This window comes from Lucilia sericata, unplaced genomic scaffold (assembly GCF_015586225.1).
Source record: "Lucilia sericata isolate MDLA Ls3-8-SP2 unplaced genomic scaffold, ASM1558622v1 Contig000450F_arrow, whole genome shotgun sequence".
NCBI classification, from domain to species: Eukaryota; Metazoa; Arthropoda; class Insecta; order Diptera; family Calliphoridae; genus Lucilia; species Lucilia sericata.
This window is the reverse complement of record NW_023994465.1, coordinates 258920-318428: the sequence shown is the minus strand read 5'-3', so window position 1 is coordinate 318428 and position 59509 is coordinate 258920. Positions and strand designations below refer to the sequence as shown.

The 59509-nt window shown below is 30.9% G+C and overlaps 1 protein-coding gene across 1 annotated transcript; it reads left to right on the top strand.

Moving 5' to 3' along the window:
* The first annotated feature begins 25034 nt into the window (after window positions 1–25034).
* LOC119604996 (protein piccolo) lies at window positions 25035–58144 on the top strand. Its single transcript, XM_037957940.1, has 11 exons — window positions 25035–25459; window positions 39361–40139; window positions 42874–43583; window positions 43822–44295; window positions 44361–44460; window positions 46057–46324; window positions 46564–46635; window positions 47055–47296; window positions 49528–49590; window positions 49696–49821; window positions 52788–58144. The coding sequence occupies exons 1-11, from the start codon at window positions 25170–25172 to the stop codon at window positions 58142–58144; spliced, it is 8481 nt and encodes a 2826-aa protein (XP_037813868.1). The 5' UTR covers window positions 25035–25169.
* The last annotated feature ends 1365 nt before the right edge of the window (window positions 58145–59509 follow it).

Here is a 59509-nt window from a genome sequence, read left to right as displayed (position 1 = left end):
CTAGAACAGAACTAGAACAGAACTAGAACAGAACTAGAACAGAACTAGAACTGAACTAGAACAGAACTAGAACAGAACTAGAACAGAACTAGAAAGATTTATTTTTTTTTACATTGGATCCGAGTGTTGAAACCGGCAGAGAGGAACAAATGTACTCTCTAGCTGTTTGGTTTTTATACAAATGAGAGCTCACGTACGTGTGAAAGTAAGAGAGCTTTCTGTCATTAACAATTTATAAGCAGGTCTCAAAAGTGAGCTTACACATAGACGCGAAAGCAAAGAGAGAGAGATCTATGCCAATAACTGTTTTATAAATGAAGTCTCATTGAATTAAATCTTAAGTTTTTTCTATTTGAAAAAATATTTTTGAAGTGCATAAATTTTAAGATTTTTCTAAAATTTTGTTTTTAAAAATATTTTGGTTGCCATGATCTCATGGTTGTTTTTTAAAAAAATAAATCATGTTCACCAAAAAAACTGCATTCTAAAGCATTTATTAAACAAAATAAATTAGAAAATTTCGTTTTAATTAATATTTTAGCAGCAAAATGTATTATTTTGCACACATATAATTTATAAAAATAAAACACCCACTTTTAAAAATTTAAAATAAATGTTGAAATGTTAAAAACGAAATTTTTAGTAAAAAATTTTTAAAGAAAAATTTCCCATCATTTTCTAAAAAAATTATTATGCAGGAAATTTTTTCCATTTAGGCAAAACACCATAAACTAGGTCAAGGAAGTTAATAAATTTGAACTAAATTTTTTAAATAAACAAAAAACCTAAGGGAAGTATTTTTAGCCCAAAAAATCATTTTTATAGAAATTAATTGGACAGTTAGACGTTTAAATGGCAGCAAGGCATTTAGCAGTTTGCAAGTCATAAAAATTCAAAATAGTCATTTTGATATTTTAGCAATGATGGAGAGATGAAAATATAATTTGCAAATAAATATCTAATGAATGAAAGTATTGATAGATTATAATTTGTTTTAAAGGCGCCATAGGGACTGTGAGCTTTTAATGAGCAAAGCAGGAGAGTAAGAGCATAAGAGAAAAACTTGCTGGGTGCGAAGGACCATTTAAATAAATACTTAATTAAAACAAACTGCAGTTTCTTTAAGAAACTTAAAATATTTTTGTATTAGTTTTTTATACGTCATTATTTCATTTTATTCTTAAATTATTTCACACCCCACTTAAAAAATTTTTAGGAAATTAATTTAAAATTTTTTACATTTCAACACCTCCATTAAACACAACCGGTTTAATATAATTTAAGCGCCATTTATTATAAAAAAAACTTTTTACAATGAACAAAATCATAACATTTTAACATTTATTAAACTCAATTTAACGCCTACTTAAACCAACTAATTCATTTTAACACACAGTTAAATTGCGTTTATTTTGAAAATATCAATGAAATCATTTAAAAATTTAATAAATAACAAAAAATTTTTAATTGATGACGTCTTTATCAAATCAAAATAACTTAACAACAGCTGTTTGACAGCTTCTCCATAATAGCTGACTCATTGTAAATAACGGTAATTATTACAGTTATTCCATTGTCTGTTATAAAGTCATTATTATTTTAATCTCATTTAAATATTCATTGAACATTATTTAGAAATTTTTACTTAAACTGGGAGCGTTAAGGAATTTTTTATTTATAATTTTCTAATGACAATTTCTAGATAATAAATTGTTAAAGTTGCTAATAATTTTCAAAAGAAATCAACTTTAAATGAAATGGCATTCCTTTTAAATCCATACCTTACAATCAATAAAAATTGTCTATAGAAAACCTTTGGAGACAATAAAACTTCTATAGAAAATCTGTGTCACAATATAAAGAAAATAAAATTTATATAGTCTGGACTATAACCTAGTCAATAGTACATTCTAGTTTTAGTTCAGTTCTAGTTCTGTTCTAGTTCTACTCTAGTTCTATTCTGTTCTATTTCTGTTCTAGTTCTGTTCTAGTTCTCTTCTAGTTCTGTTCTAGTTCAGTTCTAGTTTAGTTCTAGTTTAGTTCTAGTTTAGTTCTAGTTTAGTTCTAGTTTAGTTCTAGTTCAGTTCTAGTTCTGTTCTAGTTCTGTTCTAGTTCTGTTCTAGTTCTGTTCTAGTTCTGTTCTAGTTCTGTTCTAGTTCTGTTCTAGTTCTGTTCTAGTTCTGTTCTAGTTCTGTTTTAATACTGTTTTAGTTCTGTTCTAGTTCTGTGTTAGTTCAGTTCTAGTTCAGTTCTAGTTCAGTTCTAGTTCAGTTCTAGTTCAGTTCTAGTTTAGTTCTAGTTCAGTTCTAGTTCAGTTCTAGTTCAGTTCTAGTTCAGTTCTAGTTCAGTTCTAGTTCAGTTCTAGTTCAGTTCTAGTTCAGTTCTAGTTCAGTTCTAGTTCAGTTCTAGTTCAGTTCTAGTTCAGTTCTAGTTCAGTTCTAATTCAGTCTAGTTCAGTTCTAGTTCAGTTCTAGTTCAGTTCTAGTTCAGTTCTAGTTCAGTTCTAGTTCTAGTTCAGTTCTAGTTCAGTTCTAGTTTCAGTTCTAGTTCAGTTCTAGTTCAGTTCTAGTTCAGTTCTAGTTCAGTTCTAGTTCAGTTCTAGTTCAGTTCTAGTTCAGTTTCTAGTTCAGTTCTAGTTCAGTTCTAGTTCAGTTCTAGTTCAGTTTCTAGTTCAGTTCTAGTCAGTTCTAGTTCAGTTCTTAGTCAGTTCTAGTTCAGTTCTAGTTCCGTTCTAGTTCAGTTCTAGTTCAGTTCTAGTTCAGTTCTAGTTCAGTTCTAGTTCAGTTCTAGTTCAGTTCTAGTTCAGTTCTAGTTTAGTTCTAGTTCAGTTTAGTTCAGTTCTAGTTCAGTTCTAGTTCAGTTCTAGTTCAGTTCTAGTTCAGTTCTAGTTCAGTTGTAGTTCAGTTCTAGTTCAGTTCTAGTTCAGTTCTAGTTCAGTTCTAGTTCAGTTCTAGTTCAGTTCTAGTTCAGTTCTAGTTCAGTTCTAGTTCAGTTCTAGTTCAGTTCTAGTTCAGTTCTAATTCAGTTCTAGTTCAGTTCTAGTTCAGTTCTAGTTCAGTTCTAGTTCAGTTCTAGTTCAGTTCTAGTTCAGTTCTAGATCAGTTCTAGTTCAGTTCTAGTTCAGTTCTAGTTCAGTTCTAGTTCAGTTCTAGTTCAGTTCTAGTTCAGTTGTAGTTCAGTTCTAGTTCAGTTCTAGTTCTGTTCTAGTTCTGTTCTAGTTCTGTTCTAGTTCTGTTCTAGTTCAGTTCTAGTTCTGTTCTAGTTCTGTTCCAGTTCTGTTCTTATTCTGTTCTAGTTCTGTTCTAGTTCTGTTCTAGTTCTGTTCTAGTTCTGTTCTAGTTCTGTTCTAGTTCTGTTCTAGTTCTGTTCTAGTTCTGTTCTAGTTCTGTTCTAGTTCTGTTCTAGTTCTGTTCTAGTTCTGTTCTAGTTCTGTTCTAGTTCTGTTCTAGTTCTGTTCTAGTTCTGTTCTAGTTCTGTTCTAGTTCTGTTCTAGTTCTGTTCTAGTTCTGTTCTAGTTCTGTTCTAGTTCTGTTCTAGTTCTGTTCTAGTTCTGTTCTAGTTCTGTTCTAGTTCTGTTCTAGTTCTGTTCTGTTCTAGTTCTGTTCTATTTCTGTTCTAGTTCTGTTCTAGTTCTTATTTGGTTATGGTTTAGTTGCAGTTCCGTTCTAGTTCTTATCCCAATTAGAGTTTCATCTCATTCGATCCTACTGTCTAGTCTATAGTTTAGTCTATAGTCTAGTATATAGTGTAGTCTATAGTCTAGTTTATTGTATAGTGGGGGCTTATTTTTTACAGAAAGTTTATTGACCCATTATGTAGTCATGTTTATACAATTTTACTTTAATTTTCGCATAAAATATTTATAATTTTTAAATAGTTTATATAGTGAACGGCCTTGACCCCAGCAAGCAAACATTTAGTATGTTTACAAACTATATAATTTAATACAATTTTTATTGCCTTCTCGAGACTAATTTCTTTTAAATTTTATTATAAATTTTAAAAAAATTTATTTTTATCCTTAAAGAAAAAACAACGTGTGCAAAAACACCAAGAACAAGAACATTGCGTTATAAAAATGTCAACAGTATTTAAAGCAAATTAATTAAACAAAAATTAAACAATAATACTCGTAAAATTTTAACAACAACAAAGTGTTTTTAAAATCCAAATTTTTTGCCAAAAGCGTGTTCAAGAAGTTTTTTTTTTTCAGAAGAAACGCTTGGAACAAATGTTTTATGTATAAAGTTTTTTTATTTATTTATTTGTATATAGGAATGAACATTGTTTTATTTGATTTTTTTCTTTTGTTGTTTTCTTAATTTTTCCCCCGTTTAATTTATTAAACCCACTAGAAGAGACATCAAGAGTGGGCGTTGGTCTGTATGTGTTTTTTTTTTCTTACGTTTGCTGCCTATATTTCAGCTGTGAAAAATACGCCAAATTTTCAATATTTTTCAAGGCTAATAAATGAATTATAAACAAATGATTTCATAGGAAATTAACAAATGTTCGGTGGACTTTCGCAAAAACAGGGATCTGTTGCTGAGTCCGAAAGAAAAACTTAAAGAAACTTTCCAAAAAGGGAATATGATTACAGCCAGGCTTGCCCTTCTATGAAAATCTCATTTCCACAACTTTAGTTTCAATTAATTCCTTAAAAAAATTATATTACCTAACAACTTCCAGGAATTGATTGGGTAAGTACTCCCAAAAAACTACTGTGCACTTTATAGAATTTAAAATCTAACGCAATATATGAATATTCGATTAAAATAATGACAGTGAGACAAATTTTACCATAAATCTTGCGATTACCCAACTACTTCTAAAAAGTTATTTAGTAATTGATTGCAGAAATCTTTTGTAAAACCGCAAAAGATGAAAAACTATTTATGAAAGAAATTTTCCTCTCTTTTCAATGTCCATCATTAATCAAAACTAATTTGACTAATTATCCACAATTATTTAAATAATTATGATTAAAAACAAAACATTACTCATCATCATCTACAACGCCGTCATAAATTAGCACAGTAGGGACCTCATTAGTTTTAATTATAAATATTTAAACAACAACTGCCTTTAAAATAATGACGTTTTCTAAGAAAAAAAAGTTTTGTTTTCTTTTGAATTGTCTGACTTCCTCAATGTCTGTCTTTCCTGCTGTCTCGCAGTCTGTCTGTCTGTCTGTCCTTCCGTCCGTCTTTCCCTCCTGCTTTCAGACTGCCTGTTTTCCAATATCTTTTTTTGACTACGCCATACGTCAATAATTTTTTGACACATTTCATATTTGTTTATGACATTAAAATCTTGATTGTTCTCTAGTACTATTTTTTTTCGCTTTACAGACAAAAAAAAAAAAAAAACATTAGGACAATTTGCAAAAATAATGTTGAATGAAAAATACTAGGTAACTAAAATAAAAAGAAAATATAAATTGATTTAAGTAGGTGGCGCATTTGACCCATATTTTATGCCATTAATATTAGTTCCATAGTACTCAAAAATTAACACGAGTGTCGCAAATGGAAAATTGATTAGTTTGTTTTGAAGTAAAAATGAGGAAACAATTGAAGGTTTAAAAAAAATAAGAAAGTTAAAGAGAAAAACTGTTGTCCCTATATTATATTAGAATATAGGCTAGACCATAGACTAGACTATCGAATAGACTAAATACTAGACTATAGACTAGACTATAGACTAGTATATAGACTAGTCTATAGACTAGTCTATATACAAGACTATAGACTAGACTAAAGAGTAGGCTATATACTACACTTTAGACTAGACTATAGACTAGACTATAGACTAGACTATAGACTAGACTATAGACTAGACTATAGACTAGACTAGACTTTAGACTAGACTATAGACTAGACTAGACTTTAGACTAGACTATAGACTAGACTTTAGACTAGACTATAGACTAGACTATAGACTAGACTATAGACTAGACTATAGACTAGACTATAGACTAGACTATAGACTAGACTATAGACTAGACTATAGACTAGACTATAGACTAGACTATAGTCTAAACAATATAGTATATAGTCCACACTAATGTCTGTAATCAATTCTATTGTTATAGACTAGACTATAGACTAGACTATAGACTAGACTATAGACTAGACTAGACTATAGACTAGACTATAGACTAGACTATAGACTAGACTAGACTAGACTATAGACTAGACTATAGACTAGACTATAGACTAGACTATAGACTAGACTATAGACTAGACTATAGACTAGACTATAGACTAGACTATAGACTAGACTATAGACTAGACTATAGACTAGACTATAGACTAGACTATAGACTAGACTATAGACTAGACTATAGGCTAGACTATAGACTAGACTACAGTCTATAGTCCAGACTATAGTCTACAGTCCAGACTATAGTCTATAGTCCAGACTATAGTCTATAGTCCAGACTATAGTCTATAGTCCAGACTATAGTCTACAGTCCAGACTATAGTCTATAGTCCAGACTATAGTCTATAGTCCAGACTATAGTCTATAGTCCAGACTATAGTCTATAGTCCAGACTATAGTCTATAGTCCAGACTATAGTCTATAGTCCAGACTATAGTATAAAGTCCAGACTACAGTATATAGTCTATACTATAGTATATAATCCAGACTATAGTCTATAGACCAGACTATAGTCTATAGTCCAAAATATAGTATATAGTCCATACTATAGTCTGGACTATATACTATAGTCTATAGTCCAGACAATAGTCTATAGTCCAGACTATAGTCTATTGTCTAGACTATAGTTTATAGTCCAGACTATAGGCTATAGTCCAGACTATAGTCTATAGTCCAGACTATAGTCTATTGTCTAGACTATAGTCTATAGTTCAGACCATAGTCTATAGTCCAGACTATAGTCTATTGTCAGGACTACAGTCTATAATCCGGACTATAGTCTATAGTCCAGTCTATAGTCCAGTCTATAGTCCAGACTATAGTCTAGACTATAGACTGGACTAGACTAAAAACCATAGTCCATAGTCCAGACTAAAGTCTATTGTCCAATTATAGTGTAATCTATAGTTCAGACTATAGTCTAGTTTGTAGTCCAGGACTATAGTGGTGCCCATAGTCTAGACTATTGGATATTCTATATTCAATACTATAGTCTATATATAGACTATACTCTCATTTATAATTCAGACTACAATCTAGTATATAGTTAATCTATAGTTCAGACTATAGTATAGTTCGTTATTCAGGCTGCAGTATGGTCTATAGTCCAGACTATAGACTAGTCCGTAGTTCATACTTTAGTCAAGTATATAGTTCAGACTATAGTCTAGTCTACAGTCAAGACTATAATCTTGTCTATAGTTTATTATATAGTACAATCTATAATTTTTCTTATAGGCTTGTCTGTTATCCAGACTATCTTGTGGTCCTATATTATCTCGTCTGTATCATAGTCTCTATTCTTTAGTTTCAATTACTTATCGTACAGCCCTCCTAAAATAGTATGGCACATATCTAGTTTTTAAAGTAGCTTTTCGTTTAGTATTTTTAATATTTTAATGTGTTTAATATACATATGAGAAAAATTATACACATTTTAAATTTTGTAAATGGGTGGCCTCAATTTCCACATTATATTTTCAAAGAATTTGTTTAACTGTCACAGACCGTTTTTGATTAATTCTAGTAAAACATTTTGAGCAGATTAAAAGTAAATATTTTGTAAACAAAATAAATCTTTGAAATTCCTTCTACAATAATAATAATAATCTCTCTATCAGTCTTTATGTTTCTTGTTTTAAGTTCCTAAATTTTAATGACAAATCTTTGTTTGTGGAGTTTTTTTTTCGGAACGATATTGCATAATTTAAAGTTCAAGTATTTGTTTCCTTTAACTTGTGGTGGCGCAACAAGTGCATTAAACTTTAAAAATATTTATTTTTTATAATTTTTTTTTATTATTTTTGTTTTTTGGCACACTTGAAACTTTATTATTGTTTTATGTTCACACATCACAATTGTTTATTTTTCTTAATAAATTGTTAATTTTTTTGTTTAACAAAAAAAAAAAAAAAATAACTACGAACTTTTTTACTTTTGCTGGGTAATTATTATTTTTATTAAAATTTTTTTTGTTCATACGTTACTTCTTTTTTTAAGTCTTAACGGCTTAAATAAATATTTAGATTTTTTTGCACTTTGTGTTAAATTTTACGACATTTTGATGCATTACAGTTTGTCATGACCACCAAATCGGGGGAACTTAAACGGTAACAGTTCAAGCAACCAAGCAAGCAACCAGTCAAGCAAAAGACATGTTTATAAAACAAAAAGACAGACGGACAGACGGACAGACGGACAGACAGACGAGTGTGTGTGTATAAAGGGACGGACTGATAAATCATCCTCAATGTTGTTTTTTTTTTTTGTTTTGCTGAAGATGTTTAAGGTTTTAGTTTTAAAACGGCATTGACATTTCTTTAAATCATGTGTAAAATATTTTGAATTTAATACAAAAATTATAATTATTTTTATGAAAATAATAAATAAAAATGCAACTTGAGAATTTCGAAATTTTTTTAAAACAAAATTAACAATTAAGGGTATTTTTGAAGGAAATTGAAGACGTCAAAAGAAAAATTCCACATGAGTAATGCATTACTATTAAATATTAGTAATGAATATTGGATTTATAGACTAGACTATAGACTGGACTATAGACTAGATCATATACTAGACTATAGACTAGACTATAGACTAGACTATAGACTAGACTATAGACTAGACTATAGATTAGACTATAGACTAGACTATAGACTAGACTATAGACTAGACTATAGACTAGACTATAGACTAGACTATAGACTAGACTATAGACTAGACTATAGACTAGACTATAGACTAGACTATAGACTAGACTATAGACTAGACTATAGACTAGACTATAGACTAGACTATAGACTAGACTATAGACTAGACTATAGACTAGACTATAGACTAGACTATAGACTAGACTATAGACTATACTAGACTAGACTATAGACTAGACTATAGACTAGACTATAGACTAGACTATAGACTAGACTATAGACTAGACTATAGACTAGACTATAGACTAGACTATAGACTAGACTATAGACTAGACTATAGACTAGACTATAGACTAGACTTAGACTAGACTATAGACTAGACTATAGACTAGACTAAGACTAGACTATAGACTAGACTATAGACTAGACTATAGACTAGACTATAGACTAGACTAGACTATAGACTAGACTATAGACTAGACTATAGACTAGACTATAGACTAGACTATAGACTAGACTATAGACTAGACTATAGACTAGACTATAGACTAGACTATAGACTAGACTATAGACTAGGACTATAACTAGAACTAGACTAGACTATAAGACTAGACTATAGACTAGACTATAGACTAGACTATAGACTAGACTATAGACTAGACTATAGACTAGACTATAGACTAGACTATAGACTAGACTATAGACTAGACTATAGACTAGACTATAGACTAGACTATAGACTAGACTATAGACTAGACTATAGACTAGGACTATAGACTAGGACTATAGACTAGACTATAGACTAGGACTATAGATGACTATAGACTAGACTAGACTAGACTAGACTAGACTATAGACTAGACTATAGGACTAGACTATAGATAGACTATAGACTAGACTATAGACTAGGACTATAGACTAGACTAAGACTAGACTATAGACTAGACTATAGACTAGACTATAGACTAGACTATAGACTAGACTATAGACTAGACTATAGACTAGGACATAGACTAGACTAGACTATAGACTAGACTATAGACTAGACTAGACTATAGACTAGACTATAGACTAGACTAGACTATAGACTAGACTATAGACTAGACTATAGACTAGACTATAGACTAGACTATAGACTAGACTATAGACTAGACTATAGACTAGACTATAGACTAGACTATAGACTAGACTATGGACTAGACTATAGACTAGACTATAGACTGGACTATAGACTGGACTATAGACTAGACTAGACTAGACTATAGACTAGACTATAGACTAGACTATAGACTAGACTACAGACTAGACTATAGACTAGACTATAGACTAGACTACAGACTAGACTATATACTAGACTATAGACTGGACTATAGACTAGACTATATACTAGACTATACACTAGACTATAGGCTAGACCATAGACTAGACTATACACTAGACTATAGACTAGACTATAGACTAGACTATAGTCTATAGTCTGGTCTATAGCCTGGTCTATAGTCTGGACAATAGCCTGGTCTATAGTCTGGACTATAGTCTGGTCTATAATCTGTACTATTGTCTACTCTATAGTCGGAACTATGTTGCAGCCAATAGTCTGTACTATAATCAAATAAAGTTTGTTGGATCTAGTCTATAGTTCGGACTGTGGTCTAGTGATTTCTTTGGTCTTTGATCGGTACTAGTGTCTGTACTTTATACACACAACATTAGTTAAGATGACTCTTATCTAATCTATAGACTAGTCATTATTATAATCCATTGTTTTTAAAGCAAAAATCATTCCCACAAAATAGTTTTTCTACACGAGAGAGTTTTTTCCTGTCTGTTTTCAAAAATCCCCAAATTTTCCAATATACTATAAAAAATAGCAAAAAAAAAACTATAAATCTTTAGCTATATAAAATAAAAGCATAAAAAAATATACAAAATTCAAGGTCAGAAATATGCGATAGCGAGAAAAAAAAAAAGTTAAAGGCGGAAGATAAACATGTGCGTGAATTTTCATATAAATTTAAACAGACCGACAGATTTCTCAAATAAATTATAAAAAATTATAAGGAAAATTAAAACACTTAAAAACAAGCGAAAAAAAAATGAAATTTGTTTCCATCAAATTTTTGGATTTTCACGCATAAATTATAAACAATTTACAAAAACTTACACACGCAATTTATATAAAAAAAAATCATAATTAAATAATAGAAAACAAATTTTGGTAATTAAATACGATGAGAAAAACAAATGGATTTTAAACGTTTGATTTTTTTTGAAAATAAACAAAATTTTTAAAAACTTGAAGAAAAAAACTTCTTGAAAAATGAGTCATTTCTTTAAATAGTTCTATAAAGAGAACTAAACTAAATAAATAAATATTAAATTAAAAATGTTGTGTTGGAGAAAAGAGTTTAAAGACTTTGTTTGAGTAAAACCATTTAATTAAAAGTTTGTTAAACTTGAACACATTGTTACATCAATTTTATCAACAATTAACAAACTATTTAATTAAAATGTTTTAGATTACTTTCAAGTATTTGGTAAAAACTCTTTTTAACTTATTTTGCTCAAAATTTTGTAATCACCTCATTTATACTAATTGTTGGTTATAAACTTTATTTTTAAAATATTACCAAATTTACCCTTTAATTTAACAATATTAAATCTTTTATGTTTTTTAATCTTCATTTCTTATTTAATATTAAATTTCTGTTATTATGCCACAATATTTCATCTTTATTAAAAATTATTTAAAAAAAAAAAAACTAAAACTTCAAAGCTTTAAGCCACTAAACTCTAGACAATAACCGAAAAAAACACACAAATTTTATTGCCATTGTGCCCATCATAAGTCTGAAAGGTTTTTTTCTCTTCACTTTAAAAAGAGTGAAAGTAAAATCAGCTTATAATATTTTCTTTATGTTTTTTTCTTCTGCAAAAAAACATCAAAAACAATTCATATTAAATTGTTACCCTCATAAAACATAAACTGCATGTGGTGGTGGACCCCTCATCTTAAAAAAAACATAAAAAGCTACTTTAGTTTTAAAAGAAATCGGGTTTGGAACCAAAGAAAAAAAAAAAACAAACATTTAACAACTGCAAAGTAGCTAAATTGGTAGTAACGTCTTAAAAAGCAGTAGTATTATGAAAGAATTTATGATAAATGATTTGTTAAATGAAATATTTTTATTATTAAACATATTTTTTTAAAGGTTTTCTTTTAAGTGGTTTCAATAAGTGTCACAAAGAGTTGGTATAGGTTAGGGTTATGTTTGGCAAATAATACAAATGAAATGGATCAAAGTTATATAGTTTATATAGACTAGCCTATAGTCTAGACTATAGACTAGACTATAGACTAGACTATAGACTAGACTATAGACTAGACTATAGACTAGAATATAGACTAGAATATAGACTAGACTATAGACAAGACTATAGACTAAACTATAGAGTAGACTATAGGCTAGACTATAGACTATACTATAGACTAGACTTTAGACTAGACTATAGACTAAACTATAGACTAGATTATAGACTAGACTATAGACTAGACTATAGACTAGACTATAGACTAGACTATAGACTAGAATATAGACTAGACTATAGACTAGACTATAGACTAGACTATAGACTAGACTATAGACTAGACTATAGACTAGACTATAGACTAGACTATAGACTAGACTATAGACTAGACTATAGACTAGAATATAGACTATACTATAGATTAGACTATAGATTAGACTATAGACTATACTATAGACTAGAATATAGGCTAGACTGCAGAATAGATTATGGACTAAACTATAAAATAGACTGTAGGCTAGATTATAGACTAGAGTACAGACTAGAGTATAGACTAGAGTATAGACTAGAGTATAGACTAGAGTATAGACTAGCCTATAGACTAGCCTATAGACTAGCCTATAGACTACACTATAGACTAGACTATAGACTAGACTATAGACTAGACTATAGACTAGACTATAGACTAGACTAGACTAGACTAGACTATAGACTAGACTATAGACTAGACTATAGACTAGACTATAGACTAGACTATAGACTAGACTATAGACTAGACTATAGACTAGACTATAGACTAGACTATAGACTAGACTATAGACTAGACTATAGACTAGACTATAGACTATAGACATAGACTGACTATAGACTAGACTATAGACTAGACTATAGACTAGACTATAGACGACTATAGACTAGACTATAGACTAGACTATAGACTAGACTATAGACTAGACTATAGACTAGACTATAGACTAGACTATAGACTAGACTATAGACTAGACTATAGACTAGACTATAGACTAGACTATAGACTAGACTATAGACTAGACTAGACTATAGACTAGACTATAGACTAGACTATAGACTAGACTATAGACTAGACTATAGACTAGACTATAGACTAGATTATAGACTAGACTATGACTAGACTATAGACTAGACTATAGACTAGACTATAGACTAGACTATAGACTAGACTATATGACTAGACTATAGACTAGACTATAGACTAGACTATAGACTAGACTAAGACTAGACTAGACTAGACTTAGACAGACTATAGACTAGACTATAGACTAGACTATAGACTAGACTATTAGACCTAGACTATAGACTAGACTATAGACTAGACTATAGACTCAGGCACTATAGACTAGGATATAGACTAGGACTATAGACTCGACTATAGACTAGACTATAGGACTAGACTATAGACTAGACTATTAGACTTAGACTATAGACTAGGACTATAGACTAGACTATAAGACTAGACTATCGCCTAGACTATAGACCTAGACTATAGACTAGACTATAGACTAGACTATCGACTAGACTATAGACTAGACCTATAGGACTAGACTTATAGACTAGACTATAGACTAGACTATAGACTAGACTACTAGGACTAGACTATAGGACTAGACTATAGACTAGACTATTAGACTAGGACTATAGACTAGACTATAGACTAGACTATAGACTAGACTATAGACTAGGACTATAGACTAGGACTATAGGACTAGACTATAGACTAGATCTGACTAGACTAGACTAATAGACTTAGACTATAGGACTAGACTATAGACTAGACTATAGACTAGACTATAGACTAGACTATAGACTAGACTATAGACTAGACTATAGACTAGACTATAGACTAGACTATACTAGACTATAGACTAGACTATAGACTAGACTATAGACTAGACTATAGACTAGACTATAGACTAGACTATAGACTAGACTATAGACTCTATAGACTAGACTATAGACTAGACTATAGACTAGACTATAGACTAGACTATAGACTAGACTATAGACTAGACTATAGACTAGACTATAGACTAGACTATAGACTAGACTATAGACTAGACTATAGACTAGACTATAGACTAGACTATAGACTAGACTATAGACTAGACTATAGACTATACTATAGACTATATAGACTATAGACTAGAGACTACTATAGACTAGACTATAGACTAGACTATAGACTAGACTATAGACTAGACTATAGACTAGACTATAGACTAGACTATAGACTAGACTATAGACTAGACTATAGACTAGGCTATAGACTAGACTATAGACTAGACTATAGACTAGACTATAGACTAGACTATAGACTAGACTATAGACTAGACTATAGACTAGACTATAGACTAGACTAAAGACTAGACTATAGACTAGACTATAGACTAGACTATAGACTAGACTATAGACTAGACTATAGACTAGACTATAGACTAGAATTAGACTAGACTATAGATAGATAGACTAGACTATAGACTAGACTATAGACTAGAATATAGACTAGACTATAGACTAGACTATAGACTAGACTATTGACTAGACTATAGACTAGACTATAGACTAGACTATAGACTAGACTATAGACTAGACTTTAGACTAGACTATAGACTAGACTATAGACTAGACTATAGACTAGACTATAGACTAGACTATAGACTAGACTATAGACTAGACTATAGACTAGACTATAGACTAGACTATAGACTAGACTATAGACTAGACTATAGACTAGACTATAGACTAGACTATAGACTAGACTATAGACTAGACTATAGACTAGACTATAGACTAGACTATAGACTAGACTATAGACTAGAACTATAACTAGACTATAGACTAGACTATAAACTAGACTATAACTAGACTATAAGACTAGACTATAGACTATAGACTAGACTATAGACTAGACTATAGACTTAGACTATAGACTATAGACTAGGACTATAGACTAGACTATAGACTAGACTATAGACTAGACTACAGACTAGACTATAGACTAGACTATAGGCTAGACTATAGACTAGGACTATAGACTAGACTATAGACTAGACTATAGACTAGACTATAGACTAGACTATAGACTAGACTATAGACCAGACTATAGACTAGACTATAGACTAGACTTTGACTAGACTATAGACTAGACTATAGACTAGACGATAGACTAGACTATAGACTAGAATATAGACTAGACTATAGACTAGACTATAGACTAGACTATAGACTAGACTATAGACTAGACTATACTACTAGACTATAGAACAGACTATCTAGACTAAGACTAGACTTTAGAGTGGACTTTAGACTAGACTATAGACTAGACATAGACTAGACTATAGACTAGACTATAGACTAGACTATAGACTAGACTATAGACTAGACTATAGACTAGACTATAGACTAGACTATAGACTAGACTATAGACTAGACTATAGATTAGACTACAGACTAGACTATAGACTAGACTACAGACTAGACTATAGACTAGACTATAGACTAGACTATAGACTAGACTATAGACTAGACTATAGACTAGACTATAGGCTAGACTATAGACTACACTATAGACTAGACTATAAACTAGACTAAAGCATAGACTAGACTATAGAATATACAATGGATTCGACTATAGGCTACACTATAGTCTAAACTATAGACTAGGCTATAGGCTAAACTGTACAACAGACTGTGCTATAGTCTACAGGCCACACTATATATTAAACATTGTCCCTATTTTACGGAAAGTTTTCAAAACTTGACCCTTTTAAATAAAAAATAGATCATTTAAAAAATCCATTCTCTTTGTGGCCATAAAAAGAACCTAAAAAATTATGTCATAAAAATTCTAACATTTTAATCAATTATAGAAAAACCCCAAAAAAAATGTTTTATTTATTTGTAACAAAAAAAAAAAAAAAAAAAAAGATAAACAGCTAAAACATAAATAAAAAATCCAACAGATATAAAATTATAACTTTATAACGAAAATAAATAATAATAAAAAACAACCGTTAAATTATTGACAACATCACACTAATCAAAACAATGAACAGCTGAGAGCAAGAAAGAGCAACAAAAAAAACACATGAACTAGACATGACATGTCTAAAATTCATTAATAATTTGCAAAAAAAAAAAAAAAAAAAAAAAAAACAAAAGTTCAAAACAATAAAAAATAAACAAACTTAAAACTGATTTTTTAATTAATTTCTTAAAATAGCAAAAAAAAAAAAAAATTAAACAATAACAAAGAAATTTTTAGTTTGAGATATTTTTTCCAACATTCAATAGATTTTGAAAGCTTTACAAAAAACGACAACAAAACTATAGACGATGATAAGAAAATATGAGCAAAAAATAATAATAATATAACGATTTAATTACTTAAAAATTTAAAAACAAAGAAACTGAAAATTACCTTCAATTATAGAGAGACAAAGACTTGGTGAAAACTTAAGTGTTAAATTTCTTAATGATTTCAAGAGGTTTAGGGTTAAAAAGTATTAGATAATATTGAACTTTTCTTCCAAAGACTAAATAAAGCTTTTCTCCTGAAAATCAATAAGTAATCACATAAACATTTGTATCTGTTTATAATTATTCGATTTGACCATTTTTAGGTAAAAAAAAACTATTAAATGTTTAGCAGTCATGGGCATTTATCAAAACCATTTTCATCTCAACAAAAACAAACTAACATTTGGTGTCTAAAACCAAAAACTTTAAATTGTTTAAAAATTTACAACAACATATTATTTTCCGCTTAATTTTCCGCTTCACACTTAAGTGTTAATAAAGTTTAAATTGCCCATCACTTCCTATTTCCTTTAAACACTTTTTTAAGCCAAATACTAGACACTCACATCTAAACGGACAGACTATGGACTTAGCTCAAACAGCAGCTGTGCTGTATTGTAACAAATACTTGCACTTACATTGTTGTTGTTGTTGTTGTCGCTGTCTTTTAAACTTTTTCTCTTGAACCCACCAATAAAAATTTTGTAAATAATTTTCCTACAACAATTCATGTAGTTGTGTCTGTGAATCACAGTGTCAGTCATTCTCATGTTTCTTGCTGGTCGTAATACAAGTTGTAACTGATTAATACAACAAATATTGTAAGGCATTTGTATGGTGGTTGTTGTTGTACGAATGAAAATGTTCACACTATGGGCCACCAAGACAAGAGACCCCAATATATTCAAAGGTGCCCTGCAGAACTAGGGAGTTACGAAGATATAATCGAGATAAAGTCCAGAATTTGGACTACAGAACTAGAAAAGAACTAGAACAGAACTAGAACAGAACTAGAACAGAACTAGAACAGAACTAGAACAGAACTAGAACAGAACTAGAACAGAACTAGAGCAGAACTAGGACAGAACTAGGACAGAACTAGAACAGAACTAGAACAGAACTAGAACAGAACTAGAACAGAACTAGAACAGAACTAGAAACAGAACTAGAACAGAACTAGAACAGAACTAGAACAGAACTAGAACAGAACTAGAACAGAACTAGAACAGAACTAGAACAGAACTAGAACAGAACTAGAACAGAACTAGAACAGAACTAGAACAGAACTAGAAACAGAACTAGAACAGAACTAGAACAGAACTAGAACAGAACTAGAACAGAACTAGAACAGAACTAGAACAGAACTAGAACAGCAGAACTAGAACAGAACTAGAACAGAACTAGAACAGAACTAGAACAGAACTAGAACAGAACTAGAACAGAACTAGAACAGAACTAGAACAGAACTAGAACAGAACTAGAACAGAACTAGAACAAAACTAGAACAGAACTAGAACAGAACTAGAACAGAACTAGAACAGACAGAACTAGAACAGAACTAGAACAGAACTAAACAGAACTAGAACAGATCTAAACAGAACTAGAACAGAACTAGAACAGAACTAGAACAGAACATAACAGAACTATCAGAACTATAACAGAACTAGAACAGAACTAGAACAGAACTAGAACAGAACTAGAACAGAACTAGAACAGAACTAGAACAGAACAGAACAGAACAGAACTAGAACAGAACTAGAACAGAACAGAACTAGAACAGAACTAGAACAGAACTAGAACAACTAGATCAGAACTACAACAGAACTAGAACAGAACTAGAACAGAACTAGAACAGAACTAGAACAGAACTAGAACAGAACTAGAACAGAACTAAACAGAACTAGAACAGAACTAGAACAGAACTAGAACAGAACTAGAACAGAACTAGAACAGACTAGAACAGAACTAGAACAGAACTAGAACAGAACTAGAACAGAACCTAGAACAGAACTAGAACAGAACTAGAACAGAACTAGAACAGAACTAGAACAGAACTAGAACAGAACTAGAACAGAACTAGAACAGAACTAGAACAGAACTAGAACAGAACTAGAACAGAACTAGAACAGAACTAGAACAGAACTAGAACAGAACTAGAACAGAACTAGAACAGAACTAGAACAGAACTAGAACAGAACTAGAACAGAACTAGAACAGAACTAGAACAGAACTAGAACAGAACTAGAACAGAACTAGAACAGAACTAGAACAGAACTAGAACAGAACTAGAACAGAACTAGAACAGAACTAGAACAGAACTAGAAATGAACTAGAACAGAACTAGAACTAGAACTAGAACAGAACTAGAACAGAAACTAGAACAGAACTTAGAACAGAACTAGAACAGAACTAGAACAGAACTAGAACTGATCTAGAACAGAACTAGAACTGATCTAGAACTGAACTAGAACTAAAACTGAACTAGAACTGAAATAGAACAGAACTCGGACTAAACTATAGTCTAGACTATGGACTAGACTATTGACTAGGCTATGGATTAGACTATAAACTAGACTTTAGACTAGACTATAATCCAGACTATAGACTAGACTATAGTAAAGACTATTGACTAGACTATAGTTCAGACTTAAGACTAGACTATAGACTAGACTATAATCCAGACTATAGACTAGACTATAGTCCAGGCTATAGTCCAGACTTTAGACTGGACTATACTCTAGACTATGAACTAGACCATAGTACAGACTATACTAGACTATAGACTATACTAGACTATAGACTAGACTATAAACTAGACTAGAAACTAGACTATAGTACGGACTATAGACTAGACTATAGTACAGACTATAGACTAGACTATAGTACAGACTATTGACTATAGTCCAGACTATTGACTATAGTCCAGACTATTGGCTATAGTCCAGACTATAGACTAGACTATAGTACAGACTATTGGCTATATTCCAGACTATAGCCTAGACTATAGTCCAGACTATAGACTAGATAAAAGTCCGACTATAGACTAGAGTATAGTCTATAGTACAGACTTTTGTCTAGACTATAATCTAGATTATAGACTAGACTACAGTCCAGGTTGAGTAGACTATAGTCAAGACCATAAAAAAATAGGTGGTTCTCTTAACTCCTAGAGATCTAAAGGGCTTTTAAATACAAACCTAGCCATTTACATACACACAATATTATACTAAATAGAGAAAACTCCTTTATAATGTGTAATGTACTCCTCGTAATGTATGATTAATTGTGCGAATGACTAAGGAAGGGGGTGCCGTCTATATACCCCCCTTAAAAAACAAAGTTGTCTGAAGTGGTTTCTTTCTTTATTAAAAACCATTGTTGGGCAGCCTTTAGAAATTAACAAATATTTTTTTTTAAGAAAAAGCTCCTCTGTCAAACTGTCGTTCCGTCAGTTATTTCTTTTTTTAGTTTATTTGTTTATTTAATTATTTGTTGTAGTTGCTGTTTGTTTGGTTGTTTCACTAGACGACAGATAGACGACTAATCAAGTTTTGTTGTTTTTTTTTTCGTTTTCCGTAGTTACGTTGCAACGTAACTTGAATACGTAAAACAAACGTAGCTGTTGTTGTTGTTGTATTGTATGGTGTATAGCGTAGATTCATAGTTATTGTTGTGATCGTCTCAGACTTGTCGCATTAAGCGTTGAACATTCAATGCGTAAAGATCTTGTAACGCGCGACAATCGTAGAGCGTTTTTATAAAAAAGTAATTTTTTTTGAAATTTAATTTAAACAACAAAGTGAAAAGCGTAATATTTTTTGTTGTGTAAACAAATAAATTAATTTAAATAATAAAAAAAGTAATAAAAGAATAAAGTGTTAAATATTAATAAAGAAAAGAATTTTAATTAATTTATGTTAAAAAAAAAACTTAACAAAAATAAGTGACTTAATTTGAATTTGAAAAAAATCAAGTGAAAAAATAAAACAAAATTTCCAAAACTTAAAAAAATAAAATTAAATTTTGTTTGAAATTTTAATTTTAAAATTTTAACAATTTAAAAATTTTAAAAAGTTAGTTTTTACTTTTAATTCAAAATTGTAATTTTTTTTATTCAAAAATATTTTTTAAAAAATTTTCAACATATTTTCTTCTGTCTTAAGGTGGGGATCATAATCTCTTGAAATGCTACCTGTGTGCGTTTGAAAAATAAATTTATGTTTATAATAATAAATAATTTATATTTCACTCAACACAAAAAAAAACACACATTGTTGCTCTTGTTGCTGTTGATCAGTTGTTGGGGCCTTAAAGTAAAAAAAATTGGATGCTGATGAATCATCATTAGTACGCTAACCCCCTTTCAAAACACGCACAAAGAGTCCAACAAATTTGTTCTTTATTTTTTGGGATACATTTAATTGATTTAAAAAAAAAATTGATGAATTGTTTTTTAGAATCAGAAATTTCTGGGAAAATTTAGTTGTTTTTAATTTAATAAAAAAAATAATTTGTTGAGTCAGTTAGAATTTGATTCTACTTCAATTCATCGCACAGCTGGGCAGCATGAAATTTCAATTATTTGCTTTGAAAGCTTGAAAAAGATCTTCAATGATCTTCAAAGCCAAAAATGCTTGAGAAAGATCTTTAAAGTTAGCCAAAAAAAGATCATTTATAGGTTGTTTTTTTTTAGTTTATTGCTTCTTAAGATTTGGCCTCTTGGTCTCTCACTTGACCTAGATGATCATATAAAAGATCCTTAGTACGATCACATACACAAGACCAACTTTATACACAAGACCAACTTAATGATCAATTGTTTGCTTTGAAAGAATGAAAAAGATCTTCAAAGTAAGCCAAAAGTGATCATTTATAGGTTGTTTTTTTTTTTAGTTTATTGCTTCTTAAGCTTTGACCTCATGGCCTCTCACTTGATCTAGATCATCACAAAAGAAGATTCTTAGTACGATCCTAAATTGACATTGACTTCAACTTTTTAGACACAAGAGCAACTTAATGATCAGCTATTTGATTAGAAAGCTTGAGATAAATCTTTAAAGTTAGGCAAAGGAGATCATTTATAGATTCTCTATTGAGATCAAAATCATTTCACTTGATCTAGATCGTCACATTAAAGTTCTTTAAAGATAGTAATACGATCGTAAATTGACTTTGATTTAAACTCTTTAGAACCACGAGCAACTTAATGATCAATTATTTGATTTGAAAGTTTGAAAAATATCTTCAAAGTTAGACAAAAAAGATCATCTATAGATTCACTTTTGTGATTAATAAGCAGTATAGCTTCTTAAGCTTTGTCCTTTTGGTCTCTCACTTGATCTAGATCATCACTTAACAAGATCATTAGTACGAACCTAAATTGACTTTGACTTCAACTCTTTACAATAATGAGCAATTATTAATTATTTGCGTTGAGAGCATGAAAAAGATCTTAAGCTTTGACCACTTTGATTTTTACTTTAGAATCTAAAGTTCAGATCTTTTTTTTGATCTCTATTTCATCTTTCAAAGTTAACAATTAAAGATCTTTAAGGTGATGATAAATGAGCAACTTGAGCTTTGATCTGAGGTATGAATTCCTCTTAGCTTTTCACTTTATAAAGAGCAAACAAAACTAGTTAAAGAGATTACTTCATACTCTCTGCTTATTGCTGTTCTATGATAACGAAAAGATCTTACACTGATCTATGTTTTTTCACATTTTATTTGGGAGATCAATAAGCTTGGCCTCTCACCCAACATAGATCATTACATTAAAGATCTTCAGGGATAGTAATACGATCTTAAACTGATCGTCTGTCTCTTTGATCTTAAGAACTTTTATTGATTTGTTTCCTATATAATACACGATCAAATAATGATTTAATTTGATCTGCAAAAGATCCTTAAACATAAGAATGAAAACGTTTACTGATCTGACTCTCTGTTTAGTTTTTTTCTGTCTTAAGATGAATTCTTAGCTTCTCAGAACGGTGATTTTATACTCTCTGTCTATTGCTGCTTTATGATAGCAAAAAGATCTTTCACTGATCTTCTCTTCAAATAAATGATCTTGGCCTCTCACCGAACATAGATCATTACATAAAAGATCTTCAAAGATAGAAATACGATTTTATACTGACCGTCAGTGTATTATCAACGCTTTAGTTAAATGAGAAACTTGAGCTTTGATCTTATATAATAAACGATCAAATAATGATTTGATCTGCAAAAGATCCTTAAACAAAGAGTATCTTAAGATGAATTCTTAGCTTCTCAGAGCGATGATTTTATACTCTCTGTCTATTGTTGCTTCATAAGAGCAAAAAGATCTTTTACTGATCTAATTTTTTTCACTTTTCTCTTGAGATCAATGAACTTGGCCTCTCACCGAACATAGATCATTACATAAAAGATCTTCAAAGATAGAAATACGATCTTAAACTGATCGTCGGTGTATTTTCAGCGCTTTAGTTAAATGAACAACTTAAGCTTTGACCTCTTTGATCCTCCGAACTTTTATTGATCTGTATCTCATAATACTCGATCAAATATTGATTTGATATGATCTGATCTGCAAAAGATCCCTTTACTGATCTCACTCTCAGTTTATTTTTTTCTCTCATCTCTTCATAGAGATGATTTTATACTCTCTTCTGCCTATTGGTGATCTATGATAGCTATGATTGTACTCTTTGGTCACAGTAGAAGATTTAAACTTTTTAACATTTTGCAAAATATTTCCTATGTAAAGTTTATCATGACGGCTTATTTATAACTTTTTGACGAAGTTTTTTCTTCTTTTTTTAAGAAATTGTAACAATAATCTTTTTTGTACGAAAAAAAAAATGCCGCAATTCCATTGTCTGTTTTGAGTTTAAATTTTTTTATTAAATAACAAAACACGTATTGATTCTTCTTTTTTATTGATCTTATTTGCGGTTTTTATGGTTTTTAATTTATTGGGGCATGAGTAGTTTAAATTAACAAAAAAAAAATCGAAAAAATATAATATTATAAAACTTTAACTGAAGGCAATAACAAAAAAATCAATTCATTTTTTTTAAGCGATCATAAAGCAGATCATTAAATTCTTTTTTTGCAATCTTACGTTAACACTTCAAGTGATCAATATTGGAGTAGAAATGACGACAAAAAGTTATCATTAAATTGCAAAGAAAAAAAATCAATACAAATAGATTGGAAATGAAAGGCCTGATGGGTTTTGCTTGGCAGGGAATCCTTTATAATTAATTATCATTTTACAGAAATTATTAATAAATTTCTGGGTCAAGATTATTTATTTTTAAAAGGCTTTCTGTTGAGTTTTTTCTAAGGAATTTTAAATGATTCATATAAGACTAGACCTTTTTATGAGATAAAAATTAAACCACCCACATGGTAGCTTTAAGAAATATATAAATTTTGTTTTAAATAATGAAAATTGCTCTTCAGCAACAATGTTTTTTAATTCTTTATAGAAAGCAACAATGTTTAGCAACATTTTTCTAAGCAAAAAACTCTTTCAAATTTAAGTTAAATGATCAATTATTCAAAAATGTTTAATAAAACTTAACTTTTTTGTATAAACTAGTAATTTTTCTAATCAGCAACATGTTTAGCAACATTTGTCTTAAGCAACATATATCCCAACAAAACACAAATTAACAGAAAATCTTTTAAAATCCAAGAGGTCTTAATAAAAATTTATAAATCTTGTTTTAAACAATGAAAATTATAGTTAAGCAACAAAGTTTTTTGATTTTTTAAAGAGAGCAACAATGTTTAGCAATATTTTTCTAAGCAAAAAACTCTTTCAAATTTAAGTTAAATGATCAATTATTCAAAAATGATTAATAAAACTTAACTTTTTTGTATAAACTAGTAATTTTTCTAATCAGCAACATGTTTAGCAACATTTGTCTTAAACAACATATTTTCCAACAAAACACAATTTAACAGAAAATCTTTTAAAATCCAAGAGGTCTTAATAAAAATGTATAAATCTTGTTTTAAACAATGAAAATTATAGTTAAGCAATAATGTTTTTTGATTTTTTAAAGAGAGCAACAATGTTTAGCAACATTTTTCTAAGTAAAAAACACTTTCAAATTTAAGTTAAAAGATCAATTATTTCAAAAATGATTAATAAAACTTAACTTTTTGTATAAACTAGTAATTTTTCTAATCAGCAACATGTTTAGCAACATTTGTTTAAAGCAACATATTTGCCAACAAAAAACACAATATAACAGAAAATCTTTTAAAATCTAAAATTTACAAATATTTAAGAGATTTTGCTTTGAAATCTCTAACAAATTAAGAAAATTTACCAAGATTTCAATATAAGCAACATGTTTAGCAACATTTTAAGCAAAGCAACAAGTATAGAAACAAAAATTTGTTAAAATATGTATTTTAGCAAAAAAAAAAAACATATAAAATTTAAAGAAAATATGTGGAATTTTTTTAAAAAGTTTTGTCAAACTTTTTAAAAAAAAGTTTTGGAATATTTTAAAAAAAAAAAATATTTTGAAAATTTAAAAAAATTAAAGAAATTAATAAAAAAAATTTTAGAAAAACTAAAAATTTATAAAAAAATATGCGGCTTAATTAAATAAAAACACATCGCGGAAAACCTTTAAACAACCTAAAAAGTGTTAAAAAATCATAAAAACTAGCAATAAAACTTTAACCTTTAACCTCCACAAAATGGCTGCCACTTTACAACAACATTGTGCCTCTAATAGTAATACAACTACACGCAACAACAACAACAACACTGCCTCCAGTCCAAATCCACAATTAAAACGTTTAGTCTATTCCAAATATCGTGAATTATTAGGTTCCTATAATGATCAGGCCAATGCCTATATCGAGACATTGCCCTCCTATATGGTGCATAAAGATAAAGGCTTCAATTTGGAATTGAAAAGTCCGGAAATAGTTATAGATTCCTTAAAACAACAACAAAATGGTTTAACAAATAATCACCATGAAATGTAAGTGCGCAAAATATTTGAAAAAATATTATTTTTTAAATAAATAACAAAAAGAATTTGTTTAAATGAAAACAAAATATTTTAAATTATTATTAAGATAAGCAAAGAATTTTGTTGTGTGTTTAGCGCAAAAGATAATCGTTTAAACAATTAAATAATAAAAAAGTAAAAACATGTTTAAATCTTTTAATAAAAAATTAAATTTGTTGTTGATGGAAGTGCAAGTTAGATAAATTTCTACAGAGAAAATAATTCAGAAAAGATAAGGAATAAACTTAATAAAGTAATTATTTAAATAGCAATTAAAAGAAATGTTTTTATAAAAAAATTTTGGTAATTTACCCTAGAGTTTTTTAATAAGAAAATATTTTAAATAATTTTTAATTTTCTCAAAAATCATGATTGTTTATTTAACAAATGCAAATTTAATGAAAAATTATTTAAATAATTACTAATTTTCTGCTTTAACGAAGTTTTTTTTCAACAAGCAACTTGTTGAGCAACATTTTGCAGAAGCAACATGTTTATCTAAAATACTGATTACTAGACTAGACTATAGACTAGACTATAGACTAGACTATAGACTAGACTATAGACTAGACTATAGACTAGACTATAGACTAGACTATAGACTAGACTATAGACTAGACTATAGACTAGACTATAGACTAGACTATAGACTAGACTATAGACTAGACTATAGACTAGACTATAGACTAGACTATAGACTAGACTATAGACTAGACTATAGAATAGACTATAGACTAGACTATAGACTAGACTATAGACTAGACTATAGACTAGACTATAGACTAGACTATAGACTAGACTATAGACTAGACTATAGACTACACTATAGACTAGACTATAGACTAGACTATAGACTAGACTATAGACTAGACTATAGACTAGACTATAGACTAGACTATAGACTACACTATAGACTAGACTATAGACTAGACTATAGACTAGACTATAGACTAGACTATAGACTAGACTATAGACTAGACTATAGACTACACTATAGACTAGACTATAGACTAGACTATAGACTAGACTATAGACTAGAATATAGACTAGACTATAGACTACACTATAGACTAGACTATAGACTAGACTATAGACTAGACTATAGACTAGAATATAGACTAGACTATAGACTAGACTATAGACTAGACTATAGACTAGACTATAGACTAGACTATATAGAATAGAATATATAGAATAAACTAGACTATAGACTAGACTAGACTATAGACTAGACTAGACTAGACTAGACTATAGACTAGACTATAGACTAGACTAGACTAGACTAGACTAGACTAGACTAGACTATAGACTATAGACTATAGACTATAGACTATAGACTATAGATTATAGACTATAGACTAGACTAGACTAGACTATAGGCTTGACTAGACTATAGACTATAGACTAGACTATAGACTAGACTATAGACTAGACTATAGACTAGACTATAGACTAGACTATAGACTAGACTATAGACTAGACTATAGACTAGACTATAGACTAGACTATACACTAGACTATAGACTAGACTATAGACTAGACTATAGACTAGACTATAGACTAGACTATAGACTAGACTATAGACTAGACTATAGACTAGACTATAGACTAGACTATAGACTAGACTATATACTAGACTAGACTGTAGACTAGACTATATAGACTAGACTATAGACTAGACTAGACTAGACTATAGACTAGACTATAGACTAGACTATAGACTAGACTATAGACTAGACTATAGACTAGACTATAGACTAGACTATAGACTAGACTATAGACTAGACTATAGACTAGACTATAGACTAGACTATAGACTAGACTATAGACTAGACTATAGACTAGACTATAGACTAGACTATAGACTAGACTATAGACTAGACTATAGACTAGACTATAGACTAGACTATAGACTAGACTATAGACTAGACTATAGACTAGACTATAGACTAGACTATAGACTAGACTATAGACTAGACTATAGACTAGACTATAGACTAGACTATAGACTAGACTATAGACTACTAGACTACTAGACTAGACTATAGACTAGACTATAGACTAGACTATAGACTAGCTTATAGACTAGACTATAGACTAGACTATAGACTAGACTATAGACTAGACTATAGACTAGACTATAGACTAGACTATAGACTAGACTAGACTATAGACTAGACTATACACTAGACTATACACTAGACTATAGACTAGACTATAGACCAAGACTATAGACTAAGACTATAGACTAGCCTATAGACTAGACTATAGACTAGACTATAGACTAGACTATAGATTAGACTATAGACTAGACTATAGACTAGACTATAGACTATACTATACACTAGACTATACACTAGACTATAGACTAGACTATACAGTAGACTACAGACTAGACTATAGAATAGACTATAGACTAGACTATAGACTAGACTATAGACTAGACTATAGACTAGACTATAGACTAGACTATAGACTAGACTATAGACTAGACTATAGACTAGACTATAGACTAGCCTATAGACTAAACTATAGACTAAACTATAGACTAGACTATAGACTAGACTATAGACTAGACTATAGACTAATGTTTAAGAAACAACTTCCATTTTTTGGACAGAAGTCATTTGGCAACATATTTAGTAACATATTGGGATAAGCAACATGTTGAGCAACATGGGAAAGAATAAAATATGTTTTAAATTTATATTGAAATCCTAAAAAAATGCTTTTTAAAAGAAAAATGTAACAAAAACGATTCAAGTATTGGTATAAAAATTGCAGCAACATGTTGAGCAACATTTGTTCAAGAAAAATGTTTGTAGTATGTTAAAAACACATTTTTCCTTTGCAACTTGAGCAGAAAAAGAGGGGAGTAAAATAAACCAACTTATTTCAAAAGTATTTATTTAAAATGTTTCAAAATTTCTATACAAAAGCTTTGGAAAGTGTTAAAAGTAGCACATTATGAAAACACTTGATATCACCACTTCAATATTTGTATATGGTAAATGTTAAATAATCACTATTATTTATTTATTAAAAATTGAAAAGTGTTTTTAAATGAAATTAAAATAATACATTTCAAAAAATTTACATAAATCATCAACGAAATCAAAAAAGCCTAAAGGCAAAAATCTTTTAAATTATGCAAAATAAAAATAAGAAACAATTAATAATAAGAAAACATTAAACATTTTGCAAAAGAGCAAAAAACAAAATTGACAGATTATTGTTAATTTAATTGAGATATCAAAAAAATTAAATTTTTTGCTATTTTTTGTTAATTTAGAATTTTTGTTTATTTTTCTTTGGTTCTTCTATATTTTTAAAATATTTATATTATTTTTTTTTAATTTATGATTCATTTTTTTCGCCTGTTTAAATGATGCCAAATCTAATAAATCTTTTAAAATGTTGTTTAAAAAAATGGGCAAAAAACATGGAACTTTCATTATTAAACACTAAACATTATTTTTAATGACCACATAAACCATTAAAAAACATAGTTTTTTTTTTACTTAATTTCTAAACAATTCAACATATACTTTTTAACTAATTTGTAGCGCGATTATGAATCATATTTAGTTAAATATTTAAAAAAATGTTTAGTTTTAATGTAAATATTTCGCAAAAAAAAATTGCAAATTATATAAATTTTAATGGAAAAAATTTAATTAAAAAAATGAACTTTCATTTTTAATTAGAGATTGGAATAGATATAAACATTTAGCTTAGCAGATGAAAAAAATTAGATTAATATAAAATTGCCTTAAAAGGTGAAAATATTTTAATTGAATTCTGAAAAAGAGTATTTTGCATTCAAATGTATAAAACAAAACAACAGTGATTCTACACTGTATTTAACAGAACTCAAGACTGGACTATAGACTATATTGTAGAATACAGGCTAGGCTATAGACTAACCTACTGTGTATACTACAGCTTATAAGCTAAACCATAGACTAGTCTAGTCTATAGTGTAGTCTATAGTCTAGTCTATAGTCTAGTCTATAGTCTAGTCTATAGTCTAGTCTATAGTCTAGTCTATAGTCTAGTCTATAGTCTAGTCTATAGTCTAGTCTATAGTCTAGTCTATAGTCTAGTCTATAGTCTAGTCTATAGTCTAGTCTATAGTCTAGTCTATAGTCTAGTCTATAGTCTAGTCTATAGTCTAGTCTATAGTCTAGTCTATAGTCTAGTCTATAGTCTAGTCTATAGTCTAGTCTATAGTCTAGTCTATAGTCTAGTCTATAGTCTAGTCTATAGTCTAGTCTATAGTCTAGTCTATAGTCTAGTCTATAGTCTAGTCTATAGTCTAGTCTATAGTCTAGTCTATAGTCTAGTCTATAGTCTAGTCTATAGTCTAGTCTATAGTCTAGTCTATAGTCTAGTCTATAGTCTAGTCTATAGTCTAGTCTATAGTAGTCTAGTCTATAGTCTAGTCTATAGTCTAGTCTATAGTCTAGTCTATAGTCTAGTCTATAGTCTAGTCTCATAGTCTAGTCTATAGTCTAGTCTATGTCTAGTCTATAGTCTAGTCTATAGTCTAGTCTATTAGTCTATAGTCTAGTCCTATAGTCTAGTCTATAGTTAGTCTATAGTCTAGTCTATAGTCAGTCTATAGTCTAGTCTATAGTCAGTCTATAGTCTAATTCTATAGTCTAGTCTATATCTAACTAGATTCTAGTCTAGCCTCTATTATAGTTTGTAGTCTAGTTTTGTTTTATGCTAAAATCTGTACAAAATTTCCTTTAAAATTAAAATTTTATTTTATTGTGGTGGTAATAAAATGCAATTTTCTCTATGACTAAGAAATCTAATTAAATAAATTTCTTTCAACAACAAATATTCAAAAACAAATTTTATTAAAGAAAAATAAATGCGCAAAAAGCTAATTTTGGAATGTGAATAGAGAACACAACGGAAATTATTAAAATTTCACAGCCAAAACAAATATCAGAAATAAATTTTATTAATAACTAACAAAAAGGCGGCAAATATTGCAGCAAACAAATATTCAATTGAAAATTAAATAGAAATTATGAAAATTATTTTTATAATCAAAGCTGAGAAAAAGAGTGTAAGAGGAAAGAATTGAGTTATAAAAGAAAATTTTCAGATATTTTGGCAACAATGTGAAAATGAAAAAATTACATTTTATGCTAAAAATAAAGTGTAAAAATTACAAAAATATGAATCATTAAAATTATAGAAAAAAAGTTATGTATTGCAATGATAATTTAATAATATGGTACAGATTATAGTGTTTATAGTTCTCCAGCTTATAATCCACTATGTATAGGGTCGGTTCTCATATTAAAAATTTCTTTGTCAGAAAGTTTAAAGGAATCGAAAAGCTTATTCATGCTTTTGAAATGTTTTGCAAGAAATATTTAATTTTATTTTATCAACATTATGTCATCATGTGTATTTTTTTCGCATTTTCATGTAAAAACATTGAAAGTGCAAAAAAAAAATATATAAAATTTTTTAAATTTAATTTAATGACACACAGGCGGCGGCCAGTCACTCACTCTTTTTCTCATACAAAAAAACACTATTGTATGTGAACCATTGAAAAAAATTGCCCTTGATCTTGAACAGAAAATAAAGAAAAAAAATTTATAAAAAAAATTGTAATATTTTTCTTTTTAAAATACCAAACAATGGGCTGGTAAAAAAAGAATTGAGTGAAAAAAAGAAATCCAAAGTGTGGGTTTGTTTAAAAATTTTCTTGAAATGTAGCTTAAGTCGAGATTGCATTAGTTGTGTGTAGATTAAAGACAGATAGAAAAAACGCCAACATGTGGTGTCTTGAGTTAAGCCAACACAAAGAATAAGAATATTAAAGTTTAAAAGAAACTAAAAGTGGTTTAAGGAAATTATTGAAAAAATAAAAATAATAAGAACTTAAGTAGAGTAGTGTTATAAAAATAGAATTAAAGCTGTGGCGATAATATTCTTTGAGATTATGGGAGTGTGGACTTATAAGGTATGGTTTTAGCACATGATTTGAAATATTAACTGGGAGTTAATGGTTTTATATTATTATAAAAATAATATTTTAATTATAAAATTTTGTCTCTAATTAATTTAGTGTTGTAAATAGCAACATGTTGTTTTACATTTCGGACTAAGCTACATGTTGAGCAACTTTTGTGAACAACATGTTAAAAAGCAGAATATATTTTAATCTAGACTATAATCTTGACTAGAGACTAGACTACAGACTAGACTATACACTAGACTATAGACTAGACTATACACTAGACTATAGACTAGACTATACACTAGACTATAGACTAGACTAGACTAGACTAGACAAGACTATAGACTAGACTATAGACTAGACTATAGACTAGACTATAGACTAGACTATAGACTAGACTATAGACTAGACTATAGACTAGACTATAGACTAGACTATAGACTAGATTATAGACTAGACTATAGACTAGACTATAGACTAGACTAAAGACTAGACTATAGACTAGACTATAGACTAGACTATAGACTAGACTATATAGACTAGACTATAGACTAGACTATAGACTAGACTATAGACTAGACTATAGACTAGACTATAGACTAGACTATAGACTAGACTATAGACTAGACTATAGACTAGACTATAGACTAGACTATAGACTAGACTATAGACTAGACTATAGACTAGACTATAGACTAGACTATAGACTAGACTATAGACTAGACTATAGACTAGACTATAGACTAGACTATAGACTAGACTATAGACTAGACTATAGACTAGACTATAGACTAGACTATAGACTAGACTATAGACTAGACTATAGACTAGACTATAGACTAGACTATAGACTAGACTATAGACTAGACTATAGACTAGACTATAGACTAGACTATAGACTAGACTATAGACTAGACTATAGACTAGACTATAGACTAGACTATAGACTAGACTATAGACTAGACTATAGACTAGACTATAGACTAGACTATAGACTAGACTATAGACTAGACTATAGACTAGACTATAGACTAGACTAGACTAGACTATAGACTAGACTATAGACTAGACTATAGGCTAGACTATATACTAAGACTATAGACTAGACTATAGGCTAGACTATATACTAGACTATAGACTAGACTATAGGCTAGACTATAGACTAGACTATAGACTAGACTATAGGACTAGACTATAGACTAGACTATAGACTAGACTATAGACTAGACTATAGACTAGACTATAGACTAGACTATAGACTAGACTATAGACTAGACTATAGACTAGACTATAGGACTAGACTATAGACTAGACTATAGACTAGACTATAGACTAGACTATAGACTAGACTATAGACTAGACTATAGACTAGACTATAGACTAGACTATAGACTAGACTATAGACTAGACTATAGACTAGACTATAGACTAGACTATAGACTAGACTATAGACTAGACTATAGACTAGACTATAGACTAGACTATAGACTAGACTATAGACTAGACTATAGACTAGACTATAGACTAGACTATAGACTAGACTATAGACTAGACTATAGACTAGACTATAGACTAGACTATAGACTAGACTATAGACGAGAACTATAGAACTAGACTATAGACTAGACTATATTATAGACTACGCTACAAATCATACTATCGACTAGACTATAGCCTAATCTTATAGACTAGGCCATAAACAAAATAGATTAGAACTGACAGAACTACTATAGACTAGACATAAACCAAGCTAACGACTAGACTATAGTCTAGATCAGAAATGCTGCCAGCAACGGTTGAGGGAAATTTATGTTGCACACATGTTTATAGTTGGACAGCAACAATTTTACAAATTCTACGGCAAATTCTTAACCTTTTCTCTAATTCCTTTGGGACTGTAAAAAAAAACTGTTTTTAAACGCTTTTTCTTAAAACCCTGATTTTAAAATGATATATAACTAAGTGCTTTAAGCATGACATAAACTCTCCAAAAAAAAAAAAAAAAAAACAACAGCAAACTGTTGACGGATCTTAAAAGTCATGCACAAAATTACAGGTTTTTCATTTTACCACTCACAAGTGGTAGAGAAGCAACATTTTTTAAAAGTTTTCAGCCTGTCAGTGGGTTTTTTATAGTTTATGTTTATTTTTTTTTTTTTTTAGTTTAGGATATGTTTATTTAAGTATGACAGTTTCTTGTCATGTTGCAATATGACAAGCCAAACAACTGGCCTGGAAATTTTTATAGCAGCAAAAAATAATTGGGTTAAAATTGCAAAAAGAAAGAAGAAATTTTATTTCACAAACCAGCAGGTGTTTTTTGAACGACAGGAAAAAAAAACTAAAAGTGAATTTCACTTATTTGCACTTCAAATTAATAGAATTTAAAATAAAAAATCATAAGGAAAATTTTAAAAGCTGGTTTCAAATCAAACAGACATTTATGTTTTCAAGCCTTTTTTGGGAAATTAAAATAATTTTAACAATTAATATATTGCAACATGTTGCAAAATGAAAAAAACATTTGCAATTTACACATAAGGCCTGAACATATTATTAAATTGACTTTAGTTCTATAATACTTCCTCATAAGTTTATTATAAAATTTTTTTTATAAAAAAAGTTGCTCTTACCTTATTTAGCGGGAAAAAATCAAACTGTAAAGAAAATTAAAAAAATATATTATATAAAATCACATATTTATTTGTTAAAAGAAGTTATTGTTAATCATGTTTATAATGCTCAAATTTAGTTAAAACTTTTTAAAAATTGTTATTTAATGTCAGTAGTTTTAGTGGCTATAGTTTTATGGAAATTTGTTTTAAACATTTTCATTTTAGAGAAAATTACTTAATTTGCAGAAAATTACAAAATTATATAAAATTTATAGGAAATAGTTTTAATGATTTTTTAAAAGTAAACAAAGCAAAAGTTGCTTCGTTCATATGCAACTCTAGTCTAGTCTATGCTAGACTAAAGATTAGACCATAGACTAAACTATAGACTACACAATATAGTTCTAGTTCAGTTCTAGTTTTGTTCTAGTTCTGTTCTAGTTCTGTTCTAGTTCTGTTCTAGTTCTGTTCTAGTTCTGTTCTAGTTCTGTCTAGTATTTCTCGTTTGTTCTAGTTCTGTTCTAGTTCTGTTCTAGCTTCTGTTTCTAGTTCTGTTCTAGTTCTGTTCTAAGTTCCTGTAGTCTGTTCTATTTCTGTTCGAGTTCTGTTCTAGTTCTGTTCTAGTTCTGTTCTAGTTCCTGTTCTAGTTCTGTTCTAGTTCTGTTCTAGTTCTGTTCTAGTTCGTTCTCGTCCAGTTCGAGTTCTGTAGTTCCGTCTCGTTCTGTTCTAGTGTCCTAGTTCTGTAGTTCTGTCTAGGTCCGTTCTAGTTCTGTCTTAAGTTCTGTTCTAGTTATGTCTAGTTCTGTTCTAGTTCTGTTCTCGGTCTGTTCTAGTTCTGTTCTAGTTCTGTTCTAGTTCTGTTCTAGTTCTGTTCTAGTCTGTCTAGTCTGTCTAGTTCTGTTCTAGTTCTGTTCTAGTTCTGTTCTAGTTCGTGTTCTAGTTCCTGTTCTAGTTCTGTTTCTAGTTCTGTTCTAGTTCTGTCTGTTCTAGTTCTGTTCTAGTTCTGTTCTAGTTCTGTTTCTAGTTCTGTTCTAGTTCTGTTCTAGTTCTGTTCTAGTTCTGTTCTAGTTCTGTTCTAGTTCTGTTCTAGTTCTGTTCTAGTCTGTCTAGTTCTGTTCTATTGCTGTTCTAGTTCTGTTCTAGTTCTGTTCTAGTTCTGTTCTAGTTCTGTTCTAGTTCTGTTCTAGTTCTGTTCTAGTTCTGGTTCTGTTCTGTTCTTAGTTCTGTTCTATTCTGTTCTAGTTCTGTTCTAGTTCTGATTCTAGTTCTGTTCTAGTTCTGTTCTAGTTCTGTTCTAGTTCTGTTCTAGTTCTGTTCTAGTTCTGTTCTAGTTCTGTTCTAGTTCTGTTCTAGTTCTGTTCTAGTTCTGTTCTAGTTCTGTTCTAGTTCTGTTCTAGTTCTGTTCTAGTTCTGTTCTAGTTTCTGTTCTAGTTCTGTTCTAGTTCTGTTCTAGTTCTTTCTAGTTCTGTTCTAGTTCTGTTCTAGTTCGTTCTAGTTCTGTTCTAGTTCTGTTCTAGTTCTGTTCTAGTTCTGTTCTAGTTCTGTTCTAGTTCTGTTCTAGTTCTGTTCTAGTTCTGTTCTAGTTCTGTTCTAGTCTGTTCTAGTTCTGTTCTAGTTCGGTTCTAGTTCGGTTCTAGTTCTGTTCTAGTTTTGTTCTAGTTCTGTTCTAGTTCTGTTCTAGTTCTGTTCTAGTTCTGTTCTAGTTCTGTTCTAGTTCTGTTCTATTTCTGTTCTAGTTCTGTTCTAGTTCTGTTCTAGTTCTGTTCTAGTTCTGTTCTAGTTCGGTTCTAGTTCGGTTCTAGTTCTGTTCTAGTTTGTTCTATTTCTGTTCTAGTTCTGTTCTGTTCTAGTTCTGTTCTAGTTCTGTTCTAGTTCTGTTCTAGTTCTGTTCTAGTTCTCTTCTAGTTCTGTTCTGGTTCTGTTCTAGTTCTGTTCTAGTTCTGTTCTAGTTCTGCTGCTAGTTCTGTTCTAGTTCTGTCTGGTTCTGTCTAGTTCTGTTCTAGTTCTGTTCTAGTTCTGTTCTAGTTCTGTTCTAGTTCTGTTCTAGTTCTGTTCTAGTTCTGTTCTAGTTCTTTCTAGTTCTGTTCTAGTTCTGTTCTAGTTCTGTTCTAGTTCTTTCTAGTTCTGTTCTAGTTCTGTTCTAGTTCTGTTCTAGTTCTGTTCTAGTTCGGTTCTAGTTCTGTTCTAGTTCTGTTCTAGTTCTGTTCTTGTTCTAGTTCTGTTCTAGTTCTGTTCTACTTCTGTTCTAGTTCTGTTCTAGTTCTGTTCTAGTTCTGTTCTAGTTCTGTTCTAGTTCTGTTCTAGTTCTGTTCTAGTTCTGTTCTAGTTCTGTGCTAGTTCTGTTCTAGTTCTCTTCTAGTTCTGTTCCAGTTCTGTTCTAGTTCTGTTCTAGTTCTGTTCTAGTTCTGTTCTAGTTCTGTTCTAGTTCTGTTCTAGTTCTGTTCTAGTTCTGTTCTTGTTCTGTTCTTGTTCTGTTCTTGTTCTGTTCTTGTTCTGTTCTTGTTCTGTTCTAGTTCTGTTTTGTTCTAGTTATAGTTCTGTTCTAGTTTTGTTCTAGTTCGTTTGTTTTAAAGTTTTTTTTAAACATTTTTAATAACATAAGCAATTTGTTTCCATTTTAATGATATTTTTTTATAGGTTTATTATATGCATTAAAAAATATATTTTAAATATTGACGTCATTGAACAAATTTCATTTCAGACGACACACGCTCTATGGAATCTAGTACTAAAGATCTTTGGCTTTTTTTATTTCTGCTAGCTAGATTTTCGTCTAATACTTTTTTTATTTCAACTAAAAAATTAATGCAGTTCAAAGAATATTTATATATATTTTTGGCAATATGCTTAAAAAACCAAATGTTTGATGTCAATAACAATTAAGAAAGACATTATTATTGTTATTATGTATTTCCTAAAGGTTTTAAGTGATATTGCTTAGGGAAGGGGGGTGAAAGGTACTAGACAAATGAAAACATGTGTAATCTCGTCTGAAGGAAAATAACAAGATCATTTAATGTGAAACATTGAAACAAATTATAGTTGTGGGAAAATTTGTGTTCACAAAAAAAAACCTTTGTTCTTTTTAGCCCTGAATTTAACAAAGTTTCCTACTAAATAGTTTAAAACACGATCATGATGATCATACTGGATGTTGTTTATTTATGTTGCTGCTTCACCCACATTTTTTTTTTGTTTTTATTATTGATGTAGTGGTTGTCAATACAACAACTTGTCATTAAATGTTGCTGTCGTTTGTCTGTTAGTCAAGTCATTGCATACAAATTAGAGCAAAAACCGCAATGTCAATTTGTGGTGACGCAATTTTTGTTTTCATTAGAGCAAAAACAGCAAAACCTACAAAGTTACTAAGACAGGCTGGCAGACAGACAGACATATGGATGGACGGACAGATGGTTGGACAGACAGCTACAACCAAACAGGCAGTTAGTTATAGCTGTTTGATACAATTTGTTTATCTGTTTTTTAGCTTTTAACTTGTCTCTATATAATGTTGGCATAGTTTGCCGTTTGCGGTTTTCTTTTCTGTGAAACTAGTTAATTGTCAATAAAACCTTATTAAGTCAAACCATAATTAAGGAGAAGTTAAGTTATTGTTAAATTAAACATTCATTCATACCTCCTCTACTCTGGTTTGGATTTCTTAATAAAAATGTGTAACATGCTAAAGTCAACTTTTAACAATTTACTTGTTTTGACAGTTATTTTGTTACACAAAAATTACGAAAACATGTTCTAATCTACGCAATATATGTTGCTAAACTTTATAGACAAGTTCTTGGTTAAAATATTTTTTGTAATTAATGTTCAAAAAGACAGTTAACAAATGGGTTATTAGGCAATGATGTTATTATGTTATTTCAAGTTTTAATTAAAATTTTTTAATTTCATAAATTTTGCAAATAAAGTGACTTAAGAAAAGAGCTATTAATTAATAAAAAGTTATATGTCAAACAATTTTCTTTTAAACTGAGGAATTTTTTTCTAAAATGTTGCCCATTATCTGTTCAGTTCTTGCTCTGTTCTAGTTCTGTTCTAGTTCTGTTCTAGTTCTGTTCTAGTTCTGTTCTAGTTCTGTTCTAGTTCTGTTCAAGTTCTGTTCTAGTTCTGTTCTAGTTCTGTTCTAGTTCTGTTCTAGTTCTGTTCTAGTTCTGTTCTTGTTCTGTTCTAGTTTCTGTTCTAGTTCTGTTCTAGTTCTGTTCTAGTTCTGTTCTGTTCTAGTTCTGTTCTAGTTCTGTTCTGTTCTAGTTCTGTTCTGTTCTAGTTCTGTTCTGTTCTGTTCTAGTTCTGTTCTAGTTCTGTTCTAGTTCTGTTCTAGTTCTGTTCTAGTTCTGTTCTAGTTCTGTTCTAGTTCTGTTCTAGTTCTGTTCTAGTTCTGTTCTAGTTCTGTTCTAGTTCTGTTCTAGTTCTGTTCTAGTTCTGTTCTAGTTCTGTTCTAGTTCTGTTCTAGTTCTGTTCTAGTTTGTCTAGTTCTGTTCTAGTTCTGTTCTAGTTCTGTTCTAGTTCTAGTTTAGTTTCTAGTTCTGTTCTAGTTCTGTTCTAGTTCTGTTCTAGTTCTGTTCTAGTTCTGTTCTAGTTCTGTTCTAGTTCTGTTCTAGTTCTGTTCTAGTTCTGTTCTAGTTCTGTTCTAGTTCTGTTCTAGTTCTGTTCTAGTTCTGTTCTAGTTCTGTTCTAGTTCTGTTCTAGTTCTGTTCTAGTTCTGTTCTAGTTCTGTTCTAGTTCTGTTCTAGTTCGTTCTAGTTCTGTTCTAGTTCTGTTCTGTTCTAGTTCTGTTCTAGTTCTGTTCTAGTTCTGTTCTAGTTCTGTTCTAGTTCTGTTCTAGTTCTGTTCTAGTTCTGTTCTAGTTCTGTTCTAGTTCTGTTCTAGTTCTGTTCTATTTCTGTTCTAGTTCTGTTCTAGTTCTGTTCTAGTTCTGTTCTGTTCTAGTTCTGTTCTAGTTCTGTTCTAGTTCTGTTCTAGTTCTGTTCTAGTTCTGTTCTAGTTCTGTTCTAGTTCTGTTCTAGTTTGTTCTAGTTCTGTTCTAGTTCTGTTCTAGTTCTGTTCTAGTTCTGTTCTAGTTCTGTTCTAGTTCTGTTCTAGTTCTGTTCTAGTTCTGTTCCAGTTCTACATCTAGTTCTACATCCAAACATTTGTAATTATTTATTGTAATTATTTTAATTATATCAATAGTTTTGAAAAATATTTTATTAGAAACAAAATTCCTTAACTAATAACATTTTCCAACCCCCTTCTACTCTTTCCAGGTATGGATCTGGTCAACGCATGCCCGCACAACAGACCTACGAGGCACCCGCCTGTGTTCAAAATGCCATGATGACAAAAGACAAAAAACCCTTCACCTACACACCCGGTGGCATTGATCTCTCGCAAATCAAATCGGAACGCATGGCTAAACGTCTGGCACGCAATGCACAAGCCGAAGGTGCCACCGGTGCCCAACAACACAATCGTCCCACTCAACCACAGTCGCCCGGCGGACAGGCCTCTAGTCCCAATGCGGCCGCCTCTATGGGCGCAGCTGCCATGGGTATGCCGTTTCAGGTATTGCCACCACCACCACCGCCAGCACCCGGTAAGAATTTCAATGGTGGCAGTGCACCAGCACCACCCCCACCACCACCATCCTCTTCCAATTTTTCCAATACAGGCACATTAGCACCACCCACCAATGGTGGTGGTGCTGGTGCTGGACGTGGTAGCGCACCCAATTCACCCAGTATGCCACGTAAATCACCAACACCACAACGTTTTGAACCACCACCAATGGGCTTTCGTCCAGAAATTAAAATTCCTCCAAATCCGATGGCGGCTTTGCGTAAAGTACCACCACCGGTGGAGAAGAATACCTTCTGGAAGGATGAATACGTTAGAGATCGTTCAAAAAGTCCCATGGTGGAAGTGCCCAACAATAATAGCAATAATATAGAACACAACGACAGCGTTAACAGTGCTAGTAGCTCACCGCAAACGACCAATGCCACTAATAATGGTACTGCAACTATGAACAACGATAATATTGATGGTGAGAGCTGGATTCCTTGAAGGGAATCTTTTTAAGAGCAATGATAATAATAATTAAAGCTTTCAATTTTATTTGTTACTTTTTTTCTGTTTTATTTTTAATTACTTTTATACTTAATGGTTATGGTTGTTGTCTAGGCTTAAGATTAACTTTCATGATTTTCGAATATGGGAAAAATGTTATGTAAACTTTGTTTAGCCGACTACAAAGTTTAAGTTAACGAAAGAAACAATTTCTTTAAGAACAGGTTTTTATCCCGGCTTTAAACTAAGTTTAAACCTTTAAATCTTAAACCTTAACTTTCAATGATTGCAGTTTACCATCTAAACCCATTATACTTAACTTTTTCTAACTTCATTACATTATTTTCTACAATTCCTTAAACTTTAGTTAAACTCCGTTTAGCAAACTACTCTCAACTACATTTCCATCAACTGATCTTTATCCATATTTTCTCAACATTACATCCGACAACCATCATTACTTCTATAACTATTTTATATTTTTCAGCGTAATATTTAAGCTTTAAACTACACTTAACTGGTGAAGGCGCTTTTATTTAAACCACGTACAGCTAAACCACATCTTCATTATTTATCCTAAATATCCCATCAAAAACCTACTAACTTCCTCAACTTTTGTTAAATATTTCCCAGATACTAATTCAGCTTAAAAGGGTGTTTTTTACAGAATTTCAAGGAGTAAGTTAAAAAATTTAAGTCAAAGTTTTATGTCAGTTCAACAGATCTTCGACATCAGAATGATTAAATTCCTTAAGTCTCGTAATGGACCGGTAGATCTGTTTTAAAATCCCAAGATTTTGTTAAACGCTTCAGTTCAAATTTTTCCAAAATTTTATTAAACAGATTTTGAAAATTTAAAAATTCCTGATCAGAATATTATTATAGATAACTCGGAGAATAAATTTGAACAAGAATTAGGTCCAAAGGTCTCAACATTTTTCTATAATTCTGATTTGAACTCAATAGTTCAAATAGTTTTAAAAAATTTTTTTAGAATTTTTTTCAATAAATTTTAAACACTTTAGTTTTAATCATCAAGAGTTTATTCACGATATCTTAGAGAATAAATTTGAAAAGGAATTAGGTCCAAAGGTCTCCAAATTTTAATGTTTCACTCATATGAACTCCTATAATTTCCTTAATTTGACAACTATACGTTTTTCAAACATTTTGTTAAATGATTTCAAAACATTTAGGAATTTCTCTTCAGGATTATATTCCCTACAGATCAGAGAATAAAGTTAAAATAGTATTAGGTCCAAAGGGCTTCAAATTTACTTGCAGCACCCATTTAAACTCCGAGAATTACGCCAAACATTCGTCGGCAGGTTTTTCAAACATTTTGTTAAACAATTTCAAGACTTTTAAGAATTTTACTTTAGAATTCCAATAAATACAGATCGGAGTATACAGTTCAAAAAGTATTACATCCATAGGGCTTCAAATTTAGTTGTAGCACCCATTTGAACTTCGAGAAATACGCCAAACATTCGTTTATAAGTTTTCAAACATTTTGTTAAGCAATTTCAAAAATTTTAATAATTTCTCTTCAGGATTATATTCCCTACAGATCAGAGAATAAAGTTAAAATAGTATTAGGTCCAAAGGGCTTCAAATTTACTTGCAGCACCCATTTGAACTCCGAGAATTACGCCAAACATTCGTCGGCAGGTTTTTCAAACATTTTGTTAAACAATTTCAAAACTTTTAAGAATTTCACTTTAGAATTCTATTAAATACAGATCGGAGTATACAGTTCAAAAAGTATTACATCCATAGGGCTTCAAATTTACTTGCAGCACCCATTTAAACTCCGAGAATTACGCCAAACATTCGTCGGCAGGTTTTTCAAACATTTTGTTAAACAATTTCAAAACTTTTAAGAATTTCACTTTAGAATTCTATTAAATACAGATTGGAGTATACAGCTCAAAAAGTACTTCATCCATTGGGCTTCAAATCTAGTTGTAGCACCCATTTGTACTTCGAGAATTACGCCAAACATTCGTTTATAAGTTTTCAAACATTTTGTTAAAAAATTTCAAACATTTTAATAATTTCTCTTCAGGATTATATTCCCTACAGATCAGAGAATAAAGTTAAAACAGTATTAGGTCCAAAGGGCTTCAAATTTACTTGCAGCACCCATTTAAACTCCGAGATATACGCCAAACATTCGTCGGCAGGTTTTTTAAACATTTTGTTAAACAATTTCAAAACTTTTAAGAATTTCACTTTAGAATTCTATTAAATACAGATCAGAGTATACAGTTCAAAAAGTATTACATCCATAGGGCTTCAAATTTAGTTGTAGCACCCATTTGAACTTTGAGAATTACGTCAAACATACGACTAAAGGCTTTTCAAAGATTTTGTTAAACAATTTTAAAAATTTCTTTTCAGGATTTTATTTAATACAGATCAGAATATAAAGTTCAAAAGTATTAGGTCCCTAGGACTTTAAATGTTAACTTAACTCCGGTTTAAACTTCAAGAATTTCGCCCCAAACATTCGTTTGCAAGTTTGTGAAACAATTTCATAATATTTCGAATTTTCTTATTAGGATTTCAGAGTTCAAAAAGTATTAGGTCCATAGTTAAACAAAATCCAGCACTTACTCCTTGAAATTAGAACAAAAACAACTTAATTTTGAATGATAAAATCTTGGACAATATCATTAATCTATTTTTATTTAATAACAAACTCTTAGGTTTTAAGAAAACGATGCCCACTACGACTACGAATAACAATGGATTACAACAAAATCAAACGAACAATAATTACACGAATTATCAACCACAACAACAACAATTATACACGCCACCAACTCCAAATCAACAACAACAACAACAGCAACAATCTCCCATTAAACCTTTACAACAATCACCACAATATGGTGGTGTTCCACAACAATCACCACAACTATCATCATCACCCTTACAAACTACACAAATGACTCAACAACAATCATCACCACAACAGCAACAAACAACTAGACCCGAATTTCGTAGTGTGGCAGCACCCACATCACCAGCTGTCAATATTTATACTAGACAAACTGATAGTCCCCGTACAGCAGAAAATGCTACACCCCCACGAGCCACTGAAAGTCCTTTCAAATTTGCTCAACAGCAGCAGCAAAGAGCTCCACCAGCTGTTTCTCCCTTGGCTCAGCAATCAACACCTTCATCAGCTTCATCGGGAGCTTCAGTTTCACCTAATAACCAGGCACAAACAGTACCATGGCGCACTCAACGTAGTCAACCCCAACAACAACAACAGGCTCCAGCAGCAGTAGTGGCTCAGTCGCATCCTCAGCCCATTTATAATAATGTGCAAGCTCAATCACAACAACAACAACAGCAGCAAAGAACTCCTGATTTTTCAACTCAACAATCGGCTTATCAAGGTCCTAAACCGGTAAGTAAGTTGTTTAACTTTTAAGGGGGTTCGCCTCTTAATAGTTTAATCAAGAATTCTTTCCTCATACAAGTGTTAAATATTTCAAATATTTACTTTGAAAAATGTAAATAATTTTACATAATACCCACCCACTAAACAAAAACAAATACAACGTTTTTTTTTACAAACAACTCACGTTTCTAAGGCCTTACAGTATTTTAATTAAATATTTTTTTTTTGCAAAACTATTCTATAGACCAATGTTGGCTCTCTGTATATTGCACCATTGGCACCACCCACAGAGCCACAAGCTCAACACATTGTACGTCAACAAATGCAACAACAGCAACAACAACGTGACTCACCCATGCGCCAAATGCCAGCACAGCAACAACAACAACCAACTGGCCCTGGCGCCCCTAGCCAACAATTACGTTGGATGAGTACCCAACCATTGGCTAAAGAACAACCAGCCTGGGCACGCCCCGAGGAAAATGGTAATGTGGTGCCTTCATCATTGAATCGCATCAAATCACCACCACCAGCTCAAACACAAGCTCAACCTCAAGGCGGCATGTATCAACAGCAGCCCTTAAACTCGGGCAATAATGGTTTTATGCCTCAGACGGCTCCCCAAAACTTTGGTGCTCAACCAATGAATACTACCGGTTTGCGTTTGCAAATCAATTCGCCAGTTAATCAAACCAATAGCAGTCAAAATGGTCCCAAGGTAATATAATTTAAGGAAATTAATTAGTTTTTGAATTAAAATAGATTTCTTCTTCATTTATCTAGGAACGCATTATACCCATTCAATTGGAGCAAACACCCACTTATACCCCAGCTCAGCCCAGCTTTAATCAGGCACAACAGCAACAACACTTTGGAGCAGGTGGTATGCGTAAGTTATTTAAGCAAGAAAATAAGAAAAATTTCTTTATAAAATAGTTCTACTAAAGAAGCTTAAAAACTTGTATAAAAAAAGCTTTTCTTAAAAAAACTTCACATTTTCTATAAAAGCTTAAAAAGCTTCATAAGCTTTTCTTTAAAAGTTTTTCCAAACAGCTTTTCTATAAAAGTTTATCTAAAAAGCCTTCCATAAAAGCTTTTCCAAAAAAACTTTTCTATAAAAGTTTTTCCAAAAAGCTTTCTATAATAGTTTTTCTATAAAAGCTTTTCTATAAAAGCTTTCCTATAACAGCTTGTCTATAAAAGCTTTTAGGTTTTTATAGTAAAGTTTTTAAGCTCTTATAGAAATGCTTTAAATCTTTTGAGCTTTTTATGGAAAAGCTTTGTAGCTAAAATAAAATTTCAAAGGTAAACTTTTAAGCTTTTGTAAAAAGCTTTTTTAGTGAAGCTTTTATAGAAAAGCTTTTCAGAAAAACTTTTATAGAAAAGCATTTTAGAAAAACCTTTATAAAAAAAATTAGAAAAACTTTTATAGAAAAGCTTAAAAAAGCTTCTATAGAATAGCTTTTATATAAAAGCTTCTATAGAATAGCTTTTATAGAAAAGGTATTCTATAAAAGCTTTTCTATAAAAGTTTTTCTATAAAAGCTTTTCTATAAAAGCTTTTCTATAAAAGCTTTTCTATAAAAGCTTTTCTATAAAAGCTTTTCTATGAAAGCTTTTCTATAAAAGCTTTTCTATGAAAGCTTTTCTATAAAAGCTTTTCTATAAAAGCTATTCTATAGAAGCTTTTATATAAAAGCTATTCTATAGAAGCTTTTTTAAGCTTTTCTATAAAAGTTTTTCTAAATTTTTTTTATAAAGGTTTTTCTAAAATGATTTTCTATAAAAGTTTTTCTGAAAAGCTTTTCTATAAAAGCTTCACTAAAAAAGCTTTTTACAAAAGCTTAAAAGTTTACCTTTGAAATTTTATTTTAGCTACAAAGCTTTTCCATAAAAAGCTCAAAAGCTTTAAAGCATTTCTATAAGAGCTTAAAAACTTTACTATAAAAACCTAAAAGCTTCTCAAACTTCATTACAGAAAAGTAGTTCACACTAAGAAGAGCTTTTCTACAAAAAAGTTGTTCACACTGAGAAGAACATTTCTGTAGAAAAGTTCACACTAAGAAGAACTTTTCTATAGAAATGTTGTTCACACTAAGAAGAACTTTTCTATAAAAAAGTTGTTCACACTAAGAAGAACTTTTCTATAGAAAAGTTGTTCACACTAAGAAGAACTTTTCTATAGAAAAGTTGTTCACACTAAGAAGAGCTTTTCTATAAAAAAGTTGTTCACACTAAGAAGAGCTTTTCAATAGAAAAGTTGTTCACACTAAGAAGAGCTTTTCCACAGAAAAGTTGTTCACATTAAGAAGAACTTTTCAATAGAAAAGATGTTCACACTAAGAAGAACATTTCTATAGAAAAGTTGTTCAATGTTTAACAAGTTTTCTATAGAAAAACTTCTGAAGGCGTGAACACAACTTTTAAAGTTTATCACAACCAGAAACTCATAACAAATTTGTACTTCCTCTTTTTCCAGCCCCTGCTCCCGGCTATGTGGTACGTACACCCAATCAATTCGTTGATCAGGGTTATAACAACTTTGGCCAGCAGCAGCAACAACAACAACAATCACAACCCCAACGTGTAATGTCACCAACATTGCAACAATTGAATGCACCACGAATGGTGCAACAAACTCAAAATAATGTAGCAACAGGCAATAAGACACATATAATACCAATTGCTATGGAAAATAATGACGGTACTCGGGGACCCATTTCAAAGACACCCATCGTCATACAAAAGTAAGTCGAAAAGAAAACATTTTATAAGTGAGATATTAAAGTAAAGCTTTGTTGAATATTTATTTCTTTAAATTTAACCTCTTTAAAAGTTAAAAGCTTTTTTTTTCTTCTTAAAAATTTAACTAATAAAGCTTTTTCTCTCTATTTATTCTTTTGCTATATGTATTTTTCTAATTGTATGCTTTAAAACCAAAAAATTAAAACCAATTCAATTGAAAATTGCTTTTGTTTGAAAAAAGTGGGGATTACAATCTTGTAGTATATGACTGTCCACTTGAGGCTGAGATCAGATTTAGAAAAAATCGACTCAGGTAGCTTTCTTAAAACCCCAACTCCCCCTGTGTGCGTGTTAATGTTAGTGAGAAGTTAGTTCTATAACTTATATGTCTGTTAACTTAGTTTATCATAAACTCATAAAGACATTTAGATTTGTTACGTTTTGTTTAAAAAAAGCTTTCACAGGTTTTCATCCATGTTATAAACTTTTACTAAAGCTTTCATTTTTAATAATATGTACTGATTTTTGCGTTATTAAAAAAATATTGATTGGTTTATAATTTCTTAATAATTTTTCTATTCAAATCTATTATTAACCTTTACTACTTTTTGGCTCCTAAAAAAACTCTAATATCTCATTTTTATTTATTCATCTCAAAAAAAAAAAAAACAAAAATAAACCACCACTACCACACCCACATCACACAAAATCACCAATCACATATAATTTTAGTGATCAACGTACACCACCAGTACAATCGAAATCTTTTAGAATTTTACAAAAAATCACAGATACTATCGATGATGGCAGTAATGATGATAATGCAAACCAACAACAACAACAGCAGCAGCAGCAACAACCGGTCGAACCGCAATTACAGCGTCCAACATTTGCACGTCAAATGAGCGCTCAACAGGCCCGTCATAGTCCCACAGTCGAACAAATGAGACGTATGCAAATTGGACACGAACAAGGTAAGCATCGTTAGGTAGACGGAAATCTAGATGACAGACTCGGAAGGGTAGAATGAGAGAGTAAGAGAGATGGGTAAGAATCTCAAGAGGAAATTGCTATCACGATAAAGTGTATCAGCAGGGTAGAGAGTAGAGTTAAAGGTGAGGAAAAGCTTTCAAGTTTTAATCAAGGAAAAGGATTAGACGAAGAAAGAATGAGGATTCTAATATAACTTAAAATCTTTTTCTTGAAAGATTAAAGCTTTTTCATAAAATGTTCGAAAGCTTTTTATGAAAATATAAAAGCTTTTTAATAAAACCTTTCAATATAACTTAAAAGCTCTTTTATGAAAAACGCAAGCTTTTTCATAAATGTTCTTAATTTGAAAATTTCAAAGCTTTTTATAAAAACTTAAAAACTTTTAATAAAAATATAGAGCTTTTAATAAAAGTTTAAATGTTTTTTATAAAAACTTAAAACTTTTAATGAAAACTTCAGAGCTTTTTTAAAAAGTTTAAAAGCTTTTTATAAAAGTATATAAGCTTTTTTTAATCTAAAGCATTTAGTAGAAACTGAAAAGCTTTAAAAAAAAAGCTTAAACACTTTAAAAAAAAGCTTAAACACTTTAAAAAAAGCTTAAACATTTGTCCAAATATCTAAAACACTTCTTATAAAAGCTTTTTATAAAAGGCTACATTGATATATAATCTTAAGCGGTATCTTAGTAAAAGCTTTGTACTTCACTTCTTCTTCGGAGCTTTTTATAAAAATTTAAAAGCTTTTTATAATATTTTAAAAGTTTTTTTATAAAAAATCAAAGCTTTTAATAAAAACTTAAAAGCTTTTTGAAAAACCTTAAACATTTTTCATAATATCTTCTTATAAAAGCTTTTTATAAAAGCCTAAACACATTAATATAAAACCATAAAAAATTTCTTAGTAAAAGCTTTTTAAAAGCGCTTCTTCTTTATAAAAGTTTAAAAATTGTTTTATAAAATTTGATAAATCTTTCTATTAAAGTTTCAAAACTTTTTTCTAAAGTTTAAAACTTTTTTAATTTCAAAATGCTTTTATAAAAGCTTAATTATCTTTTTAAAAAAGTTTAAAAGCTTAAAGCTTTTAAAATATGAAAGATTCTTATAAAAGTTTAAAAGTTTTTCTAAAAAAATAATAAAAGCTTTTGTTATAAAAAATCAAAAGCTTTTAATAAAAGGTAAAACCTTTTTATAAAACCTGAAATACTTTAATGAAAGCTATAAAACTTTCTATAAAAGTTTAAAGGGCTTTTATAAAATCTAAAGGTTTTTTTAATAAAAGCTTCAAAGCTTAAAGCTAAACTAGATTTTTATAAAAGATTAAAAGCAAAAAGCTTTTTTTAATGTTTAAAAAAGCTTTTTATAAAATGTTTTTAAAAAGTTTTTTATAAAAGTTCAAAAAGCTTTTTATCAAACTGTAAAAAGCTTTTTATAGAAATGTAAAAAGTTTTACAATACGTTTTAAATGTCTAAAAAAGCTTTTTATAAAACTGTAGAAAGCTTTTTTTACAAATGTAAAAAGCTTTTTACTAATATTTAAGAAGCTTAAAAAAACATCTCATAAAAACGTAATAAGTTTAAGAAGCTTTTTATAAAAGCTTAAAGAAATTTGTATAAAAACCTAAAGAGCTTTTTAATACAATTTATAATAACTTAATAGGTTTAAACGAAAGCTCGTAAGCTTTTATAAAAGCTTTTTATTAAAAACTCGAAATCTTTTAATTGAAAAAAATAAAGCTTTTCTTGGAAAAATATAAAGTTTTCACAATAAAAAGCTTTTACTGTTAATTTAGATTTGAGAAACATTAGATGTTCCAAAGGAAAAGGAAAATTTAGTTTTTTTTTACGTTAAGTTTTTGACAAAAGTAAGCTTTAAAGCTTACTATTACAGTTTTTAAGGGACATATTAAAATTCATCTAATTTCATTTGACTTTTTCTTTTTACTCTAATGTGTTTTGTCTACTTTTTGACTTGATTTTTTTCTACTCATTATAATAAGCTTTAAAAGCTTATGGCTGGTTTTGGAGTTTAACTTTATTTTTTCTTAAAACAATCATTTTAATATTAATTTACTAAAAAATAAACAATATTAATAATGATTAACTTAAATAAACAATAACCAGGACTAAACTGAAAAAAGAAAAAAATTTTGTAAGAGAAACCTAAAAAATAAAAATACTAATTAAACTCTTCTCTCTTTCTCTTCTAATTTTAGGTAACTACTCAGCACCAACAACGCCTTCTGCTCTTAAATATAATCAACCACGCTCGTTCTATGGTAAAAGCTTTAAAAAAAGCTTTTTTTGTTTTAATAAATTTAGTTTTTATTTTTAAATAGATTTTTTATTAAACTCTTTACTCACACTCTCTTTCTTTTTCAAAGATAACTCTCAACAATATATACCACCCAGTGAACAACAAATACCCGAACCGAAAAAATATACCGGTAGCGCTATACCAAGTCGATCATTTAAAATCTTACAGGCCATGACACAACCAGAAAATGCTGGTAAGTTTTCTTTTTTATTAAACTTTTAAAAGCTTTTTTTATTAAGTTTAAGTCTTATTTTAAATCATTTAAAATCATCTTAAGTATTTTAGGTTTCTTCTTCTTTTTCTTAAATTTCTTTAACTTTATTACAACATTTTCTAACCTCAACGTTAAAAAATATATCATTCAACATTTGTAAATATCATCATATTTCATAAAATTTTTCTTTAAATTCTTACAATTTCTCACAAACATTTATACATTTGACTCATCTGCATTTGGAATTTTTTTTTTTTTTAATTAATTTAATTATTTGTTGTATAGGAGAGTATGTGTGAGAAAAGAGAGAGAGAGACAGTGAAAATTTCACCTTTTTTTAAATAGTTTTAAAATTAATTGCAACTTTTTTTCTTACTTTTAAATGATAACTATTTTTGTTTATAGAAATAAATATTTTGTTTTTAATTTTTTTAAGTTTGCTGTTTCTTTTTTTATAATTATTTTTAATTTTTTTCTTTTTTTATAGTTTAAGATGATTAAGATCGTTTTTTTGTTAATATTAAGATCATGCCAATGAACATTTAATTAATCCATTTGGGAGAATTTTTTTTAATATATTTAAATGCATGTTAATTTTTTTACTAAAAATTAATTACTTTTATATATGAACCCCTTTTAAAAATAAAAATTGAACTTGAATTTTAGATATTTCTAAAGATCTGATCCGATTATAGACCAAACTATTGTTCAAAAACTAAAGTACAGTCCAATTAAGCCTATAGACTAGTCTACTCTGTAGTCCAGACTAGAACATAAAATAGGCTATAATCTGACAAGACTATAGTCTGTATTCTTAACTATAGTCCAGACTATAGACAAAACTATAGACAAGACAATAGACAAGACTATAACCAATACTATGGACAAAACTATATGCAAGACTATAACAAGACTATAGGCATGACTACAGATAAGACTATAGACAACACTATAACCCAGACAACATTATAGTCCACACTATAGACTAGACTATAGTACAGACTATAGACTGGACTATAGTCCATACTATAGAGTACACTATAGTCCAGTCTATAGACTAGACTATAGTCCAGACTATAGAATAGACTATAGTCCAGACTATAGGCTAGACTATAGTCCAGACTATAGACTAGACTATAGTCCAGACTATAGAATAGACTATAGTCCAGACTATAGAATAGACTATAGTCCAGACTATAGAATAGACTATAGTCCAGACTATAGAATAGACTATAGTCCAGACTATAGAATAGACTATAGTCCAGACTATAGAATAGACTATAGTCCAGACTATAGAATAGACTATAGTCCAGACTATAGAATAGACTATAGTCCAGACTATAGAATAGACTATAGTCCAAACCTCAGACTAGACTATAGACTAGACTATAGACTAGACTAGAGTCCAGACTATAGACTAGACTATAATCCAGCCTATAGACTACACTATAGTCCAGACTATAGACTACACTATAGTCCAGACTATAGACTAGATTATACTCCAGACTATAGTCCAGACTACAGACTAGACTATAGTCCAGACTATAGACTAGACTACAGTCCAGACTATAGGCTAGACTACAGTCTAGACTAGAGACTAGACTATAGTCCAGACTATAGACTAAACTATAGTCCAGACTATAGACTAGACTATAGTCTATGGACTATAGATTAGACTATAGTCCAGACTATAGTCTATGGACTATAGATTAGACTATAGTCCAGACTATAGACTAGACTACAATCCAGACTATAGATTAGACTATAGTCCAGACTATAGACAAGACTATAATCCAGACTATAGACAAGACTATAGTCCAGAATTTAGACAAGACCAGACTATAGGCAAGACTATAGTCCAGACTACAGACAAGACTATAGTTCAGACTATACTCAAGACTATAATCCAGACTATAGTCTTGTCTATAGTCCAGACTATAGTCCAGACTATAGACAAGACTACAGTCCAGACTATAGACAAGACTATAGTCCAGACTATAGACAAGACTATAGTTCAGACTATAGACAAGACTACAGACTAGACTATAGTCCAGACTTTAGACAAGGCAATAGTCTAAACTGTAGACTAGGCTATAGTCCAGACTATAAACAGGACTCTAGTACAAACTATAGACAAGACTAAAGTCCAGACTAAAGACAAGACTATAGTCCAGACTTAGTTCAGACTATAGGCAATACCGTAGTCTAGACTACAGACAAGACTATAGTCCAGACTACAGACAAGACTATAGTCCAGACTACAGACAAGACTATAGTCCAGATTGTAGTAAAGACTATAATCCAGACTACAGATAAGACTATAGGCCAGACTACAAATCAGAATATAGATCAGACTTTAGTCTAAACTATAGTCCAGATTATAATTCAGACTATAGGCCTATGTATATAAATAATTTCAATTTTATAAAATTGTACATCTATTAATAACAGTTTACTAAAAGAAAGCCTTTAACGTTCAAAAGTTTTTCCCCTCATTTGAACCAAAAAAAAAAAAAAAATAAATAAAATCTTAAGAGAAAAAATTGGCTGGAATACAAAAAAAAATTGTCCAAAATGGATTAATACCACATTTACATACAACGTGCTTCTTTCACAACAATTTCAACATCAAAAACCCAAAAGCCACTACCAGCGTCATCAACACCAACCACCCCACCAAACTTCACTTCCACACACTACATTGAAACATATATTCTTTCATATAAATCGAAATCGGTATTTGTTTGTTGTATGTCAAAAATTTTGTTGTTCTTAAAGGTTAACTATGTACTTCATTTTATTAAATTTCATCAAAACAAAAATTTATTTCATTATCTTTGTTTTTTTTTTTCTTTCTCTTTTCCTTTATATTTATATATTGTCCCAAAATGCACGACGATCACAAAATAAAAATTGTTTGCAAAAAAAAAAAAAAACTCATGTAGACGAACAGGAAAATTGTCAAAATAATAACGAAATGAACGAAATTGTATCAAAACCTGAAAGTAATAGACATTCATATGCTTCCACTTCATCTACGGCCGAGCCGGTATCATCATGTTCATCTACTTCCATAAGTTCTGAATTGGCTTTCTCATCTTCACCCTCACCCACACCACCACCATCACAACCATTACCTTACCCCCCTTATCCATATCCCTATGGTTATCCCTGGTATCCACCACCACCACCGCCCCCAACTCATATGCCTGGTCAAAATAGTGAGAATGGTGTGCCAACTAATTGGCATTATCCTTATCCCATGCATTCGGCCACACCACCTCCACCACCCGTATCGTCAGCAAGCGAACAACCTAATCCTCCTACACATTATCCACCTTATGCCTATTATTATCCCTATTATCCCCCACCACCACCACCACACATGTCTCCCTATGCACCCCAATCAAATCGTAGTTCTACTGAACCCCCTTCCGAATTTGATTTACAAAATATGTATCCTTCTTACATGCCTCCCCCACCACCATATTTAGCTTATCCTTATCCCGTAGCTCCTAGTTATAGTCAAAGTTCTAGTTCTAGTAGGGCCAGCAGTGTATTGCCCGATATTATTATAACACCCAGTACCGATGATGTACCCTCTCAGGTCATTATGAAACATCATATTAAAGTAGAAAAAGAACCACGTAACCAAAGGGCGGGATCCATAGAAATTGAAGATGTTACTTCACTCAAGTCAAATCCTCCACCCAAGGGTACAGTTGTAGATATTTTAACACAACATTTACAGAACATGTCCAAGGGCATAGAGAATAATTTGAATACCAAACGTCAAGCTAAGAAATCGTATAAAAAGAATATCGAACAGAAATCTCCGGAAGATAATACATCACCGGTACAAATCACCATGGCAACAGAATCCGAACAGGATTCTGAAACCGAAACCTCAGATTCGGATATAACACCCAAGCAAATGGATAAAAAGGGGCCGGCTCCTCTGAAATCCATAAGATCGGTGAATAATATACAAATATATAATGGTCAAAAAATCCAACAAGGTGAAGAAGATTCTAGTTCGGAGTCAGAATCCGAAGATGATGATGAAACTACAGCCGATGGCGAAAGTGATATCTTTGATGAAGAGGAAGATGAAGAAGAAAATCATCATGATTTTGAATTGGAAGAGCACGAATCGGAAACTTCAGATAGTGAAGAATTCATAATGGACGACAATCTGAGTGTGATCTATGAGGAGGAAAGTGAAATGGAAAAGAGTAGTGATATGGCGAAGACAGTAATACGGGGAGATAGATCAACACAAAGTGATGATTTATCTCTAGACAAAGATGATCCTCCTGATGAATTACAACAACAAATCGAGGAAAACGATGAGGAGGATTCCACCTCGGTTACCGTAAGATTGCCTTTGAAATTCTCCTTTAGCAGCTCCAAAGATGCCGATAACATAGCCACCGTAGAGGTGGGCAAATCTCAAATAGAGGAAAAAAGAAGTAGTATTTCTTTGGGGGAAAAACGCAATTCCTTTAGTGTGGCCACTATTAAAAGTGATTCTGAGGAAAATGATTATGATGATTGTGATGTCAGTGTTACCATTTCTTTAACACAATCTTCCAAATCGAATTCTTTGGAAGCTAAAGTTGAAAATAAAAATATGGCTGAACTATATCCCATAGACGATATGCCTCTCCCCGAAGAAGCTTTGCAAAAGATTGAGTCAAGTCAGGAAGATGTTTCGGTTTCCTTGTCGTTAAATATGCGCAATAAATTTGCCCAGGAAACTATAAATGGTGGCTTAACCAATAATATAGCTTTGCTTCAGGAAACTGAGCCGGTAACTGTGCCCAAACCTGCTGTAGTAGCATCAAAGAATGTAGCTGGTTCTCCTGAAGAAATGGATTTCTTTGCTACTTTAATGGCCACCAAAATGCAGGCTCAAAAGATTAAGGAACAATCAGCCAGTTACTGGGGTAAATCAACGGAATCTAAGGAGGAAACAGTTAAGGAGTCTGACAAGCCGGAAAGTCAAGAAAACAAGGAACAAGAGCAAACTTCCTTAGAGAGTAAGGAAAACAAATTGAATTTCTGGAGTAATTATTCCGAGTCTAAGGACTCTAAGGTGAAATCAGCCAAGGACACCGAAAAGCAGGAAATTCTAAAGGAAGAAAAACCAGAAATTAAAGAACAAGAGCAAAATTCTTTAGAAAGTAAAGATAGCAAGATGAATTTCTGGTCTAAATACTCCCAGAAAACTAAAGAGGAAACTTCAATGGAAACCATGCAGGAAGAAACCAAAACTGTAATAGAATCTAAAGCATCTACAAACACCACAAGTTTGGAACCTGAAAACAAAACAAATGAAGAATCCTCCAAGAGCCAAGAAGAGATTAAAAAGCCCAAATTTAGTTTCTGGGATCGTTGTTCATCGATACCTAAAGAGGAGAAGAAGGAAGTTAAGGAAACTAAAGCTGGTTTGGATACTAACTTCTGGGAACGTTATTCCCAAAACACACAAAAAAGTGAGAAAACAGAAACTCAAATTGAAGTCCAAAAACCAAACACTAACAGCTGGAATAGTTCTTCAACAGCAACACAAGAAGAGAAGAATGATGTAACAACAGCTGTGGAAACTAAAGAACCCACATTCTGGGAACGTTATTCCAAACCAGTAGCACAAACTGAAACAGAAAAACCTACAGAAACTGAAAGCAAAATCGATGACACCAAAAAAGAAGAAATTGAAGATATTTGGGCTCAACGTGAGGAAGAAGTAGTGGTAAAACAACCCTCCTTTACTTTCTGGAATAAACCCACAAATACAGAAGTTAATGAAAGCTCATCGATTGCTCCAACAACCGAAGAAGTGGTAGATATTTGGGCTGATCGTGTAGAAGATTTGCCACCCATTAAACCCACAACAAGCAAACTCAAGTCATTAGAATCGGCTAAAAACTCCTTTTGGTCTAGTGTATCTGAGGCTAATAAAACTGTAGAGCCTGCCAAACCTTTACCAGAACCGGAATCTATTACTCTGGTTGAATTTAATTTGACGGTGCTCAGATCATTTGTAAAGGAAGTTCCACAACCTCAAATAGCTTCAGTGCACTATGAGGAGGAAATCGTGGAAGAAACCCCAGTTCCAGAGACAGAAGAAACTGAGGAAATAGATTTTTGGGCTCAAATTGAACCAGCACGCAAATCGCCAGAACCAAAGATCATTGTTAAAGAACCCGCTTATTATAGTAGCTTTGAAGAGCAACAAGCACCAACTTATATCAACTCTTTTGGCGAGCAGGAATGCAGTATGTATAATGATGATACTATGACCACTACAGCTGAAGCTTTTGATCCTCTTAAGTATCCAGAAGAACCGCGAGAAGTTGATACCGATGAAGAAATTGATTTCTGGGCAGAGATTGAAGCCAAACATCAAAGGGAGGACGAAGATGATGTTACTTTCCATAAATCTGCCTCCTTTTGGGCTTCACGCGAACGTCATAATTCGGTGGATGAGACACCGTATAAACCAGTTTTACCTAAAGCTTTTCATGCCAAACTACCCGATGAGCCTCCATCAGCGGATATCAATATTTGGGAAGCTTTAGAGGCACACAAAGGTGAAGAGCCTGTAATTATAGATCCAGCAGTAGAAGAAGAAAAGGCTTTGGTTCAGGAATATGATGAAATGGCCCAACAGGAAGTAACAGAAGTTGAAGAAGAAGAGCATAATGATGATGCTATATCAGTTCATGAACCAGTTGTGGCGGCAGTATGGTGTCCACCAGCACAAGTAAATCAAGTAGAAGAAACGCAAATTGTTGAACAACCTGAAGCTGACATTTGGCCTCCACCACCCACTGAACAAGAGCTAGCACAAGAAATGTCACAGGCAATGGAAGAAGTAAAACCAGAACGAGATGAGTTAGAGATCAAGCGTAATAATTATAGAAAGGCTATGGCTTTCTTTACCACCTCCATAGATGAAAATAAAGAACAAAGTATGGATCGTTATGAACGCAGCAGTAGAATTAACTCACAACGTTCGTCCTGTATTGAAGAAGAAAATGAAAAATGGGATTGGGATGCCGTAAATGAAGCTTTGCAACAGGATAATGAAGAACAGAAAGTGGAAACAATAGAGGAGACTGTGGCAGCACCAATTCAAGAAACATTTGCTAAAGAACCAACACCACAAGCTATCAAGGAAGAAACACCTTTGCCAGAGGTATATGTCGAGCCCACATTGAAACGTTTACCCAATGGTTTGCCCGATTTGGAGGTTAATAAATTTGCTGAAGAAAGAAAAATCTCGGTGAAAGCACGCATTTCAGCTTTCGAAACTGGTTCTGTAGAACAGCCCTCAGATTCACGCAGAAATTCGATTAAAAATCAATCACTTTCAGTGGAAAGTTATACAAGACAAAGTTCTCTATCACGCAACAGTAGTACCCAACGCTCGGAATCCGAAATGGATGAGGATGATTCGGGTGTTACCGATATGAACAAACAGTTATCGGAAACCGATACAGAATCAGAAAGTTTCCCTGAATTGCGCAAAATGTCCTCGTATCAAAGAGCTGCCACACATTCAAGATTGTTTAAACTTTTGCAAGATGATCCTGAAGTAGCAGAGGCCAATGACAACGCCGATGAATTCCAATTTAAACCAAGTCGCAGGAAGATTGTACATAATGTTAGTATTACCCGTAAACAAAATCCCAAAGCCTTGGCGGAGGCTGAAACCATGACCCAAAGAAGAGAACGTTTATCTTTACCTTTGCGCAAAAACACCAGCATAGATGCTGACAATCCCTCAACACCCAACAGTCCCGCCTCACCCATAATGGGCCACACGGCCAATAAATCCTCGGTGGTTAGTGATAAATTGGTCAGTGAATTGGTGCAAAGTTTATTGCTCAAAAGTGACAGCACACATTTTAAAAAATTACCCATGGAAAAGCTGCAGGCAGCTGCCAAAAGAGTTTTAGAAGAGGAACTGGATTCCTTAGAGAATACCTCGGTGGATTCTACACCGGCCATGACACCTAACGATATGAAAAAAGATAAATCCTATGCCGATTACTACAATACCTGGTCGGATGCTCAGGGCTCAGAGGAAATTGTACCCTCAAAATCTTTTAGAGCCTTGCAAGATACAAGACGCAGTCCCTGGACTGCCAGATGTCCCAGAGTATTAGGTTCAAAACCCATAAATTTGGCTAGAGTAACAGAATCACCGGAAATTTCTATGCGCACCAGCAAAAGTCCCGAATGTTTTAGACAGTCCCGAGAAAGTTCTATAGGAAAATGGAAAAAATCATAGTTTAGGTCAAAAGGGGTACAAAAAAAACTATTGGGGCTCTAAGAAAAAAAAACTCACAGTTGGTATTACAACTTAATTAAGGATACAGGGGAAAAGTAGAATATAAGTTTAGATTTTACTGCCATTTACGTATATTTTAATTAACAAAAACACAGTTCAAACTCCTAGTCGTAGTGCTCTAACGAAAGCAACGATTTTTTCAAAGGAAAACGAAAGTTGAACTTAAAGGAAAACAATAAAAAACAAGCATTATGATCTTAAAACAGTTCCTAGAACTAGGACTATGTTCGAATTTTTGCATTTTTTTTTTAATTGAATCAAATTCAAAGTTAAGATAAGTTTCATGTTGCATAAAACATACAAACATCATCCTCATCTCATAACATTTAACATGTATATTTACCAGGCTATGATCAATCAATTGTCGTTCATTGTTTCGTTAAATAAAAAAAATTAAACATTTCCACAAAACAATTCGTTTGTTACCTTCAAAAAATATGTAAAAATTATGACGCACCAACACCACCTCCACCACCACAAAAAAATAATCTCACATTTTAATTTGTGTAAATTGCCAATCCGTACCAAAATAAAAAAAAATCCTCCAAACTATAAAAAAAATCAGTCAATCAAATTTCTAAAATCAAAAAAACCATGTTCAAAAATTCTAAGGTACATATAAAAATTAATTATATTAATTAAAACATTTATCAAAATTCTATTTCATTTAATACGTTTTCTTTTTCGTTTTTTTATTACAAAAAAAAAAACAATACTTATTGTATTTGCATTTTGTTATATTATTTAAATTAATCTATTGCCAGCTTTCTTATAGCTAAACAAATTATTAAATGTTTTTGTTTATTTTCATTATTTAAAACTTCTAATATTTGCGATAAAATATTGAAAAACAAAAGACTTTATTTTGTGTTTTTAAAGACTTCTTTCCTTCCTGAGAACCATTATAAATTTCTCATTCCACAGACTGTAATCAAATTTGATCTTTGCCCAATTCAGTAAGAAACGAATGGTTAAAGCTGGTCGATCCATTATGTTGTTATGGATGCATTTTTCTTTATATTTCGTTTTACTCTTGTGAAGATTATTTGTTCGTCTTCCTCTCAGATTTCAATTTTCATAGAGCTCTCTCTCATAAAAATTTTCGAGCAAATAGTTTTTTCCAATTTTTAGTTTTTGCCTTAACGTCCTTTGATTTTTTTCTTTTTATTACTTTTTACTGTGTTGCTTTTGTTATTCCTTAAATTGATTATTTGACTTTGTGAAGAACATTGATCCTCTGTGTGATTAGTTTTACCTGATATTGGATCGACGGAAATTTTGTATTTTAAGTTATTTTTACATAAT

What these genes read in the sequence shown, in the direction of transcription:
- LOC119604996 (XM_037957940.1), top strand. Translation starts at nt 25,170, where the DNA reads ATGGCTGCCACTTTACAACAACATTGTGCCTCTAATAGTAATACAACT. An exon ending in TTTAGAAAAAATCGACTCAG is followed by an intron (nt 46,636 to 47,054) that starts GTAGCTTTCTTA and finishes ATATAATTTTAG; the next exon opens with TGATCAACGTACACCACCAG. An exon ending in GCAAATTGGACACGAACAAG is followed by an intron (nt 47,297 to 49,527) that starts GTAAGCATCGTT and finishes TTCTAATTTTAG; the next exon opens with GTAACTACTCAGCACCAACA.